The sequence below is a fragment of the Pongo abelii genome, chromosome 2 (genome assembly GCF_028885655.2).
Source record: "Pongo abelii isolate AG06213 chromosome 2, NHGRI_mPonAbe1-v2.0_pri, whole genome shotgun sequence".
NCBI lineage: Eukaryota > Metazoa > Chordata > Mammalia > Primates > Hominidae > Pongo > Pongo abelii.
In genome coordinates, this window is record NC_085928.1 from 161,429,881 (window position 1) to 161,501,969 (window position 72,089).

The window sequence follows — 72,089 nt, forward strand, 5'->3', positions numbered from 1 at the left end:
ATGGACCACCCTACTGGCTCCCACGGGGTCCTCAGTGAGCTAGAGGCTGGGCAGCAGCCTTTGCAGCTGTGTGCAGCTGCCCACTTTTTCAGCCTGCTTATAATTATAATAAAGAAATACATATATAAAAATAAGTATAATGTAAATTTCACATACCTTCGAGCCTGTTAATGAATATGGAGCATTCAAGTTCACTGCCATGTGATGTACTTTCAGCTTTGATGTGAACTCAAAGAGAAGACTGCTTTCAACTGTAGGCCTATGATCTTTGCTTGATTATTTTACTTCATCTCCAACCAAATTCTTTTCACTAATTTTTGTGCAGCTTGCACCAAATAAGGCAATCTTCAGTCTCAGTACTGAGCTACTTCAGTGGTTCAAAAAGATCTGCGTCCTCGATGTGTACTGTTTTCCCTATCAGTTGTCACAGGCAGTGATGTGCATGACAGGGTGAATTGTATAGGATTTTATATTCTATCAGTTTGGTATATATATATATTTGGATATATATGTATATAAATGTCTGTTAGAATCGATGTGATAATGGACAAAAATAAATGTCTATTAGAGTATTTCCCTAAAATTAAAATATGGCTTATACTTTTCCACTTAAAGAAAACAAAATGAAAGGTAAGTAAATAAAAAACTGATAATTTTTGAAGACAAATAAGACAAATAATACCACACACCCATCCCCAGACTCAGAGAGAGAATTAAAAAAAATACAATATTGGGAATGAAAAAGAAGACAGAAGGTATTGAAATAATTATGTGACTGCCATGTGCTATTGAGGGCACATATATAAAACCTACAGGGCATGGGTGAGATATAAATAGGGGAAAAAATGACACTCCCTATAGTATAGTTTGAAGTCAGGTAACTTGATACCTCCAGCTTTGTTCTTTTTGCCTAGGATTGCCTTGGCTATTCAGACTCTTTTTTGGTTTCAAATGAATTTTAAAACTGTTTTTTCTAGTTCTGCAAAGAATGTTATTGGTAGTTTGATAGGAATAGCATTCAATCTGTACATTGCTTTAAGCAGTAGGGCCATTTTAATATTAATTCTTCCTATCCATGAGCATGGGCTGTTTTTCCATTTGTTTGTGTCATCTCTGATTTCTTTGAGCAGTGTTTTGTAATTTCCATTGCAGAGATCTTTCACCTCCCCTGTTAGCTGTGTTCCAAGGTATTTTATTCTTTTTGTGGCAATTGTGAATGGGATTGTATTCCTGATTTGGCTCTTAGCTTTGCTGTTGTTGGTGTATAGGAATGCTAGTGATTTTTGTACATTTATTTTGTATCCTATAACTTTGCTGAAGTTGTTTATCAACTGAAGGAGCTTTGGGCCAAGATTATGGGGTTTTCTAGATATAGAATTATGTCATCTGCAAACAGGAATAATTTGACTTCCTCTCTTCCTATTTGGATGTCCTTTATTTATTTCTCTTGCCTGATTGCTCTGGCCAGGACTTCCCATACTCTGCTGAATAGGTGGTGAGAGAGGGCATCCTTTTCTTCTGCCAGTTTTCAAGGGGAATGCTTCCAGCTTTTGCCCTTTCAGTATGGTGTTGGGTGTGGGTTTGTCACAGATGGCTCAAACAGCATGGTACTGGTACAAAAACAGACACACAGACCAATGAAACAATTCTGCTTCACACTTGTGACCAACTGATCTTCAACAAAGCTGACAAAAACAAGCAATGGGGAAATGACTCCCTATTTAATAAAATGGTGCTGAAATAACTGGCTAACCATATCCAGAAGATTGAAACTGAACCCCTTTCTTACACCATATATAAACATCAACTCAAGATTGATTAAAGACTTAAATGTTAAACCCAAAACTATAAAAACCCTTGAAGACAACCTAGGCAATACCATTCGGGACATAGGAACAGGCAAAAATTTCACGATGAAGATGCCAACAGCAAACGTGACAAATGCAAAAACTGACAAATGGCATCTAATTAAACTTAAGAGTTTCTGCACAGCAAAAGAAACTATCAACAGAGTAAACAGACAATCTACAGAATGAGAGAAAATATTTGCAAACTATGCATCTGACAAAGGTCTAATATCCAGCACCTATAAGAAACTTAAATTTACAGGAGGAAAATAAATAACCGCATTAAAAAGTGGGCAAAGGATATGAACAGATACCACTTCTCAAAAGAAGACATACATGTGGCCAAAAAGCATATAAAAAAAGCTTAATATCACTGATCATTAGAGAAATGCAAATCAAAACCACAATGAAATATCATCTCATGCCAGTCAGAATGGCTATTATTAAGAAGTCAAAAAAAAAAAATAACAGATGCTGGTGAGGTTGCAGAGAAAAGGGAATGCTTCTATATTGTTGTTGGGAGTGTACATTAGTTCAACCATTGTGGAAATCAGTGTGGAGATTCCTTAACAAGCTAAAAACAGAACTATTATTTGACCCAGCAATCCCATAACTGAGTATATACCCAGAGGAATATAAACCATTCTACCATAAAGACATATGCATGTGAATGTTTATTGCAGCACTATTCACAATAGCAAAGTCATGGAATCAACCTAAATGTCCACCAATGACAGAATGGATACAGAAAATGTGGTACATATATACCATGGAATACTATGCAGCCATAAAAAAGAATGAGATCATGTCTTTTGTGGGAACATGGATAGAGCTGGAGGCCATTATCCTTAGCTAACTAATGCAGAAACAGAAAACCAAATGCTGTGTGTACTCACTTATAAGTGAGAGCTAAATGATGAGAACTCATGGACACAAAGAAGGAAATAACAGACACTGGAGCCTACTTAAGGGTGGAGGGTGGAAGGAGAGAGAGAAGCAGAAAAATAACAATTGAGTACTAGGCTTAGTACCTGACTGATGAAATAATCTGTACAACAGACCCTTGTGACATGAGTTTAGCTATGTAATAAACCTGCACATGTACCCTTGAACCTAAAAGTTAAAAAAAAAAAAACAACAACAAGTAATTACTGGAAAAAAATCACCATAGCTGCAAAAAAACCGACCTTCCCTTAATTTATAAAGCTGAGAAAAATTGGAAAATTAATTAGTAATACATCACTGGAGAAGGCATCAGCAACAGATGGATTCATAGTAATATGAGTTTTATCAGAATAGCATGAGTTATTTAAAACTAATTAATTCTACTGTAATTGAAATTATTCCAAGTGACAGAAAAACAATAAAAACATTCCAATTCTTTTTAGGAAGCAATCCAGCAATGTATCAAAAGAAAATACAGTTTGAGCAGGCAGGCTTACCATAGTGACTCAGTACCAGAATATATATCAATATAGTTTATTACATCATAAAATTTATAGATTTAACAGAGCACAAACTTAAAAAAAAAAGGAATTAATAGAGAAGAACCATATGAATGAACCAATTAAGGAAAAGGCATGATAAAATTAATAGCTGGTCCTAATGTATATAAATCGGAGGAAACATGAATAGATTAAAATTCCTTCACATTGATGAAGGTGAAATGACCAAGCACAATGGAAAGGGTTATCATAAATAATGAATCACAAAACAATTTTCTGTTGAAATTGTAAATAGGAAGTGATGACTATTATCACTCATATCTCTTGAATTCATACTATTTCCAATTCAAATGAGTTTATCAACCTTTTTATCTTATATCTGTATCTTCTTTTCTTCACACTAAGATTCCTGCTTCTCATATACACTGGAGACAACAGAATTATATTGTTTTTTCACCTGCTTTATCACACATTACACAGAAGTCATTTTTAGAATTACATACCAATACGTCCAGCAGTGTGATTATTGAAAATAGTTTAAAATGTTTTGCATGTGTTCTCTCCATTTGCTCCCCATTTTGTAAAAATAAACTTTTTATTTTGAAATAATATTTAGATTTTCAGAAAAATTGCACAGATGGTATAGAGAATTTCTGTATTACTTTCACCCATTTCCCCTATTGTTAACATATTGCATAACCATAATACATTTGCCAAAAATAAGAAAACAACATTGGTATATTACTGTTAACTAAACTCCAGACTTTTTCAAAAATTTCAATATTTTTTCCAGTCATGGCCTAGTTCAATTCAAGAATTTAATCTAGGATGACCCATTGTTTCTATTTGTCACATCTGTTTAGACTTCTCTGGTCTATGACAATTTCTCAGTGTTTGCTTATTTTTCATGACTTCATAGTTTTGAGGAGTACTCATCATGTATTTTGTGAAATGTCCCTCAATTTGTATTTGTCTTATGTTTTCTCATAATCAGTCTGGATCATGGGTTTGAATGGAAGACCCCATAGGAGCAATGACCTTTTCATATCACATCAGGGAAAACAATGCTATCACCATGACTCATAACTGATGATATTAACCTTATTCATTTGGCCAAGGCAGTTTTTCCCAGGAGTCTCTACTATAAAATTACTTTTTCCTCCATCTTTCCGTATTCCTTAGAAGCAACTCATTAAGTTCAGCCCACACTCAAGGAGCAGGGAAAACTAAATTTTATCTCCTATAGGGTAAGAGCTACATAAATTGTTCGGAATTCTTCCGTAAGGAAGACTTGTCTCTTCTCTTTCATTTCTTTATTTATTAAATTATTTATTTATATCAATGTGTCGAGATGTAGTTATATATAAAATTTCCTTTTGGTCTAAAAATTGCTATATAATATCTGAAGACAATCAGATTTTTCTTTCTTCTATTATATAAGTTATTCGGTTTTTTTTTTTTTTTTATGTGCAAGGGATTTTTTTTTTGTTTAAGACAGAGTCTCGCTCTGTCCTAGGGTGGAGCGCAGTGGCACGATCTCAGCTCACTGCAACCTCCGCCTCCCGGGTTCAAATGATTCTCCTGTCTCAGCCTTCTAAGTAGCTGGGATTACAGGCATGTGCCACCACGCCTGGCTAATTTTTATATTTTTAGTAGAGACAGGGCTTCACCATGTTGGCCTGGTTGGTCTCCAACCCATGACCTCATGATTCATTGGCTTCAGCCCCCGAAAGTGTTGGGATTACAGGTGTGAGCCACTGAGCCTGGCCTGTGCAAGGCATTTTTTAAGTCTAATAATCTTACTATTAATAGAATATGTCAGTATTGGCTACTATGCTTTAAATTTTTTCTCAGTTATGTTGTTTACCTCATTAATATGTAGTTTCAAATCTTAATTTTTTTAAGATTTCAGGAATATCTTGAAATATAGTTTTTAATAATTGTTCCATTCCCTTGCTTTGGTTTTTCTTTCATGTAAAATATCATTCTATCTATGTTGGATGTTCTTTCCCTGTCTTCATCATTTGCTGTTTTTTTAAAAGTCATTCTAATTTTGATCCTAATTTCTTTTTGCATTCACTTATATGTTTAAATACTATAAAGTTCACCATATTTGGTATACAATCCTGTGTGTTTTGAAGAATGTATACCATCATGTAAATTTCACCATAATTGAGGCACAGAACAGCTTCGTAGCTTGAAAACATTTTCTCCTATTTCTCCCTTGTAGTCAAACTCTTTTTTTGCCCTCAGCCCCACAGAAACTACTGATCCATTTTTTCTGTAAATTTACCTTTTTCCGGATTTCATAAAATGAATCATAGAGTATGTAGCCATTAACTTCCTTTTATTTGAAACTTCTATCTAATTTTCACGCTGTATTTCCCCTATGAGATTTTCTGTATTCCTTGTAGCTTTATATAATTTTTATTCTCCTTTGTGTCCATTTTGGTCTAGTCTTTATTTTTGAAATGGTGTTGTTTGTTTGTTCTTTCATTTGTTCAGGGGGTTATTTATTGTGTTATTGACTAATTTCTGAGTTTTCATAATTCTGGTTTATGATGTTCTTTCACATTGCAGGTTATTGTGTTAATGACTTTGGCTAATTTTAAAACATTAGGATATAGTTTTCCTCTGCTTTGTGGGCTTTAATTGTCTATAAAGAGGTTATTTTGCTTATTATGTTTGCTATTATAATAACTCTGAATGATATTTAACCTCAGTTATTTCTGAGGCTCGTTTTCACAGGAAATTCATTAACTTAGAAGTTAGTTCCTTAGAAAGGAACCATGATTTTGTATATTTTCTATTAGTAACTTTTCCATTTTATTCCCACAATTTAATCCGCTTCTTTCCCCATTTCCTGCTTAATTTAGATTCTTAGTTTCTTCTCAGTGTGGGGTTCTTCCCTGGAAGAACTTTCGATTGATTAGTGTTGAGGGACAGTAGGGCCCAGCCTGTTCCAACCCCTTCAGGTCACACTGCAGATAGCTTACACAGCATAAGACTATGCAAACCCCAGCCAGTTTCAACTGTTTTCTCAGATTTGTAACCACAATTTCAGGTGAATATTTGTTGGTTAATTCTTATTCTGTCAAATACTTCGTTGCTTTCCTCTGCTTCCACCTGCACATAGGGAAGCTTATACCACACAGGCCTTGTAGTTGTTGGCAAATTATTTCCAACATAGATACTTGGAAGTTGGTTTGTTGTTATATTTTTGCCTCATATTTTTCTTCATATTATGTTGTCCATAGGTTTTTGGTTTTGTTTTATTTGTTTCTCTGTGAGTTCTTGTAAGGAGATTTGGGGATTTTCAAAAGCTGAGAACCTATGTAGAAGATTTTAACTCATTTTTTCAGTAACTGATAGAAAAACACAAAAATTAAGTAAGAAAAAAAGTTTCAATAACAATTAATACAACTGACATAATTTACACAAATTGAATCCATACCAAATAATGTCATAATACACATTCTTTTAAAGTACACATGAAACATTTTTTTTTAAATTCTTGGCCATAAAGCAATTATCCTCAAATTTAAAAAGATAGAAATGCAGAGGTTAATAACAACTTCAGACTTAGGTTGGGAGTTACAGCATTGGTTCTCAGGCCTCAGACTCAGGCTGAATTACATTATCGGCTTTCCTGGTTCTCCAGCTTGAAGATGACAGTGGAACTACTACACCTCTCCAATCACATGAGCCAATTTCCACAATATGTTTCCTGTTTTACACATACATATATCTGCATCTACATTCACTCATGCACCCATAGCAATGTTTCGGTCAGTGAAAGACTGCACATATTGATGGTGGTCCCAAAGGATTGTAATATTGTATTTTTATTATACAGTTTCTAGGTTTAGATATTGATATGGTTTGGCTCTGTGTCCCCACCGAAATCTCATATTAAAGGAGGGTCCTGGTGGGAAGTGATTGTATCATGAGGCTGACTTACCCCATGCTGTTCTTGTGATAGAGTTCTCATGAGATCTTGTTGTTTGAAAGTGTGTAGCACCTCTCCCTTCATTTGCTCTCTCTACTGCTCCACCATGTGAAGTTGTGCCGGTTTCCCCTTCCACCATGATTGTAAGTTTTAAAATATTCTGTTTGGGCCAGGCGCAGTGGCTCACACCTGTAATCCCAGGAGTTTTAGAGGCCTAGGCATGTGGATCACCTGAGGTCAGGAGTTCGAGACCAGCCTGGCCAACATGGTGAAACCCCATCTCTATTAAAAATACAAAAATTAGCCAGGCGTGGTGGTGTGCACCTGTAATCTCAGCTACTTGAGAGGCCGAGGCAGGAGAATTGCTTGAACCCTTGAAGCGGAGGTTGCAGTGAGTGGAGATCGTGCCACTGCACTCCAGCCTGGGCGACAGAGCGAGATTCTCATCTCAAAAAAACAAAACAAAACATAACAACAACGAAAAAATTCTGTTTGTTCTTCCTTACTCTAAGGTTTGTTATTTGAGACATACACTGGGTTTCCTGCACTGTCACATGGCCTTTTTAAAAATAAAGTATTCAGCTCTTAGTAATTGTGCATTAAATGTTTGTTTACTAACTGCCTAGCAACGTAATAAGGCTGTTGGATTTGACAGAACTTGCAGAAAATAAGTGCTGATTGTTTCTCAGAGCTCACCTTTGTATTTCTGCTAAGTATATTTATTTAGGGTCTGCCCATGAAATGAAAAACTGAACAGTGGAATTTGTACTCAGGAAGTTATGTAACACTTTATGGCAGGGTTTAAAACAATGAAAATTCAGCCACTGCATGTTTCAAACATGTATTTGCTGTGTTGCCAAAGTAGAAAGAGCAGAAGGGAAACATCATGGGAAGAAAGACTATTTTGTTTCTGATTGCAGGGGTCCTTGGGGCATATTATGTTTACATTCCTCTCTCAGATAATATTGAGGAACTCTGGCAACTGGTGTGGATAGCTACACCTGTGAAAATGGTAACAAATTTGGTAAGTTCAGAATTTCATTGTCTCTGTGAATATTTAAGTTTAATCAGGAGAAAATAATTACCAGCTATATTATTTTTAAAACTTTCTGCTGTCTTGGAAATTTTGCTCTTAAAGTTTGCTTGACGATTTTCAAACCTTAAAAAAAAAAAAAAAATTTGTTCTTTAACACAAATCCCTAACAGAATAAGTATGAAGGAAGTATTCAAGTAATTTTAATTTTAAATATTAGAAAATGAAATATGCTGGCTGAGAAAAACAATTAATCTTACTGTGATTTTCATGGCGTGAATACTGACAGAATGAAGCATTTATGAAGTATAAACTTCAGAAAAGGTAGAATTGAGCAGCACTGTGATTAGTTATAGAAAATTCTACACAACAATCTTGGATTCAGGCATGAAAATGCATTCTCACTGAAATATTCTGTCAAAAGGTCAAGGGAAATTGAACACAGCATGATTCTCAGTTGAAGGAGAGTGAGCCGCTGAGGCAACAGGGCAGCTCCCTGGCTGGCTGCCCCCAGTGTCCACACTGGCCCTCGGAGACCTGTGGTTTTTTTCTAGTGAGGCTAACTACTTGGATATGAAGCCATTCATGATTTCCTGGAAACTTCTCTGTAGCAAATTGCCTTCTTGGAGCAGAAGAAAAAGATAACGCCAGGACACTTAGCCTGGATATTTAACGCTTGGCTCACACTCTGTTTCCTTGCATATATTTTTTAGGTGTTTCAACATTCTCTACTGGCATTTAATGCAGCTCTGAATAAGTAGGATACATGCCTTATTCTCAAGGTTTTTGTTTGTTTGTTTTTTCTATTTTTATTTTTATTTTTTAGAGACAGAGTCTTGCTCTATTGCCCAGGCTGGAGTGCAGTGCTCCAATCTCAGCTCATTGCAACCTCTGTCTCCTGGGTTCAAGTGATTCTCCTGCCTCAGCCTCCCAAGTAGCTGGGATTACAGGCGTGCGCCACCGCACCCAGCGCATTTTTCTATTTTTAGTAGAGACGGAGTTTCGCCATGTTGGCCATGCTGGTCTTGAACCCCCCGACCTCAGGTGACCCACCCACCTCGACCTCCCAAAGTGCTGGGATTACAGGCATGAGCCACCATGCCCGGCCCTCTTTATGGTTTTTGTTTGTTTGTTTGTTTTAAAGACAGGTTCTTGATCTCTCTGTTGCCCAGGGTGGAGTGCAGTGGTGATCATAGCTTACTGCAGCCTGGAACTCCTGGGCTCAAGTGATCCTCCCACTACTTGGCCTCCTGAGCTAACAGTTAGGGCCATAGGCACATGCCACCATGCTTAGCTATTTTTTTAAACATTTTTTGTAGAGATGGGGACTTGTTCTGTTGCCCAGGCTAGTTTTAAACTCCTGGCCTCAAGCAATCCCCCAAACCTTTGCCTCCAACATGCTGGGACTACAGGCATCAGCCACTACATTCAGCCCCACATTTTCATTTTCTATTAGTTATTTAATTTTCTAGTCATTTTATTAGCATATAGAGTTGGTCCTCTGTATGTACGGGTTTTGCATACCACATATATTATATTTTTCATCCTCAAGTTTAATTTTTAAAAATCTGTGTGTAAGTAGACTCACTCAGTTCAAACTTGTTAAGTGGTCCAGTGTATGTTGTTACTGGACTTGGGTCAGTTTCCCTGGAATATAGCTTCAAGTCTTATTTTTAAAAAGTTATTCTGGAATTATTTATACAAATATTTATTTTGGGTCATTGTTTTGCTTTATTATTTGTATTTATTTTGTGTATATATATATTTATATACTAAAATAATGACATTTCTCTTTGAAAGTGCTTAGTCTCTTTTTACATTTCACTTCCTTGTGTTTGCTTTTTCGTTTCTATCTTATATAATACCTTGAGTTTCTTTACCTTGGTTTTATTTCTGAAGTTATTTGTCTTTTTTGCCTTATTCCTTTTCTGAGTTCTACCAAGGAGTTCTGGGAACTGCTATTTCCTGACTTCCTCTTCAGGAATAGGGTGGGGACAATTTAGTGTTGAAAATAGACAATTTTGTTATTTCTTTTGTACTTATTTAATTTGCATTAATAGGAAAGAGGTTCAGCTAGCTGTTTGATCACCCAGCACTTTAATCCACGTTTCCAACTTAAGATAGGAAAGCAAGTCTTTCTCATCCTTGGAATCCCAACATTATAGGTCCATTAGGATTTGGCTCATATTCACCTCTGGAGGTCTCTTTTCTTTCATGGATCCTTGTACAGACATCTTTATTGCTTTACCAAACTACATGCATTTCTCTGATTACAACAGAAGTGTCCTTGTGGTGATTGCTTTGGCCTAGCATGAGATTTTCCCCTTTGGCCGAACTCTACTTCCCTTTCAGTACTCATATCAGAGCTCACCCACTCCTTTTCACTTCTCATCCAGGCAGCTAGTTGACCCACTGACCACTACCAAAGTTCTTTGTACGTATCTATGAGATATGCAGTTATGTTGTTTTGTAATAGCTAATACATTTGTTTTTGCTTCTTGAATCTGAGCTTCTTTAGAAAAGAGAATTTGTCTTACTTATCTTTGTAACTCAAACTGTCTAGCATGGAATCTATCAAGTTGTAATTCCTCAGTAATTCTTTACTTTTTTTTAACCTAAGGCAACTATGTGGCAACACCACTAAACCTCCAGTATTTCCAACTGTGCCGTTCAGATTCACCTGTGAGACTACGAAACAGGACCATTGGGAATACCTATGTATAGTTCTGTGTTCATAAGCAACGCTGGCATTTGATATCTGTAAACTAGTACTTTTTTTCCTATATCTCCTTTTAGGCTTTGTTAGTTGAACTCTTGGGAATCAATCATTTTATGAATACTGCAATGTTCTTTGTGAGCTTTCAAGAAGTCCCACGTACATCTGATGAAAATGTCACCATGATGGAGACAACTTTCAGTAATATTCCTGTCCGTGTATACATGCCAACACTAAAGTCAGAGATACTAAGAAGGGACTTAGTTTATATTCATGGTGGTGGTTGGTGTATGGGGGATGCTGGTATGTGTTCCATGTTAAAAGTTTTAGTTTATCATATAACATACATTTTACTGAAATGTTGACTCCATCATATCAAGACACACATGTCAGATAACAAAACACTTCAGCTGTCCAAAATTTATTTCTTTGGAGCTATGTAGATTTAAAAGAACTATTTTAAATCTCATTCTGAAAGAGGGCATAATAAATACCAAAAGCTGTAGCAAATCTCAGGTAAGAAGAGAACATGTTTCACGCACTTAGACATTTATTATTAATTGCAGATTTGATAGAAAGTTGCAGTAGAAAACAATGAGGTGAGTTGAACAGTGGATTAAATATGAGGAAATAGAAATGGTAACTCTAGTCTTTTTATAGGCTTAAATATTAAGGAAATGAGAAAGAAGGCGTTAGATTAAAAAAATAGAGTTGAATAGGGGTATTTTATTTTGATTTCATATTATATCATATATATTTTGTTTAATGCACTCGTGTATTTATATATTTATATTTTATATGTAATTTTATTTGCTATAGAATCTAAAATTATTTTATTTGTATATAAATATATTTTATATTATATGTTTTCTATTATATATATTTTATAATTATGTATGGGAGGTCTATGAACATGATTATAAGCTGAAGTTAAGATGGTGGTAAATTGAGGTACATTGGAGAAACGTGGGGAGTGGTAGCTAGAGGAAGGGATGGGGGTTTATCTGACCTAGAGAATGTGGAAGCAAATTGGATTCAATGCAGATGGGAAGAATTGGCAAAACACAGGAGGAGGGGCATATCTTCATTTGTGACAGAAGAAAAATAGGTGCTGATGGGTATCGATGTAGATTGGGAATGTAAATTGGAGTAGTAAATGGAGTGATTCTATCATTTTCTCTAAATTCAGATAGTAAAGTCATCACTTAACAATGCAGTGATGTTTCTAACACAAAACCTGAGTATGACATACCAGTTTCCATGAGTCTCTTCTGCCCAAAGCATTTCTTTGAAAACTTTTACATCAAAGTATCAGTGAAGAATGAAAATATGTTTACTAAAGTAAAGGAATTAAATAAGAATAAACTCAGAAAAAAATAACATTTGTCTGATACTTTCTATTTCAATATTAAAGAAAACATAAAAATATGTATTCCAATCAAAAATATGAGCATGACTTTTTATAGTAAAGGTTAAATAAAAACTTAAGACTTAGTGTGTATTTGACATGTCAAGAATACTCAGCACCTAATTTTGGAAACATCACAAGATAATAATATCTACTCCTCTTTCCATGGCCCCCAAGAAATAGGCTTTGTAAGAACCTCATATCCTGTTACTTCTCCTTCACCACTGTATGATTTCTCCTGACACTTGTTACTACCAAATTCTATTTATCTTTTAACAATTGTCTTATCTGGAAAAGGAAGCATTTGCCCAAGCCCCATAGCAAACAAGTGTGACCCATCCCCAATCCATCACATACCAAAACAAAACAAAACAACAAAACAGAAGAAAACACATTCTTTCTTGTCTACAAAGAAAATATGAATACCTAATTCAAGTCTTAGCTCTCTCTACTTCCTGTTTGCTCTTCTCTATCTTTCTCTGGGAGTTTCTGTGAAGTCTAATTTGATTTCCAAAGAGCATTTTCTGTACTCCATTAAAGAAACTATTATTTTGCATTATTGCTTTTGGTTTGTATGCCTGTCCTCCCTACCCCTGTCTCCAGCAGACTGTGACTTCCTTAAAGTTGGAGTTAATATATATGTGTTTGTACTTTCAAGACCTAACACCTGCTAAATGAAGGAGATTAATCTTGAGGAGACAAAATTGGCTTAAACGATCCAGTGTAAAAATGTAGGAATGGATGAAAAAGCTGACAATGCTCATGAAAAGGAACACTGGGAAGAATTCATGTTCTATAATTACGATAAAATATTAGAAATATTTTCTCTAGAGTATATCAGTGAGGAACAAGGTGTACTAGTAGGTTTTCTGTTGGAAAAAAACACTCATCAATTCATTTGGCTGCTTTTTTTTTTTTTAATTTCAGCTTTGTTTAATTATGACTTTCTGTCAAGACGAACAGCTGATAGACTTGATGCTGTTGTTGTATCAACCAAGTAAGAGCACTCTTGGTTTGTTTGGGTTTTGGCCAAATGCTTTATATAGGAAAATGCTCTCAGCTTTTTTTGGTCTTTCTTTGGTTATGCCAAGAAATTGAGAGAGTGAGCATAGAGAAAATGAGGTTGAGCATTACAGGAACAGACACAGGAAATAATAAATCAGATCAAACAGGAATCAGAAACAGGAAGTTTAGAAATAATTAGAATACAATTAAACTATTGGATCTTATGCACAAATTACTTCTGCTGGATTTCCAGCCTAGTTTTCACTAGCAGAGTTAATAAGAATGAGGGCTTTGAAATCAGAGAATCAGGTTCAAATCTGGGTTCTAAAATTAATTCTGCGACTTTGTACAAGTTGAATGTGATCTCTTTAGCTTAGTTTCCTCATCTTTAAACTGGGAATCATATAATATTTTGTAAATAATAGGGTTGTTTTGAGGATTAGATGATAAAGCAAAGGTACTACAAGGTATGTCAGAGTAAAATCCTTCACTAAAAGCAATTAGCCACCATATTGCACAAGGGAACACAAGCAAAATCTATTCTCAAAAAGCATTCTAGATCAGTAATTACTGGAAAATGGACCCAATAAAAATGAGTAGAAAAATGAAGAGCCCTTGTAGTATAGTTTGAAGTCAGGTAGCATGATGCCTCCAGCTTTGTTCTTTTGGCTTAGGATTGACTTGGCGATGCGGGCTCTTTCTTGGATCCATATGAACTTGAAAGTAGTTTTTTCCAATTCTGTGAAGAAAGTCATTGGTAGCTTGATGGGGATGGCATTGAATCTATAAATTATCTTGGGCAGTATGGCCATTTTCACGATATTGATTCTTCCTACCCATGAGCATGGAATGTTCTTCCATTTGTTTGTATCCTCTTTTATTTCATTGAGCAGTGGTTTGTAGTTCTCTTTGAAGAGGTCCTTCACGTCCCTTGTAAGTTGGATTCCTAAGTATTTTATTTTCTTTGAAGCAATTGTGAATGGGAGTTCACTCATGATTTGCCTCTCTGTTTGTCTGTTATTGGTGTATAAGAATGCTTGTGATTTTGTACACTGATTTTGTATCCTGAGACTTTGCTGAAGTTGCTTATCAGCTTAAGGAGATTTTGGGCTGAGACAATGGAGTTTTCTAGATATACAATCATGTCGTCTACAAACAGGGACAATTTGACTTCCTCTTTTCCTAATTGAATACCCTTTATTTCTTTCTCCTGCCTAATTGCCCTGGCCAGAACTTCCAACACTATGTTGAATAGGAGTGGTGAGAGAGGGCATCCCTGTCTTGTGCCAGTTTTCAAAGGGAATGCTTCCAGTTTTTGCCCATTCAGTATGATATTGGCTGTGGGTTTGTCATAGATAGGTCTTATTATTTTGAGATACGTCCCATCAATACCTAATTTTTTGAGAGTTTTTAGCATGAAGATTGGTGAATTTTGTCAAAGGCCTTTTCTGCATCTATTGAGATAATCATGTGGTTTTTGTCTTTGGTTCTGTTTATATGCTGGATTACATTTATTGATTTGCGTGTATTGAACCAGCCTTACATCCCAGGGATGAAGCCCACTTGATCATGGTGGATAAGCTTTTTGATGTGCTGCTGGATTCGGTTTGCCAGTATTTCATTGAGGATTTTTGCATCAATGTTCATCAAGGATATTGGTCTAAAATTCTCTTTTCTGGTTGTGTCTCTACCCGGCTTTGGTATCAGGATGATGCTGGCCTCATACAATGAGTTAGGGAGGATTCCCTCTTTTTCTATTGATTGGAATAGTTTCAGAAAGAATGGTACCAGTTCCTCCTTGTACCTCTCGTAGAATTCGGCTGTGAATCCGTCTGGTCCTGGACTTTTGTTGGTTGATAAGCTATTGATTATTGCCACAATTTCAGATCCTGTTATTGGTCTATTCAGAGATTCAACTTCTTCCTGGTTTAGTCTTGGGAGAGTGTATGTGTCGAGGAATTTATCCATTTTTTCTGGATTTTCTAGTTTATTTGCATAGAGGTGTTTGTAGTATTCTCTGATGGTAGTTTGTATTTCTGTGGGATCGGTGGTGATATCCCCTTTATCATTTTTTATTGCATCTATTTGATTCTTCTCTCTTTTCTTCTTTATTAGTCTTGCTAGCAGTCTATCAATTTTGTTGATCCTTTAAAAAAAACCAACTCCTGGATTCGTTAATTTTTTGAAGGATTTTTTTGGTCTCTATTTCCTTCAGTTCTGCTCTGATTTTAGTTATTTCTTGCCTTCTGCTAGCTTTTGAATGTGTTTGCTCTTGCTTTTCTAGTTCTTTTAATTGTGATGTTAGGGTGTCAATTTTGGATCTTTCCTGCTTTCTCTTGTGGGCATTTAGTGCTATAAATTTCCCTCTACACACTGCTTTGAATGTGTCCCAGAGATTCTGGTATGTTGTGTCTTTGTTCTCGTTGGTTTCAAAGAACATCTTTATGTTACTGGTACTAAAACAGAGATATAGATCAATGGAATAGAACAGAGCCCTCAGAAATAACGCCGCATATCTACAACTATCTGATCTTTGACAAACCTAAGAAAACAAGCAATGGGGAAAGGATTCCCTATTTAATAAATGGTGCTGGGAAAACTGGCTAGCCATATGTAGAAAGCTGAAACTGGATCCCTTCTTTACACCTTATACAAAAATCAATTCAAGATGGATTAAAGACTTAAATGTTAGACCTAAAACCATAAAAACCCTAGAAGAAAACCTAGGCATTACCATTCAGGACATAGGCATGGGCAAGGACTTCATGTCTAAAACACCAAAAGCAATGGCAACAAAAGCCAAAACTGACAAATGGGATCTAATGAAACTAAAGAGCTTCTGCACAGCAAAAGAAACTACTATCAGAGTGAACAGGCAACCTACAAAATGGGAGAAAACTTTCACAACCTACTCACCTAACAAAGGGCTAATATCCAGAATCTACGATGAACTCAAACAAATTTACAAGAAAAAAACAAACAACCCCATCAAAAAGTGGGCAAAGGATATGAACAGACATTTCTCAAAAGAAGACATTTATGCAGCCAAAAGACACATGAAAAAATGCTCACCATCGCTGGCCATCAGAGAAATGCAAATCAAAACCACAATGAGATACCATCTGACACCAGTTAGAATGGCAATCATTAAAAAGTCAGGAAACAACAGGTGCTGGAGAGGATGTGGATAAATAGGAACACTTTTACACTGTTGGTGGGACTGTAAACTAGTTCAACCATTGTAGAAGTCAGTGTGGCGATTCCTCAGGGATCTAGAACTAGAAATACCATTTGACTCAGCCATCCCATTACTGGGTATATACCCAAAGGACTACAAATCATGCTGCTATAAAGACACATGCATACATATGTTTATTGTGGCACTATTCACAACAGCAAAGACTTGGAACCAACCCAATGTCCAACAATGATAGACTGGATTAAGAAAATGTGGCACATATACACCATGGAATACTATGCAGCCATAAAAAATGATGAGTTCATGTCCTTTGTAGGGACATGGATGAAATTGGAAATCATCATTCTCAGTAAACTATCACAAGGACAAAAAACCAAACACCGCATGTTCTCACTCATAGATGGGAACTGAACAATGAGAACACATGGACACAGGAAGAGGAACATCACACTCTGGGAACTGTTGTGGGGTGCGGGGAGTGGGGAGGGATATCATTAGGAGATATACCTAATGCTAAATGACGAGTTAATGTGTGTGACACACCAGCATGGCACATGTATACATATGTAACTAACCTCACATTGTGCACATGTACCCTAAAACTTAAAGTATAATAATAAAAAAAAAAGAAAAATGGAGAACCCATATGAAAAAATACAGCAGTGACCATATGCCAACTGAACATTAGATTAAAGTAGAATCTAACAGTTCTGAAGATTTGCTTACCATTTATTGGTTACCACCAAAGTATAATGATCACAGAAAAAAACATTCTGGAAGAAATTTATCTAGGGAAATGTAACACCTGCTTGTGTTTGTTTTTTCCTTAAACCTAATCCAAGTTTTGTATTAATGAATTTACTTGTGTAAATGACCTTTGTAAAAGTTTTCATATAGGGCATCATCATAAGGATGAAATCTGTTTTTGGATTTGTGATGACCCAAAATATCAGGTTTGGTAAAGAAAAAATTACTTTGGATTTTAGGGTTAGAGTGAGCAGAAAATCATATACTTTTTAATTTAAAATAGTTGACTTAAAAATTGTTATTTTGCCCACAGCTACAGAATAGCACCTAAATATCATTTTCCAAATCAATTTGAAGATGTATATAATGCACTAAGATGGTTGTTATGCGAAGATATTCTTGAAAAATATGGTACAGAGCCTAAAAGAATTGGCATTTCTGGAGACACTGCTGGTGGAAATTTAGCTGCAGCAGTGACCCAACAGGTATGGTGCTCAGAATTGTTTTATTTCTTAAATATCCTAGGCTTAAATATATTTATTTCAGATACAATTTTTAGAAAAAAAAATGTTAGCAGATTCATAGATACCATATACTTGCAGAAGGAATTATACTTTTCATATATTATTCACACTATTTATATGACATTTAGCTAAAATTGCACACCAATGAGTTGTCAATTTAAAGTATTCCATAATTATAACTAGCCTACTATATTATGGATAAAATTGTTTTTGTTACTGTTTTTTTTTTGACATAATAAACCAGGCAGTGATGTCTTAGAAGCAATGTTTCTATAGAGAAAAATAATTACATAAACTTTGCAAATTAATGTCTATAGTTTAATAACTGATTCTGCACTTGAATAACTGACTTTGATAATAAATGTCACATCTAAATTTACTGTGCAAAAAATATTGTTTTTGCTGATTTTATTATTTATTTTATATACTTTGGAAATGTATACATTTTGGTTATTGGTACATTCACGATAACCTTTTTCTGATTTCTAGCCAAAGGAAAAATACAAATTTTGTGATTCATTCTAATATACTATAGAACAGATACATGCAACTTCCCCAAAATTGAACTCTATATTGCCTACACATTGTTGCTCTGAGAGGCCCCCTAGTGCAGTACAATTAATCCATCAGGAGACACAGATTATTGGAGCTGAAGCAATGTCCAGCTGTGACCTTAGACAAGCCACCTAATCTCTTCAAGCATCAATTTATTTTTATTATATTACATAATAAGCCTTTCCTCTTATGGAGTTTAGACTTCTAAAATGATGAACCAGTTAATTCTGATCCATAATTATTAAAAATCTAGCTAAAATATCTTGTAAAGGGCTAATAAGATATAGAAAAGTTCTAGGCCAAAAATTTTAAAAGACTAAAGAGAGAAAACTTCACAAAAAATAATTCTACCACTCAGCATCCTCTTTGCCCTAAAGGCATAGTCAAAAGGAAACAATTAAACCAAGATGAGCTTTGGAAGTTTCTCAGGGTTATACATTCAAATCCTTGCAGATATGAGTACACTCATAAATCACTCCCCTCTTTAAGTGATGCCCTGTAGAAATATACTCTCAGAGTCAAAGTGAACCTGATGTAAAACAAAACACACTTCCATTTAAAGCCTTGCTGCACATCATCCAGATGGCTAGAGGAACCTCAAGCTTTGAATTTAAATTAAATTAAGGTAGTATGAGTGGTAATTACTACTGTGTGATTGACTGAAATACATAAAAGACATTGCTGGAGAAATACAGTACCATCATAGTCTTTAAATTATTCTTGCAAATACCTTGTGAAATTGAATTCCCAAAACACTATAAAATATACTTGGGCAAACAAGTAAGCAAGAAACAATGAAGGAAAGCAAGTTGAATCAGCAGACAATAGAAATACTCTACAAAATTTAGATATTAGAGCTATCAGCCATACAACATGAAACAACTGTCCTACTTTCTTCAATGAATTCAAAATGAGGGTTACAAATTTCAGCAGAAAATTCGAGGTTTTTAAAAAAAACAAATTCTAAAACAAAATAATAAACTTATAAAAATTAAAACCTTAAAAATGGCATAAGTAATTTTACACAGCTGAAGAGATCATTTGTAAATTGAAAGATGGGAAAGATGGGTCATATCAACTCATGTAACTAGGCAAAATGAAGCTTGAAGAGCCAAAAAGATAAATAACACAAAAAAGAAGATTCAAGATATAGTAGATACAGTCTGAAAATCCAATAGTGCTTTAAATGTTATACCAAAAAGAGAGGTAAGAGAATGGGAGAAAGAGATATTTAAAAATATAACAGTAGGCTGGGTGCGGTGGCTCACGCCTGTAATCCCAGCACTTTGGGAGGCCAAGGTGGGTGGATCACCTTAGGTCAGGAGTTCAAGACCAGCCTGACCAACATGGTGAAACCATGTCTCTACCAAAAATACAAAAAAATAGCCAGGCGTGGTGGTGGGTGCCTGTAATCTCAGCTACTTGGGAGGTTGAGGCAGAAGACTCTCTTAAACTCAGGAGGCAGAGGTTGCAGTGAGCCAAGATCACGTCACTGCACTCCAACCTGGGTGACAAGAGCAAAACCCCATCTCAAAAAAAAAATATTTTATATATATATATATGTGTGTGTGTGTGTGTGTGTGTGTGTATAATGTACCTTTACAGAAGTACCAGTTATACTAAAAGCTTACTTCTCAACAGCAACAATGTAAGCTCTAGGCCAGTGGAATGATAATATTAATGTACAGAACAAACATGACATGACGGCCAACCTAACTTTATGCCTCACAAAGATATTATTTAAGAATAAAGGAGAAACAGAGACATATTTAGATAAATGAGAACGAAGACAGCTTGCTGTCCTTAATAGGACAAATTGAAAGATACTTTAAATAAAGCATTTTAGACAAAATGAAAACACAGATAAAAGGTTAAGATGTAGGAAGAAGCAAAGGGCAAGAATGTGATAAGATGTAGAGAAACCTTAATAAGCTTGGATAGTTTAAAATAACATATATAAAATTAAAATATAAGAAAAAAGGGAGCTATAAGAGGAGTGGGAAGGACTTTAAGTCTTATAAACTCTTTTTATTATCCTAAAGGAGATAAAAAGTTAGAATTGGCATTTGATATGTTCATTAGCCTTTGAGAAGTTAATAAATAGCACATTGTAACACTGAGGACAACAATTTAAAGTATAGAAACTGTATAATTTCTAAACTGTTAGAGGAAAAAATACAATAATTGAAAGGTTAATATGAAAGTAGGCAAAAATAGAAAAAAAAAAGGATAATAAAACGAAGTAGTAGGTTGAAACCAAACACTTTAATAATTAGATTAAATATAAGTGACCTAAATGATCTGGTTGTAAAACCAAGTTTGTCAGAGTAGCTGAATAAACAATTTCTGATCATATGTAGTTTATAAATGGCATATTAAAGACATAAGCAGAACATTTGAAAGTAAATGGGTGGAAAATACATACCATAAAAACACATTTAAAGATATTGCTAGCTTAAAAAAGAAGGTTACATCATTACAGAAAAAGTTTAAATTACCAAGAAAATACAACACCCTAAATCTGCGTGGATTTAATAATATGGCCTTAAAATAAATGAAGAAAATATTAACAGAAGTGCAGGGAAAAATACACAAGTCCACAATTACAGCAAGAAATTTAAGGGTACCTCTTTCAATAATTAAAAGAATAAGCAGACAACAATAATAGTAAGCTGAAAGACTGCTGGAATAACAACAACACATTTCATGTAATGGATGTATAAAGAACAGAAGAACAAGCAAGCACACAAGGATTTTTTTTTAAATGGATGAAGTACTGGGCTATGATGCTTTTATATCTTTTAAATGTTCTCCACATTTACAGCAATATTTATAGGAATTTGTATATCCTTAAAAGCATATATTAGATAATAAGAAAGGCTAAAAATATGTATCTGACTCAATAATTCTTTTAAAAAAAGAACAGAAGTCCCTAAAAATACAAGGGAGATAGTAATAATGATAATATCAGAAATTATGATATTCCTAACAAACTTCAGTAGTATGAATGAAAAGCAAAAACTTAATACTTTGAAAAGATGAATAAAATTGTAAAATCTCTAGAAAGACAAGCAGAGAGAAACAGAGATTAATGACAGAATTGAAAAAGGGGTAAGATTGTATGTAGAACCTTCAGAAATAAAAAAGAATTACCCTTTAATAAGTTAATAATGCACACTGTAAGTCTTAAAAGGGGTATCTTGAAAAACTTCTCACTTAAAACAAAATGGAAACATATTTAAATAATCAAATTCCAAGAAAAATATAACTCACCAGATAGACACGAGAAATAAAAATCTGAGCCATTTAATAATGACTAAAATAATTAAATCAGTACAGGTTGAATATCCCTAACTTGAAAATTCAAAATTCAAAATGCTCCAGAATGTAAAACGTTATGAGCACCAATATGACACTCAAAGAAAATACTAACTAGAGCATTTTGGATATTAATTTTTTGGATTGGGGATGCTGAACTAGTAGGTATGATACAAATATTCCAAAATAAAATTTAAAAAAAAACAGAAATCTGAAACATTTTTGTCCCAGGCATTTTGAATAAGAGATACTCAAAATACAGTACCAGTAGAAAACCTCATTGGTAATACACATTAAACATTCAAAGATGAAATAATTCCAAATAAACATGAAGTATGCCATAGGATAGGAAAACAGTGTATATTCTCTGATTTATTTTCAGAGAAGCATATTTTTTATAACCAATCAAGCAAGAGCAGATTGTTTTCAGGAAACAAGAGCAAATTAATTTCAGGAATAAAACAATGAACCAATAACACGCATAAAACTAAGATATTAGCAACATGAACAAAATATACCATTATCAAGTTGCTAATAATGGAAGGAAACTGTATTTTATAAAAATCAGTTAATTTTCCTCATATTAGTAAATTACAGAAGCAAAATCATATAGTATCTCACTAGATGCAGAAAAAGAATTTGGGAAAAGTCACAATAATTGTTATCATTATTGGTTAACTAGGAATAGATAGAATTTCCTTAACCAGATAAGCTACGTGGATTAAAAATGCGCACAGGTGGTATAATTCTAAACAAACTTGCAATGTTAAATACCATAAAATAAAGAGTGGTGATTTCTGGGAGGGAAGAAAGGTAAATGATCAATTCAGGGCATATGGTGAACTCCCTGAACCTTACAAATATTCGTTGTATTTTGCATTTCTGTTTTATGAAGCTATGTGCTTTATTTTCTTTTCTTTTCTTTTTTTTTTTTTTTTTTGACGGAGTCTCGCTCTGTCGCCCAGGCTGGAGTTCTGTGGTGCCATCTCGGCTCACTGCAACTTCCGCTTCCCGGGTTCAAGCAATTCTCCTGCCTCAGCCTCACAAGTAGCTGGGACTACAGGCATGCGCCACTATGCCCAGCTAACTTTTGTATTTTTAATGGAGACGGGGTTTCACCATGTTGGCCAGGATGGTCTCGATCTCTTGACCTCGTGATCCGCCTGCCTTGGCCTCCCAAAGTACTGGGATTACAGGCGTGAGCCACCGTGCCCAGCCTATGTGCTTTATTTTCTATGTTTATTTTATTTAACAATAAAAGACAGATTAATAAAATAACTGCACGTTCAAAGATTTAGTTACCTGTAAAATTGAATTTATTGGTAAAACACAAAATATTTTTGTGTTTTTCCTTATCTAAAATCAGCCACCTATTAGCTACCTACTTAATTATTTACCACACCTCTAGTAATGTAAACAGCATCTTTCATACTAGATATTGAGCTAAATGGAATGTGTGTGGCAATCTTACTTGAGCTATAACACTAAACTGATTATTTAAATTCAGAAATTATTTTTACATAAAAAATATTCTAATGGACTTATAAATATTTTATTTTACTAAGTGGTTCCTGTTATTAACTTTGTTTTAAATGTAATAAAATAAAATTTACTGCTATTTGGTTTTGCTGCTGTATGTGCATATTTTATTTTATTTTTTATTTTTGGCAAGTGTTATATTTATGTTAAAGAAAGAATGTCAGCGTGCTGTACTTTCTTCAACACTATATAGAAAATGCTGTTGCTTGTTTTCAGAAATAGACTTCCAATTTACCCATTAAACTTCGATCTGAGAAGCATCCAAATGCATGTAGCTTCAATAATCACTATTTATGACCTATACCAGTGGATCCCAAATTTTAGCTTGCATCAGAATCACTTGAAGTCATTCTTAAAACTCAAATTGCTGGTCTCTACTCCCCTAACTTAGTACCCCATTAACAGGAAACATTTAGCACACCCTGAAAATATGCATGTTGATTTATAGATAATATTTGTCTTAACACCACTATAATTTGAATATTTAAAACATTAAAATTAAAATGAATTAGATTTTTATAGCAGGACTGAGAATCCTAATATGTTCTTGCTCAACTTTAATAAATATTTTTGTATTTATGGCTCCCAATCTCCCACATAACACCTGAGAGAGTTATTTTCTAATTAGGATACCACTGCCCTATAGAAATTAAAAAAGATAATTATACAGATGATTGCAGCATGAAGAGAAAGAACACACTTGAAATACTCCCATTTAGAAAACGAGTGAATCTGACCCACATGTTTCACAGAGGGACTATGGGAATTACTCAGAACTAATTTGTTCAGTGTTAGAGCCAAATTAGAATTCTTAGTTATTTGATCCTTTTTTTTGGAGACTGAGTCTTGCTTTGTTGCCCAGGCTGGAGTGCAGTTGCCTAGGCTGGAATGCAGTGGCACAATCTCGGCTCACTGCAACCTCTGCCTCCTGGGTTCAAGCAATTCTCCTGCCTCAGCCTCCCCAGTAGCTGGGATTACAGGCATGTGCCACCATGCCGGCTAATTTTTCTATTTTTAGTAGAGACAGGGTTTCACCATGTTGGCCAAGGCTGGTATCGAGCTCCTGACCTCAGGTGATTCACCCACCTTGGCCTCCCAAAGGGCTGGGATTACAGGCATGAGCCACCATGTCCAGACTGAGATTTTGCTTTTTAATCACAGATTAGATGGTCTCTTTCCCCACCAATAAAAAAAATAGCACAAATTATTTTGCTTACATTAATAGTATTAAATTATAGATTCCTATAATATTGAAAATGGGAAAGTTCCTGAGATATATTTTTGTTGTTTCTGATTATCTTGTTGAGAATCTTAGTTAATCTCACATCAATATATTGTTTTTAAATAAAAATGTTTTCAAATGAAAATTATTTATTCAAGAAACTTATTTTTAATTGTTTTTCAGCTCATAGAAGACCCAGATGTCAAGATCAAACTCAAGCTTCAGTCTTTAATATATCCTGCCCTTCAGACTCTTGACATGGATTTACTATCATATCAGAAAAACCTAGACTCTCTAGTTCTGTCCAAACCATTCATGGTCAAGTTCTGGAGTGAATACTTTACCACAGACAGATCACTTGAAAAAGTCATGTTCTTCAACATGTACCAATGAAATCAAACCATCTGTTCGGATTTGTTAATTGGAGTTCCTTGCTCACTGAGAAGTTTAAGAGAGGCCACTTTGTTATATTCCAACCCACGGTAGTTCTGAGCTGGCTAAAAAAATATCCAGGGTTCTTAGATGTGAGGGCAGCCCCTTTGTTGGCTGATGACAAGTTGCATGGTTTACCCCTGTCCTATATCATCACCTGTCAATATGACATCTTAAGAGATGATGGACTCATGTACATCACACGACTGTAGAACTCTGAGTTCAAGTGACACATAACCACAGTGAAGATGGATTCCATGGAGCACTTTCCTATAATGGGCTTAAAATTGGGTATGGAATAGAAGATCGGTATATGAGTTGGCTAAGTGAAAATCTATAGTAAAAATGTAAGCAATGGTTTATTTAAAATGTATAAGGCTCAGAACAGGAAACAAATTAGTGAAACTCAAAGGGTTGATGTTTGAATTGGTCTTTATCATCTGTGACCTTTGTAAGGTCCTCATAGCCATAGTGGGTTTTGGTTTTGTTTTTATTTCTGGACCGCTAGCAAATTCTTCTCCATTTTATTTATTATCCTGTTATTCACTCACTTCTGTGAAGATACTTTCTTCACAGAATTTTCTTCTGCTACCATTACTCACTTGTTAAATCTCTAGTTTACAGCTATAGTTTTTTGATTGCCTAATAGTATTACAGATGAGAAGAAAGTTTTAAACAAACACATCTGGTTTGTAAAATGCCAGTTTTAGTCAGCATGAATTTAGAGACTTAAAATGCTTCCCTGTGAGAACTGATATGAAATATGTGCCATCTCTTTTAAAAAGGATTTGCCTCAATGTAACGCTGTTTGCCTATCACTGTAAAATTTGCTTCTTAATACAGACCTCTTCCTGTACTAGGATACCAACATTAATGCAAATGATCTTTCAGTTATTTTAGGGAAAGGCGGCTCTAATTGTGTGAGAAATTACGGAGGTTGAGGTAGGCACGGAGCCAGCATAAGGCAGTAGCTCCACATGTGGCAGTGGCTTATAGTGGTGAGCGAAGCTTAAGACATGGAAGAAATGATACAACCAAATTGAAAAACTTAAATCTCTGAAAGTTCTTATGTCCATATAGGCACCGTATGGGGGAAAGACCACAAAGAATAAGCCGTAGTGATTATATGGTATGTAAGGTTTGATCGTTTTGGAAGTGCACTGAGGATGGCAGCTGACAGCCAGCATAGAATTTCCTCACAGCCACTGGAAACCAAGCTTTCTTTATTTTCCTGCTCAGCTGTTGACAGGCAGGAAGCACTGGTGGGGACAGTGGGGCAAATCACACACTTCCATTTTTGTCTGTTATATCAGGAAAAACAATAGCATTTCTGGAAGCCCCACTCAATACATATACATATACATATACATATACATATACATATACATATACATTTTTATATGTCATTCTACGGAATTATATCTCATGTGATCAGCCTCAGCTGTTAAGGTTGCCTGAGGAGTCATTTTTTTTTAATCTGAGCACATCATTCCGAATAAAACTAATATTCAGTAAAATCATGTAAGTAGTAGATAGGCAGTAAGAAGTAGGCCACAAATTCCTTAGGGTAAGTGATTAAAATTATGTGTGAATAATATATAGAAATATTTGGGGTCATATAATGCACGGAATGGATGTATAAATGAATTATACCTACAGCTCCCAATGGAGCATCACAGTAATATTTGTGTACTCAATTAGTTGAAGAAAGCATTTGTCTGTTTTTTTTTTTTTTAATTTGGATCTCTATGCCCTATTCCTTTACCTCCCTCAAACCAGGTGCCCATAAATCAAAATAATCTATGTTCCCTGGTTAGGAACATAGTCTTAATTTGGGGTAGGAAGATACATTTAAATATAGACATGAGTTATGATACAAAAAACCTTATTAAAGCAACATAAACAATAATGATGAAATGAATTGGTATTAGTTATACCATGTTTTCCCAAGACTCCTGCCAAAACGAAGATGCAATAGAGTGAGGGAATGATAGCAACAGCAATGTAACATTCTCTAATTATTTACCTACAGATTCAATTTCTGGTATAAATATCCATCGTGGTGCCTATCTTTGGTTTTCTCAAAGTAAAATAGGATAAATAATTATGAGTGTCCCCTACCTTACCAACCGGCTTTTTGTATTCTAAGTCACCAGGCCTGGCTCTTACTAATTGTTTTTTATCCCTCTCTACATCTATCATCACTCCCAAGTCACCCTCATCTCCCACACCCTAATCCCTGTAAAGTCATTCCCTGTACCTTATTCTGTTTTTTCCATAGTCCCTCCCCAATTCCTAGAAATTCCACTGTGCTGTCTGAGACTCATGATTCATTATGAGTGACACCCTCAAGCTTTTGTCAGTGTTTTCCATCAATTTTCAACTCAGATTCAGTACTTAATTTAGGATCATGCTTCTTCTATTTTTTTCTTCCACATTATTCATACTACAGGATTTTAATGTGCAGTAGATGTCTTCCTTGCTCATTGCTGCTCCCAGGCTGTTCCCTCTCCTACAGCCTTCTGAATTATTGTAGCAGACTAGATCACCAATCTCTCTTCCATTTTGTAGTCATCTGCTTACCTCTGAGTCACTGGCTCTCCTGTCTCAAGCATTTTAGATTTAAGCTCATTGTCACTCTAATACCCAAATCCATTATTGTTGTCATTCCAATATCCACAATGTAATATCTTCAATATTACAATTGAGGATTTCAAAATCTATACAGATAATACAGCCAGCAACATGGACTCTGATTTTTATGACTTGTTCTTTTCTGATGATCCGTCCTCTATTCCTCTATTCACACAAATCATTTGTCCTTATAATCATGCCTTAGACCTTGTTACTAACAAAAACTATACCTCTCTAAAATCTCAGCATTAAATAGACTACTGTCAGATTATAACCTGCTGTATTTGTAGGCCACTGCCAGTAATACTTCAATAGCCACAATGCTTGAGAATTTTGCTGGGATTTCATATTTCCTCTCTATGCTCATATATTTTTTTTTATGTTCTTCATTACTCAGATTAAGTTGTATAGTCAGTCATTATCACTTCTTTGCATATATACCCCCAGGTATTCTCTCTCTCTCCCCCATCTCTTTCTCCTTCCCCTATCACCCTTTATCCTTCACAGATGAGCATGATAGAATAAAATAATCCTGCTTCAATGTTCTCATTGTAAATTCAATACGGCAAGCTTCCAGTGTGCCCTTAGTGCTGTCCATCAATCATTTTCCCCAAGTCAATCTCTCCTATTATTATAACTAAACTGTGCTCTTATATAAGGCCAAATTCTCTTAAGTGTATACTAGATTCATCCCCTTTTGCTTTCTCAAGGACAATATTCTAGAAATTATCTCTTTTTTTCTTCTGCTTTATTGCTATCTGCTGGATCATTTCCACCAGAATACAAATATGATAAAATTTCACTCTCTTTAAAAAAAACTCTCATGACTCTATTTCCCCTTCCAGTTCCACCATATTTCTCTATTTTCCTTTATAGCAAAACAAAAAGAAAAACTGAGCAGAGCTGTCTATATTTGCTGCCTCCATACACTTTCTTCCAAATCTTTCTTATATATCTTCTCCAATCAACCTTTCATCCAAAATTGCTCTAACCACCAAAATCCTTCTTGTCAGTGTTAACGATGTAGCAGGCTAGATCACCAACCTCACTTCTGTTTTGCAGTCTTCTGCTTACCTCTGAGTCACTGGCTCTCATGTCACTATATCTATTGTTGTTTTCTGATCTATTTTGAGTAGAGTGCTTCTGATCTTGGAACTCAGGCCTCTTCTCTATCTGCAGTTTATTCTCTGAGATGCCATTCAGCCTCATGGCCTTAAATGACAGGGAAGGCAACCCCCCCCCAGGTCACATCTTCAGTCTGGAGCTTCTCAAATCCAGATTAATATATATCCAATGGCCTACTTGGCAAGCTCACTTGGATTTAAATAAAAATCCCAAACAAATTTCTGATCTCCCGCAAATAACCTCTGATCTTTGTCTTTCTTATTTCAGTAAATAGCAATTGCATATTTCAGTTGTTCAGAACAAAAGCAAAACAAAGGAGCAAACAAAATTAGCTATTTTTATTTTCTTTTTATTCATTCTGTCACACATATCGTTATCAAATTCTCTTGGCCAAAATATGTCCTATATTCAACCCCCTTTTTCTTCTAAACTCCATTGCTAATACCCTCCTCTAATCTACTGCCAATTTTTGCTTAGAATAGTCCAATAGCATTCTAACCAATATCTCCCCTTCCACCCTGTACCCTTAGAGTCAATTTGCAACATGTCAGAAAATGATCTTTTTTAAATGGAAGTCAAATGATGTCACACTCCTCCTCTGTTCAAGATCCTCCAGTGGCTGCTCAGCTATGTCAGACTGAAAGCTCTCTAACTAGTCTTACTTGCCTCCTAAGTGTTCTTTGAACATCCCTGGAATGCTCCAGCCTTATCATTGAGACTTTCCAATTGACATCTCCCTATCTTCCACGCTCCTTCCTCAGATACCCACGTGGCTCACTCCCTCATCTACTCAAATATGACCTTCTGAACTCCAGAGCAGCCAATAAAAATAATAAAACAGACATATTGGTAACAAACTTCAGGTGAAGGTAAAAGAGAATTATAAGAAATACTCAATTCAAAATAAGGCTTAAAAAGAGGAAAATGGTAGAAAGAAAACACGGGATACATAGAAACCAAATAGTAACGTTTAAGACAAACCATATCAATGATTACATGAAACGCAAGTGGTCAGAGCATCAAATTAAAAATCAAAGATTAACAAATTGGATTAAAATGGAAGGTCCAACTGTTTTAAGAAAAGCAAAAAAAAAAAACCTCGTAAATTTAAAAATGTAGATATATAGGCCAGTACAGTGGCTCACGCCTGTAATCTCAGCACTTTGGGAGGCCGAGGAGGGCAGATCACGAGGTCAGCAGATTGAGACCATCCTGGCTAACACGGTGAAACCCCGTCTCTATTAAAAATACAAAAATTAGCCGGGCATGGTGGTAGGTGCCTGTAGTCCCAGCTATTCGGGAGGCTGAGGCAGGAGAGTGGCGTGAACCTAGGAGGCGGAGCTCGCAGTGAGCTGAGATCACGCCACTGCACTCCAGCCTGGGCAAGAAAGCGAGACTCTGTCTCAAAAAAAAAAAAAAAAAAAAAAAAGTAGATATATAAGTAAAATGATTGGATAAGACATACTATGCATATTCTATTCATGAGAAATCTGGATTGGCTATATTAATATCAAAGTAACTTTCAGAACAAAACAAAATTATGGATAAAGAGAGGCATTTCAAAGATACAGCAGTCAAAGACAAAACGATCTTAAATGTGTGTACACCCAGTAGCAGAGATTCAAAGTGTAGGAAGTAAAAAAATGACTAAACCAAAGACAGAATTGATAAACCCATAGTTATGATTGAAGATTTCAAAACTGTTCTCTCATTTTATAGAACAAATAGGGGACAAATTTATAGGAACATAAAATTCCTGAATAATATCATCATATAACTTAACCTAAATATAGAATAGATATTGCCTATCTCTTAATAAGTTGTTCTAGGTATTATTATTTTTGATAGATTTGTATTCTGGGCTTCATACTAGAGTTGTGAGTGGACTGCCCACCACAACTACAGTATTACCATGTTCTGAGTTTGTTCATGTACTTAATTTTACCAGTGGGTTTTATACCTTCAAATATTTTCTTTTTACATGTTAGTGTTTATATTTCATATAAAAACAGTTAGAAGAAAAGCTAGAAATTATTTACCAAGTTCTCTTTTTCCTTTTTCACTTTCCCACCTTGTCTCTAAAGGTCTCCACTCCCTCCCCTTTACCATTTTTTCCCTGGTTCCCATCTTCTCCCCTAGTTACCACTCACAATGAGCTGTGCACACCTGTTATTAATTATCTTCACTAAGTTTTATGATCTAGCACTCAGACTTTTGTACAAGCTTTTCATGCTTTGGGTTCACTTTCTCTTTCTGGGGGGATGATTTTAGCTCAGTCTTAGACCTTTCATTTCCCTTTCTTTTCTGTGTAACTTTCCCAGACAATTCTCTCCCAAGTCTCATTCTCTGTACAGTTTCAAGGCAAGAACTTGAGAAACAACTCTGTTGAAAGTTGCTGTTTACTTTTCTACTTAGAGATAATTTGAAGTTTGAGGCTTTGTAGCCTTATTTGTTCTTGTTGAACTGTTTTGTTTAAGGGTGTTTCTTGAGATTTGAATTTATGTGGTCATGATTATTCTTGAACACTTGGAAGATTAACAATTGAAAATTAAAACATAAAAGATGATTTAAAAAACATATTCAACTTAGCAGAAGTGAATATTAGTAAACTAGAAGATAGCTATCAAGAAGTAGATTACCTCAGAAAGAGAAAGCGATAAAGATAAAAAAGATTTGAAAGAGTGACTAAATATATGGAGAATAAAGGTAATGAGTACAGGGGAATAATTTGCAGTCTTTGACATAATAGGTGACATACGGTTAGGATATAGTTAAATTTATTTTTCCATAGCTGTTAGTACATAAGTCCTCAATTTTTCTATTAAGCCGTTTCTGTTTTATTGTTAATATGTAGAAATGTTATGTGTAGTAAAGAAATTAATCCTTTGTTGCTGAATTGTCATTTTCTTTTGAGATAGCCATTTATCTTTTAACAAAATTTCTTTCTACATTTGTATTAGTCCATTTTCATACTTCTATAAAAATGCCTGAGACTGAGTGATTTATAAAAAAAAGAGGTTTAATTGACTCACAGTTCTGCATGACTGGGGAGGCCTCAGGAAACTTACAATCATGGCAGAAGGCAAAGGGGAAGCAAGGCACATCTTACATGGCAGCAGGTGAGAGAGAGAGACAGAGAGGAGAGGGAGAAGCACCAGATATTTATTAAACAACCAGATATCATGAGAACTCACACACTATCATGAGATCAACATGGGGGAAACTGCCTCAATAATCCAATTACCTCCCACCAGGTCCTTCCCTCAACATGTGGGATTACGATTTGGATTACAAATCCAGGTGAGTTTTGGATGGGGACACAGCCAACCATATCAGCATTCTACAAAGTGTGTTGTGCTATTATCTTAAAATTGATTTCTAATTTTATTGCACTGTGCTAATATATAATTTGACATATTATGTCAAAATGCCTTAAAATAGTAAAATCTGGGTATGTAAATTATATTTTAACAAACCTGTTATTTTTTAAATGGCATAAAACATGATATATTTAGAGAGAAATTTAACAAAATACATACAAGACAGGCTCAGAGACAAATGAAAGCTATTCTGGGAAAAATTAAAGATGTCCTAAATAAACAGAAAGAAATAAGACATTAATTGCCCAAAAGACTCAAGATTACTTGGGTGTCAGTTCTCCTATTGATTTACTGTTATCCCAATCTAGATCCCAGAAGGATTCAGTTTGATTTTTAAAGAAAATATCATATTTATCCTAAAACATGTATGAAAATAAAAACGAATGTAGAATATTTAAAAAACTATTTTGGAAAACAAATTTATAGCATTTACAGTACATGATTTTAAGATTATATACAAAACTACTGTAATCAAGATATTTCAATAGAATAATATTCAAAAAGGATTTATTTCAATGAGGTATTTCAATAAGGATAGACAGATAGATAATAAAAGACAATCTAGAAATAAATCCGTAACTTTGGGGTCAATTTTTAAAGACAAAATTGCCAAAGTAATTCAATTCCAAAAGTGTAGTATATTTTTAAATGGTGCTTGAACATTTGAGTATCCATATAAAAAATCCTTAACCCTGACCTTTATTTCATTCCATATACAAAAATTATTAATAATATCAAAATGAATCATGGATGTAAATATAAAAAAAAACTTTAAAACTTCTGGGAGAAAACATAAGAGAAAAATCTTGGTAACTTTTTATTAGGCCAACATTTCTTAGATTAGACATGGGACAGAAAAAGCACTAGGCATAAAAGAAAAGTAGATAAATTGGACTTTATCAAAATTCAAACTTTGTTCCTATTATAAGAAGAGATAAAAAAAAGAAAGCAACATTTAAAAAGGGGTTTTAGTTCTTTATTAGAGAGGTATCTTAATACCCTCACAGTTAAAAGAAAATTCATTTATTCAACAAACATTGTATTTAAAGGCTCTGGATTTGGGACCGCGCATGTAGCCATGATGCAAGTTCTTGATGTTGTCTCTTTTGAGAGAGAGAAAGAAAGGGAGTTATTAAAACATGACAAGTTCTTTGATAGAAATGTATGTGTGAGTGTATGGGTACATGGATTAGAGTTCAGTCTGTTTTGATGCTCTCTTGAGTGGGCTATATACACTAGTTCACATCCTAAACCCCATGGCATTTATGTTTTCTACGCCGCAAAGCTTGGCATATTGAGAGAATTAGAAAGAAAGGTGAAGACATCCGCTATTTCCTTAGCCTTGTGCAAACATTCAAAGTCATGACAACCAGAGGTAGCAGCACAACATAGCTAATTTTTTTGTGCTCCTTACTTATAGCTTTGGAGGCCAATCCATTAGGTAAGCAGCCAATTTGAACACTTCTTAGTCCACAATTTTCTCCTGCTTCCCATAGCACAACTGTGTTGTATATTGCTGTGTTGCAATATTAAGAATTGTCTTATTTTGCCTGATTTTGAATGGCTATATGTGCACATAACATGATTTATGTCAGTGTAAGCCTTGGGTCTTTCTATAGCAATAAAGATTGCTTTAGTTAAATCTTCTTTGGTCCATCAACAACTAATGAGAATTCATTTGACAAACAGATTGCTTGAAGTCCTGCCACTTTTTCTAGATGAGGTGAGAAGATTAAAGGGAGTAAATGAAACCATTTTCAAAATGGTTTTCTCTCTTTTATGAGATACTTTTCAATATCCACAGTGATAGTTCCAGTTCATAAACAAATTTCTGAGTTATTTGGAAAGAAAGATAGGTATTACTTAAAAAGTTTAGATGAATTTGGTAAGAATTATATACTCTCAAATTACAACCACTTTCTAAGTTTTCTAACTTGAGAAAAGCCTTAATTTGCTATTGAAAACATATTTAAATCTTAACATTTAATTAGGTCAAAAAAGAAGATCCTAGGGTTTACTTATTATTTAAATTCTGAAAGTATTTCTACAAACACTTCGGAAACTTATTTATGTAGGGAAAAGAAAGAGAGAACAGACTGTCACTGTGTCTATGTAGAAAGGAAAGACATAAGAGACTCCATTTTGAAAAAGACCTGTACTGTAAACAATTGCTTTGCTGAGATGTTGTTAATTTGTAGCTTTGCCCCAGCCACTTTGACCCAGCCACTTTGACCCAACTTGGAGCTCACAAAAACATGTGTTGTATAAAATCAAGGTTTAAGGGACCTAGGGCTGTGCAGGACGTGCCTTGTTAACAAAATATTTACAAGCAGTATACTTGGTAAAGGTCATTGCCATTCTCTAGTCTCAATAAACCAGGGGCACGATGCACTGTGGAAAGCTGCAGGGACCTCTGCCCTTGAAAGCAGGGTATTGTCCAAGGTTTCTCCCCATGTGATGGTCTGAAATATGGCCTTGTGGGATAAGAAAGACCTGACCGTCCCCCAGCCCGACACCCGTAAAGGGTCTGTGCTGAGGTGGATTAGTAAAAGAGGAAAGCCTCTTGCAGTTGAGATAGAGGAAGACCACTGTCTCCTGCTTGCCCCTGGGAACTGAATGTCTCAGTATAAAACCTGACTGTACATTTGTTCAACTCTGAGATAGGAGAAAAACCGCCCTATGGTGGGAGGCGAGACATGTTTGCAGTAATACTGCCTTGTTATTCTTCACTCCACTGAGATGTTTGGGTGGAGAGAAACATAAATCTGGCCTACGTGCACGTCCAGGCATAGTACATTCCCTTGAACTTAATTATGACATAGATTCTTTTGCTCACATGTTTTTTGTTGACCTTCTCCTTATTATCACCCTGCTCTCCTACTACATTCCTTTTTGCTGAAATAATAAAAATAATAATCAATAAAAACTAAGGGAACTCAGAGGCCGGTGCCGGTACAGGTCCTTGGTGTGCTAAGCGCCGGTCCCCTGGGCCCACTATTGTTTCTCTATACTTTGTCTCTGCGTCTTATTTCTTTTCTCAGTCTCTCGTCTCACCCGACTAGAAATACCCACAGGTGTGGAGGGGCAAATGTAAAATTGAAAGCTATACCATTTTCTGCCTTAGTAAAGTTTGTCTGAATATGAGTGAAACTAAGTATCTGAAAAAAGTCAGGAATTTGGTACAGCAAGAAGCTCTGATGTCAGTATTTTTACATTGTTGTTGCATATGGTGTTCTGATATGCCATTATTTTACATAGTACATATTATCCACAAGGGAAAGTGTGATTCATGTGAACAAAGGGGAAAGAAAAACCACTGAAAACTTTCTCTTATCTGTGTAAAAGTTGCACTCCTTTAATCTGTAAAATTACACTTAGAACTGATGATTTATACATTATTTATTTTCTCTATTTTTAATAGATTAATAATCTATAAGAAGTCAGGGAAAGGATTTTGACTTTGATTAGTCATTAGGCGTTAATATACCACACTTTTGCACTGTACAATCTTGGCCTTTTCTATGCTATCAAAAATTGCTACATTTCTACATATTTCAGGTCAGCAGTTTCAGCAGCATTTTTTTAAATAGGGGACAGATTAAGCCAGATCTATATCAGCATGAATCATGTTTGTGTCCCTTTCTCACCGTAATGATGATATTATGCAGTGATAAAATTAGTAACTGTATTAGCATTTATTGTGGATCTCCTAGATGCCAAGTGCTATGCTTAATTCTTCACATTCATTACTACCTTAACCCAAACAACAGTCCTATTAGATATGAATTAACGTATCTTTATTATAAATCAAATTATGAATCAAGAACATTCTAACAAACTTCCCTTTGATCACACAGCTGGTAATAATGTAAGTTGAAATCCTCATCTTGAAATGGTAAACGCAATATATACTTATTACGGAGTATTGTTTAAACAGTAAATACCTTTACTATATGGGCTTTATGGAAAGGGGTTTATTTAGCTTTTTGTACCTTGTTCTTACTCAGAGCTCCATTTTCTTGATTTTAATCACAAAGTAAACTTTTGATTACATTGAACTTGGACTGGCCACAAAGTGACGAATGCAAAAGTGTTTCCTGCTAGAACTTCAGCTGAAGTCTATTGATTTTAGCATTCTTTCTTCATATTGTTTTTTATTTTACTCTTCCTCCTTGGGATTCAGTAAATAAATATGGAGAGTAGTAAGATAGAATTCAATAGAGCATCTACTCAGACAGTGAAAATCATTAAGAAGCAACCTGCTCAAAATTGTAATGCTTTGAAGAGAAATCTATCTATCTGTGATATATATCTGCTATACAGATAGATTACATAGATTGATTACATAATAGTAGGAAGACAGATGATAGATAGATAGATAGATAGATAGATAGATAGATAGACAGATATATGTAGATTTACACACACAAACACAAGACTGGGGAGGCTCCTGAGAAACCTTCCCTTATGGTGTGGGCCAGGGAGGGAAATGGCAGCTGCTGCAGAATGGTGGCAGAAGTCCATTGGGATCCTTGTCCTCTATCTCTCTTAAGAAATAAAACCCTAACATGCAGGAGTGAAGGACACCAATAAAGCTGCCCTAGGGCACTGGTGAAAATACATCACAGTTGGCAGAAGGGAATAAAAAACAGCAACAAAAATGACAATAACAAAACCTTCTATGCCATGAGGAGGAGCAGCATTTGAAATGAGAATATTATAGTTAAGAAAATAATCTTAAGCTGGGAACAGTGGCTCATGCCTGTAATCCCAGCACTTTGGGAGGCTGAGGCCAGTGGATCATCTGAGGTCAGGAGTTTGACACCAACCCGGCCAACATGGTGAAATCCCACCTCTATTAAAAATACAAAAATTAGCCAGGCATGGTGGCACACGCCTGTAATCCCAGCTACTGGGGAGGCTGAGGCAGGAGAATTGCTTGAACCTAGGAAGTGGAGGCTGCAGTGAGCTGAAATGGTGCCATTGCACTCCAGCCTGGATGACAAGAGCAAAACTCCATCTCAAAAAGCAAACAAAAAAAACCCAAAAAAACAAAAAACAAAACCTTAAAAGTTCGGCTTAATATTCACATATCTGTTTTATGATTGATACATAGTATTTATGGGGTACATGTGATATATTGTGGCATGTGAGAAAGGTTTTCTTTTGGATGAGATTGAAATCATAGCTCACTATTTGTTATCGCTTACTGAAAACTAGATGCCCTTGTAGTACAGATGAGTCCAAATGACTACACACAATTGGTTTAAACAAGCCCCAACGATCCTGATTCATCAGGAAAGAATCTTTGGTTGGATTCATGTCAGGATTAGCAGGATTACTTAAAGGTCCTGGTTCTTTAAGAGGATAGTGTCAGAAGAATTGTAGTGAAACACAGCATTAAATTTTGATTCTCTCCTGGGCAAGTGCTGCTGTAAATTGAAATGTTTCCGTTTATATCATCCACTCTCCATGCAAAAATTTTCCTGACAACACAGAAAAAGGTGGTTATCCAAATTGTTTTCTTGCCTTTCTAGAACACAGAACCGTGTTAAAGAAAGAGTAAGACTTGGCTGTGCGCGGTAGCTCACGTAATCCCAGCACTTTGGGAGGCCAAGGCGGGAGGACTGCTTGAACCCAGGAATTCAAGACCAACCTGAGCAACAAAGCAAGACCTCATCACTACAAATAATTTCTTTAAAAAAATTAGCTGGGAGTGATGGCACACACCTGTGGTCCCAGATACTCAGAAGGATGAGGTGGGAGGACCCCTGGAGCCTAGGCGGTAGAGGCTACAAAGAGGTATGATTCCACCACTGCACTCCAGTACTCCAGCCTGGGCAACAGAGAAACACCCTCTCTCAGAGAAGAAAAGAAAAGACAAGGGAAGAGAAGAGAAGAGAAGAGAAGAGAAGAAGAGAAGAGAAGAGAAGAGAAGAGAAGAGAAGAGAAGAAGAGAAGAGAAGAGAAGAGAACAGAGAAAAGAAAAAGGCGAGTGAATCTTACATTAAAGACAGCAGAATAGCAGAAGCAGCTTAAGGACACATCAACGACTCCTTCATTTCTTATCAAGTACCTTGATATTCAACAACATATCAGGTGAGGTCATATATTAACTAAGATAGAATATGAAAGAGCAAGAAGTTATATAGACTAAAAGGTATATTTTTAAAGCCTACTTTAGTGCCTTTTATATTACAAAGTCCTTTATTTTTCTTATCTACCAGTCAGCCTTTCTAAGACATGACTCAAAGTTTCTTTTGCAACAAGGCTTTCCATTATTCACTACAAACCACTCCAATCAGTACTTAAGATACTCAATTTGCCCATAATTACTTGGCTTTTATTAAAGATGAAATAAAGTTAATTATTTAAAATATATCAGAACTTTTTAATGAATCAGTTTGTTTTTCTCTCCACTGGGGGGATGTGCTTCTACTATATTTTCCAGAATATCTGATAATTAACATGCTTTTCTTCAAGTCGGTGGGCAACAGGCCTCTGTCCGGTGACAATCTGAAGATACAATAATGCTGGCAGTTTGGACAGAAGTTGCTAGAAGTGAGTATTTCCTTTTTCACAGTGCTCACTGGAATTTGTACTGTTATTAGTAAAACTTGATACAACATGACAATCTGTTTTGCTAATAAGAACTCTCTGGGATAGAAAGTTAGATAATAGTTTTGGGTGGGGGTTTTCCAATGTCTGTTTAATTTCAGGCATTGATATGAACTATAATGCTGTCTTGTTGAAGAAACAGTTACAAAAGGGGAAGAAATTCTCTTACTTTCTGATATTGGGAGTCCTCATAGCGTATTGTATCTATACACTCCTCTCAGATAATGTTAAGGAACCACAGAAAATAACGCTGCTAAATGCTGTTATGGAAAGTCGTCATATTCGGTAAGTGAAAAATTTTATTGATCAAGAAAGACAAGTTTTCTAGGATTCTAGTTGTTTTTCTTTTTACAAAATAAGTTTTATATGTACTTGGTTTCTTATTGCCAAATGTTACTGGCTTCTTTATTGTATCCCTGAATGATCCTAAAGTATACCACTAACAAGATGAACAAGGTGATATTCGGATTACATTTACAATAAAAATGACCTATTCTAATAGCAGTAAAGTCATAAAATATACAATAATTTTAAAACATTCTTCTACTTAGGTATGATTTTTAAATTTCATACAACACTCAGAAGTCATATGTTTGAGCTACTCTGTGACATTTAATCATTAATAGAAGATTTGGGGTATACACTACAGATGGGTAAGTTCTTGTGAAAATATACTATAGCTTCACTGAATGGAAAATGCGTAGAAACTATGAGAGATGTGGTTAGTAGTTTTAGAAGAATGTTTCTCTCTCTACTATGACTATTTCATTGAGAACCTGACCCAGTCTATCTCCTCAAATCTTCTTGCTACAAAATTAACTCTCTATCTCAGTCTCTCTCTTTCTGTATGTGTATGTGTATGTGTATGTGTATGTGTATGTGTATGTAAACACAGTTATATATATGTGTGTGTGTGTATATATGCATGTGTGTATAAATATGTGTATGTGTGTGTACATATATGTATATATAGCAATGTACAGAGAGAGTAAAAAGTTTAACTGTAACAAGTAGGAATTTTTTGGTGGTAGACATTAGAAACTGCTGGATCGTCACAGGAAGAGGTCTTTGATCTTAACATCCACAATTCCAAGAATGGAGAGCGCATTACTTTCTTATGCTCTCTTAAACACTCCTTGTTTCCAAGATAATTTAAAGCAAATTTTGTGTTTTAAATAGTAACACATTTAAATAGTTGAAAATCAAAGCAATATGAAAAAAAGTATACAATGAGACATCCTGCTCCCATTTCTAACTTTATTCATCCTATTCTCAACCCAGTCATCTACAGATCATCAGTCTTATTAGCTTCTTGTGACCCATCCTGGGTATTCTGCATACAAGCAATACTAGTAATAATGAATACAGATAATAGAAAAATATATTCTTATCCTTCTTTCTTTCTTACATAAGAAACAGCATCACATGTATGCTATTATGGTCTTTACATTTTAATTTAATTATACATCCTAGAGATGTTTCTACACCTTTACATACAAATTGTCCTCATTCTTTTACATAGTGGCATAGGAATCAATATCTGTATAAACCATAGTTTATTTAATCAGATCTGTTCAGATGAAAACTTTTGTTCTTTCCAATGTTTTGTCATTACAAACAATAAAATGGTATTTGATATGGTTTGGCTATGTTCCCACCCAAATCTCATTTTGAATTGTAGTTCCCACAATTCCCACGTGTTGTGGAAGGAACCCAGTGGGAGTTAATTGAATCATGGGGGTCTTTCCTGCGCTGTTCTCATGATAGTGACTAACTCTCACAAAATCTGATGGTTTTTTTAAAGGGGAGTTCCCCTGCACAAGCTCTGTCTTGCCTGCTGCCATGTAAGACATCCCTTGCTCTTCTGCCATGATTGTGAGGCCTCCCCAGCCATGTGGAACTATGAGTCAGTTAAAACTCTTTCCTTTATAAATTACCCGGTCTCAGATATGTCTTTATTAGCAGCATGAGAACAAATGAATACAGTATTATATAATAACATTTAATTTGGAGGCTAGATTTTATCAATAAATAATCTATGAAGTGGGATTGTTGGGTCAATTGTAATTTTGCTACTCTTTGCAAAATTGTCCTTTAATAATTTCAACTCCTACAAACAAGGCATGAATATGTCTTTGTCCTGTTAGCTTCTCAATGAAGTGTCTTATGATTTTTCTGGATTTCATTTCTCTAATATAAATGAGAAGTGGTATCTTAGCATAATTTAATTTTATACATCACTTATTAAGAGTAAGTTTTTAAATCTTTTATGTTTGAGACATTTGCATTTATTTTCCTTTGAACTCCAAGAAGCTTCTTTGTCCAATTTTAATTGGGTTTTTGTTTTTTTTAAATTTCTTTCTATGTTAGGAAAATACAATTTTTTCCCAGTTTGTCTTCTGTCTTTATTACAATAAATTGGCCATGATGAAGTAATTTTTTTACTACTCTTCATTTTTAAATCAAAATTTATTGGTCTTTTAAATTATGTCTTCTAAAATTTGATTCATAGCTGAGAAGTTTATCTCCACTCTAAGACTACAGAAGAATTCCCCTTTAGTCTCTTCTGGGGCTTTCCTGGCTTCTTTTTTATGTTCAAATCTTTGCTTCAGTTGGAATTTATGTTGATAAGTAGTGAGAAGTTTAGATTGAACTTTTACTTTTCTCCAATTCTCTATCCCAGTCCCATTTCTTGGAAAGTCCCTTGTGATTTAAGATCATTATAAAAGATTCGTGCGAGTCAGGCATCTAAGAGAAAGCTGAAAGGAAATTCTTCCTCCATAATCTAGGAGACTTAATTAGATAAAGACAGGCATGGAGACAATAGCATAGCATTTTCTTTCCAAGAAAAATGGTGGTGGTGCATTCAATATAAAGGAGCAGATTTCCCTTAAATGCACAAGTGGCCAAAAATGAGGGTGAAAATGGCATTTCTGAGCACTGTCCTCAAAACACTAGAAAACCATCACAGCAGCCTACCATGAACCTGGAGCTTGGATATTTTTTTCTTTTATTTAAAGTTTCACTTGCATTAAAAAAAAAAAAAAAAAAAGAATTCACCTAGTCAGGTAATGTCAATGACTTTCAAACTTTTAGCTGTGATAAAGTTTTCAAAATTGTTCAGGGAAATACTTTTGGAATTTAAATAGTAATCAAAATCTAGATTTTGGGTGGCCCTAATAAGTACTGATGATTAATTATGTTTTCAGTAGCAAATCAAGACTCTTCTCAAGCATTTGGAAACTTATTTTGGTTTGGATTTATATTTTTATTGCCAAATTTGTCTGAGCTTCTCAGCAAATATCTTTCCTTCTAGGAATACTGGAATCTGCTCACAAACTTGGAGTATCAGGTTTTGGTATATCTGACATTATGGTCGCTGAATAGTTCTCACTGAATAGAGAGGCAAGAAATACGTTGTACTTCACCTAAGTAAAATAGCCTGACTCATAAAAGTATTATGTATGAAATGCACTGTTATGGGATATTGAGAATCAGAGGCCACCAAATAAACCTACCTTTATTGCTGCAGAAAAACACTAACGCTGCTAAGCCAGCACTAAAACTGCTGTAAATCAATACAGCATATTATCATAGCCATTTGAATTTAAAACAGTATTGACAGCACACACCACAGCACTTCTCACTAGCAAGGCTATCTATTATTGAAGAAGAGCAGAAAAGAGTTGTGGACTGGGAAAGGACCAATTTGTCTGCTAACTTCATAACAGGACACCAAAGCTATTAGTAAGGGTGCCCCTAGACTCTGCCTAAAGAGCTCAGAGAATAGAAACTTTCTCTTCCACATTTAATCCTTTAAGCTGAGTTACAATGCTGCTACTGTGTGCTAAGTCTGGGAATGCTTACACAACACTAAGGAAACATCCGATGTCTTCGCCTTTGTAACTACTAGCTCAGGCAGTTTTTTGAGTACACTGATATTCATGACATGGGCTCACATATTTGTTCTTTTAGGGAAGCATCATAATAGTCTAGCCCCCTCCTCTGCACAACCTTACTATCCAATGTGCATATAAAAGTGCATATCAGAGTTGGCTACATAATTTGTGGAAGGCAGAGCAAAATAAAAATAAAGGAAACCTTATTCAAAAGGCAGGTTTAAAGATGCAGTTAAAAATATTAAAACATAAAGACTTTTTTAAAAAAAACATTTATTACTTATAAACTGTAATAGGAGTAAGAGTGATATGAATATGACATAAAGTTACAAATTGCAAAAACATGTTTGTATCATTTTATATAATACAATGAATAACAACAATTTATCAATGTGATATACTGATTGATCATAAGATTTTTCTGGCCCACTTTTTTGTAAATTTATCATTCAAATTAAATTTTTTTAGCTTCATTTTCTTTTCTTTTTTTTTTTTCTTTGAGAGAGAGTCTTGCTTTGTCGACTAGGCTGGAGTGCAGTGGTGTGATATCAGCTCACTGCAACCTCCGCCTCCCGGGTTCAAGCAGTTCTCCTGCCTCAGCCTCCCGAGTAGCTGGGACTACAGGTGCATGCCACCACACCTGGCTAATTTTTTGTATTTTAGTAGAAACGAGGTTTCACCATGTTGCCCAGGCTGGTCTCGAATTGCTGAGCTCAGGCAATCGGCCTCAGCCTCCCAAACTGCTAGGATTACAGGCGTGAGAGCTACCGCACCCAGCTCATTTTCAGTTGACATAATTGAAAGTGAAGTCAGCTGTTCTCCACAAATGCAAGACTGCAATTAAGTTTTGATGATTTTTAATTTTGAGAAGGCTCATTCTTCTGATACAACTGTTAGTAGAACTGGGAAGAGTACTTTATGGACTGTGACAACATTGGGATACATTTCTGATAACATTTAAAATATGAATTTCAGTACATCCGGAGTAGATGATTCCTTTGAAACAATTCTTTAAAAAAGATTTAACTCTTGATATAAGAAGAAGGCTTCAGATGATCAAATTACTCCGAGCTACGGGAGGATATTCAAACCAAAGGCAAAGAAGTTGAAAACTTTGAAAAAAATTTAGAAGAATGTATAACTAGAATAACCAATACAGAGAAGTGCTTAAAGGAGCTGATGGAGCTGAAAACCAAGGCTCGAGAACTATGTGAAGAATGAAGAAGCCTCAGGAGCCGATGCGATCAACTGGAAGAAAGGGTATCAGCGATGGAAGATAAAATGAATGAAATGAAGCAAGAAGGGAAGTTTAGAGAAAAAAGAATAAAAAGAAATGAGCAAAGCCTCCAAGAAATATGGGACTATGTGAAAAGACCAAATCTACGTCTGATTGGTGTACCTGAAAGTGACGGGGAGAATGGAACCAAGTTGGAAATCACTCTGCAGGATATTATCCAGGAGAACGTCCCCGATCTAGCAAGGCAGGCCAACATTCAGATTCAGGAAATACAGAGAACGCCACAAAGATGCTCCTCGAGAAGAGCAACTCCAAGACACATAATTGTCAGATTCACCAAAGTTGAAATGAAGGAAAAAATGTTAAGGGCAACCAGAGAGAAAGGTCGGATTACCCTCAAAGGGAGGCCCATCAGACTAACAGCGGATCCGTCGGCAGAAACTCTACAAGCCAGAAGAGAGTGGGGGCCAATATTCAACATTCTTAAAGAAAAGAATTTTCAACCCAGAATTTCATATCCAGCCAAACTAAGCTTCATAAGTGAAGAAGAAATAAAATACTTTACAGACAAGCAAATGCTGAGAGATTTTGTCACCACCAGGCCTGCCCTAAAAGAGCTCCTGAAGGAAGCGCTAAACATGGAAAGGCACAACTGGTACCAGCCACTGCAAAATCATGCCAAAATGTAAAGACCATCGAGACTAGGAAGAGACTGCATCAACTAACAAGCAAAATAACCAGCGAACATCATAATGACAGGATCAAATTCACACATAACAATATTAACTTTAAATGTAAATGGACTAAATGCTCCAATTAAAAGACACAGACTGGCAAATTGGATAAAGAGTCAAGACCCATCAGTGTGCTGTATTCAGGAAACCCATCTCATGTGCACAGACACATATAGGCTCAAAATAAAAGGATGGAGGAAGATCTACCAAGCAAATGGAAAACAAAAAAAGGCAGGGGTTGCAATCCTAGTCTCTGATAAAACAGACTTTAAACCAACAAAGATCAAAAGAGACAAAGAAGGCCATTACATAATGGTAAAGGGATTAATTCAACAAGAGCTAACTATCCTAAATATATATGCACCCAATATAGGAGCACCCAGATTCATAAAGCAAGTCCTGAGTGACCTACAAAGAGACTTAGACTCCCACACATTAATAATGGGAGACTTTAACACCCCACTGTCAACATTAGACAGATCAACGAGACAGAAAGTCAACAAGGATACCCAGGAATTGAACTCAGCCCTGCACCAAGTGGACCTAATAGACATCTACAGAACTCTCCACCCCAAATCAACAGAATATACATTCTTTTCAGCACCACACCATACCTATTCCAAAATTGACCACATACTTGGAAGTAAAGCTCTCCACAATAAATGTAAAAGAAAAGAAATTATAACAAACTATCTCACAGATCACAGTGCAATCAAGCTAGAACTCAGGATTAAGAATCTCACTCAAAACCGCTCAACTACACGGAAACTGAACAACCTGTTCCTGAACGACTACTGGGTACATAACGAAATGAAGGCAGAAATAAAGATGTTCTTTGAAACCAATGAGAACCAAGACACAACATACCAGAATCTCTGGGATGCATTCGAAGCAGTGTGGGCATTTATAGCACTAAATGCCCACAAGAGAAAGCAGGAAAGATCCAAAATTGACACCCTAACATCACAATTAAAAGAACTAGAAAAGCAAGAGAAAACATATTCAAAAGCTAGCAGAAGGCAAGAAATAACTAAAATCAGAGCAGAACTGAAGGAAATAGAGACACAAAAAACCCTTCAAAACATTAATGAATCCAGGAGCTGGTTTTTTGAAAGGATCAACAAAATTGATAGACTGCTAACAAGATTAATAAAGAAAAAAAGAGAGAAGAATCAAATAGATGCAATAAAAAAAGATAAAGGGGATATCACCACCGATCCCACAGAAATACAAACTACCATCAGAGAATACTACAAACACCTCTACGCAAATAAACTAGAAAATCTAGAAGAAATGGATAAATTCCTCAACACATACACTCTCCCAAGACTAAACCAGGAAGAAGTTGAATCTCTGAATAGACCAATAACAGGATCTGAAATTGTGGCAATAATCAATAGCTTACCAACCAAAAAGAGTCCAGGACCAGATGGATTCACAGCCAAATTCTACCAGAGGTACAAGGAGGAACTGGTACCATTCCTTCTGAAACTATTCCAATCAATAGAAAAAGAGGGAATCCTCCCTAACTCATTGTATGAGGCCAGCATCATCCTGATACCAAAGCCGGGTAGAGACACAACCAGAAAAGAGAATTTTAGACCAATATCCTTGATGAACATTGATGCAAAAATCCTCAATAAAATACTGGCAAATCGAATCCAGCAGCACATCAAAAAGCTTATCCACCATGATCAAGTGGGCTTCATCCCTGGGATGCAAGGCTGGTTCAGTATATGCAAATCAATAAATGTAATCCAGCATATAAACAGAACCAAAGACAAAAACCACATGATTATCTCAATAGATGCAGAAAAGGCCTTTGACAAAATTCAACAACCCTTCATGCTAAAAACTCTCAATAAATTAGGTATTGATGGGACGTATCTCAAAATAAGAGCTATCTATGACAAACCCACAGCCAATATCATACTGAATGGGCAAAAACTGGAAGCATTCCCTTTGAAAACTGGCACAAGACAGGGATGCCCTCTCTCACCACTTCTATTCAACATAGTGTTGGAAGTTCTGGCCAGAGCAATTAGGCAGGAGAAGGAAATAAAGGGTATTCAATTAGGAAAAGAGGAAGTCAAATTGTCCCTGTTTGCAGATGACATGATTGTATATCTAGAAAACCCCATTGTCTCAGCCCAAAATCTCCTTAAGCTGATAAGCAACTTCAGCAAAGTCTCAGGATACAAAATCAATGGACAAAAATCACAAGCATTCTTATACACCAACAACAGACAAACAGAGAGCCAAATCATGAGTGAACTCCCATTCACAATTGCTTCAAAGAGAATAAAATACCTAGGAATCCAACTTACAAGGGATGTGAAGGACCTCTTCAAGGAGAACTACAAACCACTGCTCAAGGAAATAAAAGAGGATACAAACAAATGGAAGAACATCCCATGCTCATGGGTAGGAAGAATCAATATCGTGAAAATGGCCATCCTTCCCAAGGTAATTTACAGATTCAATGCCATCCCCATCAAGCTACCAATGACTTTCTTCACAGAATTGGAAAAAACTACTTTCAAGTTCATATGGAACCAAAAAAGAGCCCGCATTGCCAAGTCAATCCTAAGCCAAAAGAACAAAGCTGGAGGCATCACACACCTGACTTCAAACTATACTACAAGGCTACTTTAACCAAAACAGCATGATACTGGTACCAAAACAGAGATATAGATCAATGGAACAGAACAGAGCCCTCAGAAATAACACTGCATATCTACAACTATCTGATCTTTGACAAACCTGACAAAAACAAGAAATGGGGAAAAGATTCCCTATTTAATAAATGGTGCTGGGAAAACTGGCTAGCCATATGTAGAAAGCTGAAACTGGATCCCTTCCTTATACCTTATACAAAAATTAATTCAAGATCGATTAAAGACTTAAATGTTAGACCTAAAACCATAAAAACCCTAGAAGAAAACCTAGGCATTACCATTCAGGACATAGGCATGGGCAAGGACTTCATGTCTAAAACACCAAAAGCAATGGCAACAAAAGCCAAAATTGACAAATGGGATCTAATTCAACTAAAGAGCTTCTGCACAGCAAAAGAAACTACCATCAGAGTGAACAGGCAACCTACAAAATGGGAGAAAATTTTCGCAACCTACTCATCTGACAAAGGGCTAATATTCAGAATCTACAATGAACTCAAACAAATTTACAAGAAAAAAACAAACAACCCCATGAACAGACACTTCTCAAAAGAAGACATTTATGCAGCCAAAAAACACGTGAAAAAATGCTCATCATCACTGGCCATCAGAGAAATGCAAATCAAAACCACAATGAGATACCATCTCACACCAGTTAGAATGGCAATCATTAAAAAGTCAGGAAACAACAGGTGCTGGAGAGGATGTGGAGAAATAGGAACACTTTTACACTGTTGGTGGGACTGTAAACTAGTTCAACCCTTGTGGAAGTCAGTGTGGTGATTCCTTAGGGATCTAGAACTAGAAATTCCATTTGACCCAGCCATCCCATTACTGGGTATATACCCAAAGGACTATAAATCATGCTGCTATAAAGACGCATGCACACGTATGTTTATAGCGGCATTATTCACAATAGCAAAGACTTGGAACCAACCCAAATGTCCAACAATGATAGACTGGATTAAGAAAATGTGGCACATATACACCATGGAATACTATGCAGCCATAAAAAATGATGAGTTCATGTCCTTTGTAGGGACATGGATGAAATTGGAAATCATCATTCTCAGTAAACTATCGCAAGAACAAAAAACCAAACACCGCACATTCTCACTCATAGGTGGGAATTGAACAATGAGAACATACGGACACAGGAAGGGGAACATCGCACTCTGGGGACTGTTGTGGGGTGGGGAGAGGGGGGAGGGATAGCATAGGGAGATATACCTAATGCTAGATGACAAGTTAGTGGGTGCAGCGCACCAGCATGGCACATGTATACATATGTAACTAACCTGCACATTGCGCACATGTACCCTAAAACCTAAAGTATAATAATAATAAATAAATAAATAAATAATAAAATAAAATTAAATTAAATTTTAAAAAAATTTGAATTAATTTTAAATGTACATTTGTACCATGAAATGTTAATGTTTGCTCTGACATTACCTATAACTTGTGGAGGCTGTACAAGAAACTGAATTTTCTATATGCCTACTGTTTTTCTGCATACTTGTTCTAATTATAGAATAATAATAATTAAAAGGAAAATATTATTCTAATAATAATAACCTATTATTAGACCATGTAAGAATTAATGAGATAGGAGTGTTAGTCACCAACTAATAATTTTTTTTTTTGAGACGGAGTCTTCCACTGTCACCCAGGCTGGAGTGCAGTGGTGTGATCTTGGCTCACTGCAAGCTCCACCTCATGGGTTCATGCAGTTCTCCTGCCTCAGCCTCCCGAGTAGCTGGGACTACAGATGCCCGCCACCACACCTGCCTAATTTTTTGTAATTTTGGTAGAGATGGCGTTTCACCATGTTAGCCATGATGGTCTCGATCTCCTGACCTCGTGATCCGCCCGCCTCTGCCTCCCAAAGTGCTGGGATTACAGGCATGAGCCACCACACCTGTCCTCATCATTTTAATAATATTTGGAGAATGGAGAGGATGCTAAAACAGTGCTTGTTTTACCATCTTGTTTTATAGGTATTTCCTTTTGAAATATATACTTGAAAAATGAATAGGTTTTTTTCTTTGAAATCTCAATAACTAGGCCTTCCATGAAAAAACTGCAGAAGTTTCTCATCTACTTTATTGAGTTGTTGGTCTATTCTTTGTCTGTATGAGTTTGTTATACATTCTATATACTAATATTTTCATATTTTCTTATTTGTATGTATTACAAATATCATTGTCCACATGGTAGCTTGTCTTTTCTTTGTTTTTTTCTGTTTTTTTTTTTTTGTTGTTGTTTTTGAGATGGAGCCTTGCTCTGTCGCCCAGGCTGGAGTGCAGCGACGCTATCTCAGCTCACTGGAACTTCTGTCTCCTGGGTTCAAGCGATTCTCCTGCCTTAGCCTCCCAAGTAGCTAGGATTACAGGTGCCCACCACTGCACTTGGCTAATTTTTGTATTTTTAGTAGAGACAGGGTTTCACCATGTTGGCCAGACTGGTCTAGAACTCCTGACCTCAAGTGATCTGCCTAGACCTCCCAAAGTGCTGGAGTTACAGGCACGAGCCAACATACCTGGTCATAGCTTGTCTTTTCAATCACTTTATAGGACAGTTTGATTAACATAAATTCTTAATCTTAACTAACTCAATTTTTCAATATTTCTATCACGGCTTTTGATGGTTTCCTTTGTTTTTTCCTTAACGTGTGTGTGTTTTATTAAATTTTTCTTAAGGATTCTCTCCTCTCACCCACTGTCATACACCCGGAAGTATAGCCTAACAGAAGACCTGCACTTCTCACTTCCTGTATTTTTGTTTTTCTCTAGGGTAAGCTCATTTAATCTGCCTGAGAGGCCTTCTGCTAAGTTTGTTGTCCAAACTCTACTTTCCTTTCAAGTTCCAGTTTAACTCCAAGTTGAAATTCTTTTCCTTCTCTTACATCTTTATGATTATCCCAAATAACTTTGTCTGTATCTATGGTAAGACCTTGTTTTATCATTCATGTCTCCCATTTGGCTCTGAGGTTTTTGTTGGTGGTGGTTTTGTTTTGTTTTAGGATGATGAATTTACCTGATTCTGCTTGGTCTTCACAGTATTTCGCACAGGATTATAGACCCATATGGTATTCCTATTGAGTGACGCATAAATGAGGATTAATTTCACTTAGAATAATTCTTATTTTACAATATTTGAACTTCTGTATCTTCAGGTGATATCATTTTTCTGAGAGTATGTAATTTAAGACCATTGGAATCATATCAGATATTAATGTGCACTTCTTTATTCAAAAATATTTTTGACACTCAGAATGTGTGTGTATGTGTATGTGTTTTATTTTAGGCCCTGTTTGCTGAAATGTTGGGGCCAAACAACTTGATAGAGCCTATGATGTTCCTTTCAAGCTTTCTAAAGGTTCCACCAACCTCAGATGAAAATGTAACTGTGAGAAGTAAATTTAACAACATTGTTGTCTGCATATGTGTGCCAAAATGGAAGACAGAATCCTGAAAAAGAAGCTTATTTTATAACCATGGTGGTGGCTCATGTTTGAGTAGTAACGGTATCAACTGGTGGAAAATTTATTTAATACAATTTCGATATTACTTTGACTACTCTTTTATCATAATCTACAAATTAAATATCATGTTCCTGCTTCCTAAATTTATTTCATTGAAGCAACATGAATTAATTGAATTTTTGAAATCTCAATCTAAATAAAAGTTTAGTAACAGTTGAACTTTGAAATATTTTAATATTTTTTTACCCTACCTAAGAGTTTCTGACCCTTCCATTCACTGACAGAACTTACAAATTTCACAGATTTACCAAGCTCCTTTGTGAGCTTGCCAACATAATGTTGCATTGTGAGCTTGCCAACATACTGCTGGAAATGACTTATTTTTCCTTCACAGCTCAAATAAATAATTCTTTTCCAAATATGCTTTTCTCATGTCCCCAAATAGAGGTAGGAAAACTGCAGAGTTTCCATATACTAAAGTTAAACATTGGCTGGGTGTGATGGCTCATGTCTATAACCCCAGCACTTTGGGAGGCCAACGTGGGAGCATCACTTGAGGCCAGGAATTTGAGACCAATCTAGGTACAATAGTGAGACCCGGTCTATATAATAAATAAAAATAAACAATTGAATATTAAAGCATAGTTTGCTTTCTTTGAATTGTTTCCTGCCTAACATTATAGGATTAAATAATGGGTTGTATCTTCCTTTCAATTTTTTCTCCAACAATATTATTATCCTTTCCAAGATTAAAATGTACTCCAGGAAAAATGCTTCAGTTTTCATGTTTAATAAAATAGGTAGTATTTTTTTTTCTTGTGGAATATTTCAATGAACAAGACAATAGATTAAATGTAGAAATACTGTTCAAGGCTCAAGGTCCAGGGTGCTGGGAGTATGGCCTAGAAGGGAATGGACATGCCCCCTTGCTCTGCTAGTCTATGCCCTATAGTGAAGCCAACAATCAAAGGAAGGCCAGACAGTTCTTTTAAGTGTAGGGCTTGGGATGGAGGCCTCAATTGCCTAGATTTAAGGAGGGTTCTGATTGCCAGTGTTACAGGTTTGGGCTTAGAGAGTGCTGACGTGAAGCAACTTGCAAATGGTGAAGAGGGAGGGTACACTCTTAGGTGACTGAGAAGGGCTACAGATCTATGTGAAGCCAAGAGAGGAGAATATCAGGAAAGAGGATGGACTTATTAATTTTCCTTTTTGCATATAAATATTTTATAATTTTATACAACAGAACATAAGATTTCAGTAATGTAAAATGAAAATGAAATGTTAACTTGAAAAACTATATAAAATTGCAAAAGTAATGAAATCAAGACAATCTTGTAGTATTAAATTTAAACATCATTTTAAACTCATATTTTCAAAATCTATCTTTTCTAGCTCTGCAAACTAAAATGGCTTAGTACCAATGGGTACATATAATGCCAAGATTTTTTTCTCTAACATTTGCCACTAAAGGAAACCAGGACTCCTTGAAGAAATTATTTACTCTAGGATTCAGCCAGGAAAGATTTACATATGTATAAAAAAAGTTATGACAGTAAATATAGGAAGGTGTCAACATCAGTGAGCTTAGCAATGTAGGAATATGATTTATTATTATTGTTAGGGTTCACCCAACTGTACTGTTTCCCCCTCCCAAAGACCTAAGCCCCAAAGGCCAAAAGTAAAACCTCCTACCCCAAACCTGCCTGTAACTGTCTGACCAGTTCCCAGATGCAGTCAAGACGTCTACCTTACACAACAGAACTGGCAAGAAAAACATCCCCAGGAAGCGGTCAGACACCTGGCACAAAGGACCCCACAACTCTTTTCTTTTTCCTTCACCCTGACCCAGTTCTACACCCTATAAAACCTTGCTATAGCCTGTAAGCAGGGCTGCCTCCTCTGCTTTTGTCAGGAGGTAGCCCGGCAGGACTGACAATATATCAGCTTGCCTGAACTTAGGTCTATTGGCCTCATTCCTTTCTCGGCTGTCCTTCCAATTATCCCTTACATCTTGGTGCCGAAACCCGGGAAGATGGTAGAGCTCGGCCTCCCTTTCTCCCTCTCTCCTTCCCTCCCCCTTCCCCTGGCCAAACTCCCCCTTCCAGAACCTGCTGGAGACCCAGAGGATTTCCTACTCCTTTCCATTGCTGGCAGACACATCCAACACCAGGGCCACCTCAGGGGTGAGTAAAGGAGACTTCTGCCTTCTGTCCGGAACCCTTGTCCACTCTTTCCTTCCCAAAATATGCAGTGCTGGGCCAAGGGTTTTCTCCTCCCAGCCTCCAGGCCCTTGGTATCTGCCTTTCAGGGATGCTTGAATGGGGAATTATCGCACCTCTCCGACTTGAACCGTAGGACAGGAGACGCCTTCTCCTATCATTCTAGTCTCTGGCCACGTCTCCCATCTCCACCCGTTCCTCATTCATTCTACCATGGGAGCCTCTCAGTCCAGTCCCTCAAAGACATCTACCGTCTGATGTCTCCTCCGCAATCTTAATGCCCTTGGCCTCCATTCCAAAATTCGACCAAAAAGGCTCATCTTTTATTGTAACACAGCCTGGCCTCAGTATAAATTGGACAATGGCTCCCAGTGGTCTGAAAATGGCACATTCGATTTTAACATCCTCAGGGACCTAGACAACTTTTGCCATCGCAATGGAAAGTGGTCTGAAATCCCTTATATTCAGACCTTTTTTGCCCTCCATAGCTGCCCCTCCCTTTATCAGTCCTGTTCCACTTTCCAAGTCCTCCTCGCCCATTCCAAGACAGACTCACCCTCAGCTCCCCTGCCTTCTGGCAATTCCTCCTCCTTTGACCCTGCTGACATCTCCCCCCACTCCTCCCAGTCAACATCATAATGCTCCGCCCAATCACCACGACCCTCTGCCCTATGCTCCAGCTCCTGCCCTCCCTCTTTCCCCCTTCTCTCCAACCACCCAGCTTCTGACTCTGATTAATCCCCATCTCCACCTCATATCCGCTCTCAAACTCAGCATGCCCAACAACCAGCCCCCATACTTCCCCTCCGAGAGGTGGCTGGAGCTGAAGGCATCATTCGAGTACACGTTCCCTTCTCCCTCTCTGACCTCTCCCAAATTGCAAAACGTCTCGGGTCATTTTCCTCTGATCCCGACACTTATATCAAAGAATTTAAGTACCTTACCCAATCTTATGAACTCACTTGACATGATCTCTACATTATCCTCTCTTCTACCCTCCTTCCAGAAAAGAAGGAAAGAGTGTGGCTTGCAGCACAGGCACATGCCAACGATCTTCATCGGCAAGACCCTACTAAGCCCATAGGGGCTGCTGCGTTCCCCTGGAGGAACCCCCCTGGAAGTACCAACCCACAGACCCTGGCCAGGCATCTCATAACCATATGATTACTTGCCTCATCGCAGGCCTTAACAAAGAAGCCCATAAGGCCGTAAATTTTGAAAAGCTCAAAGAAATCTCCCAAATAGCTGATGAAAATCCTGCTGAACTTCTTTCTCATCTTACAGAGGCCCTCCAAAAATATACTCGCGTAGACCCCACCTCCCGGGAAGAAACTATCATTCTTAATACCCATTTCATCTCTCAGTCTGCTCCTAACATACAGCACAAACTTAAAAAGGCTGAAGATGGCCCTCAAACTCCACAACAAGATCTCCTTAACCTGACTTTCAAAGTCTTCAATAACAGGGAGGAACAGATTAAATTAGACAAGTCCCAAAGAGATTGTGCTAAATACCAGCTTCTGGCAGCAGCTATCCATCAACCTAGCCATAGTACCCAAGGGCACAAAAAACCCAATGGCACTAACCCTCCTGGGCCTTGTTTTAAGTGCAGCAAAGAAGGTCACTGGGCGTGGGAATGTCCTAACCCAAGGACACCAAAAACTCCTTGCCCAGCCTGCCAACAGACCAGCCACTGGAAGTCTGATTGTCCTTTTAAAAACCAGGCTAACAGACCAACTCCTCAAAGCCCTGGCAAGGCAGAGAGTGAAAGATCACTCACCCTACCGCAGCTCCTTGGTCTGGCTGAGGAATGACAGAGCCCAGGGCCCCTGGTCCCATCTGTCATCACTGCTTTGGAGCCCAGGGTAACTCTGCCAGTAACAGGTAAGCTGATCTCCTTTTTAATCGATACTGGGGCCACCTACTTGGCTTTGCCTGAATTTTCAGGACCCACTCATCCCTCTCAGGTCTCTGTCATGGGGGTTGATGGATTCATCTCTCATCCACACGCCACTGAGTCCCTTACTTGTTCCTTGTTTAATACTATTTTTTCACACTCCTTCCTTATCATGCCTCATTGTCCCACCCCCATTCTAGGCTGAGACCTTTTAGCTAAATTCAAAGATTCCATCACTTTCTCCTGTCTCTCTCAACCAGAGTCCTTTCTGCTCCTCTCTGCTAGTCCAGCCCCTGACCCTTCTCCCCAGTACCCACTTCTCTCCTCTCTCATTAACCCAGTGGTGTGGGATACCACCACCTCTTCTATTGCGGGATCTGGCCAGCAGCCCACAATGCAACGGGGCTCTTTCTTTGTTCCCAGGCAGATCAGCATGTCGAGAAATAATAGACACACACAAGATAGTGAAAGCCGGGTCTAGGGGGGTCACTGCCTTCCGGTCCTGCAGTGCCAACAATGCACTGGATATACCAGCATTTATTATTAAGTTTAGTGAGGGTGGGGGTAGGTTACTGAGGGATTTAGGGTCATTTGATTATGAGATGAGATGGTCACATGGGGATGAAGTAATTCTTTTAACATAACATCTGTATGCAGAAGTACAGTATGCAGAGATAAGAATTTACAATATAGTGTGTGCATCAGTAATTTCTAACAGAGCCTTGAAACAGAAACATAGTCTTTCCATAATCTATGATTAGCCAGATATTAATCAGCAGTAACAGTTGCAGCAAAAACTGGTTGCAAACAATCCATAGAAACAGGACATGAAGGTAGACAACCAGTTAGACCAGATATTCTCAGAAGGGAGTATGCCTTAACCCTAAAGAAGCCTAGAAGAGCTGTGGCAAGATAAGGGCAGTTATAGCCCTATCTTACCATATGGACAGGTGCCCCTCCTGCATCCGTTTATAGGCTCTCCACAAGGGTCACATTCCATTCGAGAGCTATGAACATCTGCTTTTCTGGGATAGGAATCTTGGTGATGTGAAACCTCCCTGACTGCAAGTCCATTCATAAGCTTTCTGCATGGGGAAGCACATCACGTGCTATTGGCTCATTCTGGCAGTCCAACCTGGCATTGTCTGTACACAATCCTACATGTAATTTTGTATTTACAATAATCAGGAGCATTTCATCTTTTATTCCATAGCAATAGTTTCAGGGGGTCTCCCTACACTCTTCCATAGCTGCACACCATAACCCCATCAAAATCCAGTTAAAGGACCCCTCCAAATTTCCTAACGTTCCCAAATACCCTATCTCCCTAACCCACCAAAAGGTCCTCCAACCCATTATAAACAAGCTGTACTCATGTGATCTTCTTAGACCAACACATTCTCCATATAACACCCTCTTCCTCCCTGTTAGAAAATCTGACAGCTCATACTGACTCGTTCAGGACCTCCGAGCCATCAATCAGGCTGTACTCCCTATTTACCCCTTGGTCCCTAACCCCTGTACACTTCTCTCCCTCATCCCTTCCAACACCACCCACTATACAGCAATCGACCTACAGGATGCTTTCTTCACCATTCCCTTACACCCTAATTCCCAAGACCTCTTCACCTTCACCTGGACAGATCCTGACACTCTTCAGTCACAACTCACATGGACTGTCCTCCCTCAAGGCTTCGGATACAGCCCTCACATCTTTGGACAAGCTCTAGCCCAAGACCTCACCACCTTAAACCCCTCCCCCAGCTGCCTCCTCCAATACATTGATGACCTCCTTCTTTGCAGCCCCTCCCTAGAGAACCCCAAACTCACACCATCACCCTTCTAAACTTTCTTTCTAGCAAAAGATATAGGGTCTCCCCCTCCAAAGCCCAGCTATCTGCCCCGACAGTAACATACTTAGGAGTCCAACTCTCCCCTGGGGCCCAACCCATGACCCCGGCACAAGCAACCTTAATAAACAGCTTGCCTCTGCCTTCCTCAAAAAATGAAATTCTCTCTTTCTTAAGACTAGAAGGTTTCTTTAGAATATGGATTCCCAACTTTGCCCTCCTGGCTCAACCCCTCTACGAAGCAGCCAAAGGCCCCCTCAATGAACCCCTAAGCCCCATACACAACATACTTCCCAGTTTCTGTAAACTCCAAACTGCTCTCATCACTGCACCTGCCCTATCCTTACCCGACCTCTCCCAACCCTTCGTTCTCTATACCGCCAAAAACCAAGGAATCGCTCCTGGGGTCTTAGGGCAACAAAAGGGAAATCCTCCTTCCTTTGACCCTGTAGCATATCTCTCTAAACAACTAGACAACACTGTCAAAGGGCAGCCAACCTGTCTTAAAGCATCATCAGCAGTGGCCGTTTTGCCTCTGGAAAGCAAAAAACTAACATTTGGCCAAAGCACCACCATTCACAGCCCTCACAACTTACAGGATCTCCTCTCCTCCTGGGCATTAAGCTCCCTCTCTCCTTCCCAAATTCAGTCACTCTATGCCCTCTTTATCAAAAATCCTGAATTCAGCCTTGCCAAAAGTGCCCCCCTCAACCTGGCATCCCTACTCCCCATATCCTCTTCCCCTCCTACTCATTCTTGCACTGACATTCTGGATCACTTGCAGCCACACTTACCTAACATCTCCTCCAAGCCTCTCACTAATCCAGATGACCAACTATTCATAGATGACTCCTCTTCAAGAGCCCCCGGCTCTCCCAAAATTGTTGGGTATGCAGTAGTTACCTTAAACCATGTAATTGAGGCTAAACCCCTACCCCCAGAAACCTCCTCCCAGAAGGCAGAACTCAGCTCTCACAAGAGCCCTAACCCTCTCCAAGGACAAACAGGTCAACATATACACAGACTCCAAGTAGGCCTATCACATTCTTCATTCCCATGCCACCATCTGGTAAGAGAAAAAATTCCTTACTGCTAAAGGAACCCTCATTACTAATGGCCCCCTTATTTACCAACTCCTTCAGGCTGCACACCTCCCAACTGAAGCAGGAGTCATATACTGTTGAGGACAGTAAGCAGGATCAGATGAAATCTCAAGAGGAAATAGGCTGATGAGGCACCAAAACAGGCCTCCCTTTCTCCTATCCCTGCCCCCATCCTCCTTGTCACCCCAGCAGTTCAACCCGGATACTCTCCCACTGAAAACTCTTCGCTACTACAGCAAGGAGGCTCCCTTCAAGGGGACTGGATAATCAAAAACCAAAAGCTCATTCTTCCCCAAGAGCAAACCAAGGAAATTCTAACATCTCTTCACCAATCCTTCCATATCGGTGGGCGCCCCCTGTACCTACTCCTTCACCCTTATTTCTCCTCCCCCCATCTATTCACCTCACTAAAGCACATAACCTCAAACTGTCATATATGCTCTGTTACTTCCTCCCAAGGGGCCCTCCACCCTCTCCTCATCCCTACACATCAGCTCAGAGGAACACTCCCAGGGGAGGACTGGCAACTAGACTTCACCCACATACCTCCTGTCAAAAAAACTAAGTATCTTCTTACTCTCATAGACACTTTTTCAGGTAGGGTAGAAGCATTTCCTACCCCTTCAGAAAAAGCTGCAGAAATCTCTCAAATTCTCATAACCAAAATCATCCCTAGATTTGGTGTCCCTTGCTCCATACAATCAGATAATGGGCCTAGCTTCATCTCCCAAATTACCCAACAAGTCTCTCAATCCCTTGGTGTTCAGTGGTGCCTCCATATCCCATACCAGCCCCAGTCATCTGGAAAAGTCCAAAGGATAAATGGAATTCTCAAAACTCAGTTAACCAAACTCACACTTGAGGTCAAAAAACCTTAGACCTCCATTTTACCCACAGCACTGGCTCATATCAGAGCCAGTCCAAAGGCCCCCTCCTTCCTCAGTCCATTTGACTTAATGTATGGATGCCCTTTCCTCTTACAAAACAGACCCCCCCCGAGTCTCAATTAGAATACCTCCCAACACTCTCCCTCATCCATCATCTCCTCTGCGAACAAGCTGACCAGGCCCCCCCAAAACCCCACCAAGGCACCACTGACCAAACACTCCTTCCAGGAGAATATGTCTTCCTAAAAACCCTTACTCCAACAAGTCTCACACCAAAGTGCGAAATCCCTTTCCAAGTCCTTCTCGCTACCCCCACCGCAGCCAAACTTTCAGGACGCAACTCTTGGTACCATCTTTCCAGGTTAAAAACAGCACCTGCAGCTGACCCACCACCAACTAACCAACCAGCTGTTCCGTGTAAATACTCCAGCACTCTTCTTGGACCAGTTCAACTCTGCCTAATGCCCATCCCTGAAGACCCCACTCTTCCCTCATGAACCATAGCAGATAAGTTATCACCCCTTACCATTAAGTATCCAAACCCGTATTAATGGAAATCATCCATTACGCTGCCCTTGCAGGAATCACCCTGCTTACTCTACTCTTTGCCATAGGAATATATACTGTCTCGCCTCCTGGGTGGAATTTCAGACAAAAAAATCTCAATATTCATAACCTCTTGCCTCATAATCCTCCTCATAGCAGGTATAATAGCCACCACTAACAGACAGTGGCCTCTCCTAAATGTCCTGTCTTTGCTCATCCTGCCATTTCACACTCTTCCTTCACTGCATCACAGAAAACCTTTCATGGTCCTGCCTAGAACATCCCACCCTCACAGCATTCCTTGATTGGATCACCAATCTTATATTTCAAGGGGATTTACAGGAATTCACTCCAGATGAAGCCGAATTCTTTACCTTTACACTCGCTCTCTATTTACTCCTTCTTCCCTCCTCCTTCTCGTTACCGCTCCACCTACAGCGCACCATTCAACAGGCACATATGATACTCAGTCAAACTAACCCCTCCCTGGCCAAGGCCTGCTGGTACACCCCTCAGAAACCATACCAAAAGATGTCTTCCCAGTTCCCCTCAAAGACTGGGTTCTCAGCAATATGACCCTCCACCCCCCGATACCAAAGTTTTGGAGAAGTAAATGCACTCAAAAGTTACAAACTCAATCTTACCACACGTACTTCAGAACACAAGGTTATCTTAGGAACACTTACCTCAGACTCAGAACTCAGCCAACCAGCATCCCTACGCATAAAACATGAACTTTCCTCAGGAGTGCCCCTAGGCACCCTCTCCTCTAGCTTATGCAACTATACCCTAACACTCACTCCCCTGACAGACATCCAAACAATAACAGAAAAAAAAACCCACACAAACTCTCAAAATCTCCAACCCCCGTCAGACCCAAGTCACGGGAGAAACATCAGGATTCTGCAATAACTGACACAGGCGCTGCATAGAAGTCGCAGGGTGCAGCACTTGCCTAAACCGTCCCCACTTCCCAATGCATGGAAATACCACTGCCTAACACACTCTCAAACAAACTACTTATTGACACAAAACGCTTCTTATTGACTCAGCCTGGGTGACAGAGGGAGATTCTGTATCAAAAAAATATATATATATATATACACACACACATATATGTATATATATAATTTGTTTTTTCCATGATAAGCTATTTTAAAACAAAGATTCTGAATTCTGTGTGTTTTCTATGGATAATTTTGTTAGAGTTAAAGAATTTGTTCCCGAGTTATTACTCAATACATGCTGTTTATTGGAATACAGATAACAGTATGATCATTGACAAACTTTGCCCTAGTTTCCTATTACTCATTAAACCTTGAAGTTGCACTTAACACGACTGTATCTGGATAACAGATAAAATTTTGACCTTATTATGCCAACCCTTAAACTAACTGAGCAACTCTATTTTCAAAGCTTTTGGGTGGAGCTGAAGCACACTGCTTATTAAAGTACACTATTCAGGCATATTGTGTAAGTTTACTTTCTGTGTGTCTAGAGACCAAGAAGCAGGAAGTACACCATGGGAAGAAAATCGCTGTACCTTCTGATTGTGGGGATCCTCACAGCATATTATATTTATACGCCTCTCCCAGATAACGTTGAGGAGCCGTGGAGAATGATGTGGATAAACGCACATCTGAAAACTATACAAAATTTGGTAAGTTTGGAATTTTATGAATTCAGATGTGCATACACCACCATTTGACCCAGAGAATTAAGTCTTTCAAGATTCTATTCTTTTGATTTATTGACTTATTCATCTTTTAAAATAACTGCTGTGGCCTCTGACAATGTATTACTTAGAAATGTTGTTCGTTTTCTGTCTTATGTATTGAAATCATGTTAAAAAAAATATCAAGAAGAGCAAGCAAGGAGTCATTTGAATAGGTTTTGCTAAAAAGTACTTGGTTTAGGTAGCTTTAATGTCATGATAGTGGCTCTCCTTTGAAATTCTTATCTTAGGTATGGTTTGTTACTTAAATTTTATACTCAAATTAGAGATCATCTGATTATGCAGCACTGTGTTAGTTATAGATCTTTATGCACTTATCTTTGGGATTCAGAATATAGACTAAGGACACGTAAATAAGTTCTCAAGAAAAGATTCAATGGGCAGGCTGGTTGGCACATGCCTAGGGTTAACCACGAGAGGCACAATATGCACAACTGAGAGGGGGAGGGAGACCTGGGTGTTCTGGCAACTGGGCAGCTTGGATGCTGGCAAATTAAAAAGGTGTAGGTCTCTCTGGATCCTTGAGGATATTTTACTATTACTTCTTTGGTTATTTTATTATCTTCATTAAAACAAATCTCTTTTCAGAACTTAAACCAGATGAATGTTGTAACTCCTGGATTAATCTTTTATTTTGCATTTATTCAACAATTCAACTGTCTCAAATCCTATTAGGCAAACAAGTAGTCTGTCCCCACACAGTTGACATTCTAGTGGTGGAGAAAAAAATAAATTAGAATTAAAGAATAGATGATTTTAGTTCATGAGAAGTACCTTTAAGGAGGTAAGATGGAAGAAAAGAGAGTAATTTGGGTAGAAGGCAAGAGTGGGCTACTGTATGCATGGTGAGAAAAAGCCATTCTGAAGAGGAAACAGCTACTTAGGGACCAGAAGAATGAAAAGAAACCAACCATTCTAAGTGCTAAGAAAAATGTTTTCCAGCAGAGATAGCAACAAGTACAAACACCCCAGCTACAGAATATTGACAAGTCCAAGAAATCATATGAAACACTTGGGTTTAATGGGGAAATTGTTGCAATTAGTTTGGAGAGGTTAGAAGCCATATCATACAGTGCTTTGTAGGCACTGGTAGTAAGTTTTGATTTAATTCTGTGATGCAGAGCTATTAAAGAGCTTTAAGAAAGGGACACATATTTTTCCCTCATATTTGCTGTCTGTGCTACAATATGTGAGAGGTCTTTGATTTTTTTCTTGGAGTCTTTATATTAATTTTTATTTATTTAAGCAATTATATATATATTCTTCTCTGGTAGCCTTTTAATTCATTCATTCATTCATTTACTTACATTCTGTCCACAATTTATGAAAGTAACGTATTTTCAGAGCTCTCAGTAGATATACCTTTTAAAAGTTGTTTTAATGCCCTTTCTTATTCCTGAATTATCTGCTTGTTTGTTTGCTTGCTTTTTTGTGATCGTTTATGCTCCTGGTTTGTCCCTTTTTTCCTGATTAGTTTTGCTGGCTTCTCTGAAATGTCTGGCAATCTTTGAGTGTTCATACCCTTTATTAAAGGATTATGTTATGAACATTACATCAAGAATCAAACTACTGGATTGAGAATCCTAGTAAATATCATTTACTAGCTGTGTAGGCATGAATGACATATTTAACCTTCCTGGGCTCACTTTCCTCATATCTGACATGGATAAGAAAATGTTATCTTCCTTCCATATAAGCAAGTTGTAAATATTACTGAGATGACTACAATAGAGTGCTCAGAACACTGACTCATTCTACAGTGAAAGGATGGGCTGCAGGCAGGCAAGCTGCCCTCCCTTTTTCTCCCACTCATGCCTTCCCTCCCAACCCTGACTCCCAGCTCCCATGTGCAACCAGCTCCATAGCCACGCCTCACTGCACCTCCCTATTTCTAAACTAGACCAGTTTCTCGACCTGCCAGGGTTTTTCCTTTTCTTATTTGGTTAGCAAAAGACTTAGGAAAAGGTATTTATTTCAAGCCTCAGACAAAATTGCTTTTCCAGTTTCTACTCCCAAGTAGCTTTTTGTAATCACCTGCTGTTTGCTCCCAAAGTACCTTGTACAGAGCTCTGTAATAGTATTTACATTGTTTTGTAACCATTTATTTGTCTTTCACACTTAACTCTGAGATTCTTGAGAAGAGCATTTGTCTGGTTCATCTCTGAAACCCTAAAGCTTGGTAGACAGCCTGACACATTTTAGTGAAATAGGAACTAAATTAGTAGCAGGGGTCAAAATAAAACTTCATCTTTGCCCTCTGAAGGTTGCTGAAAGTCAACTGACAGGTCTGGTTAATAGGAGAAAAAGGCATATACATTTTTAGCATACATAATAGACTTACAAAATATAAAATCTCAAAGAAATGGCCAGATGGTTGACACTTTTTTTTATTATTATCTTGAGGTTACAGAAAGAATGGTGGCTTGGCCAAAAAATGATATGGTGGCAAGACAGGTTATGGGAAGGAGAGAAGAGAAGACATAGGTAGCAAAAGTGGTCTTGTTATATAGATGGATCCTCACAGGTAGCAGCCCTCAGAGAGAACAGATGGTAAAAATTTCTCTCAGACTTTTAAAGGTGTCAGATTCTCAGTTGATTTTTCCTAGATCTGGACAAATGAAGGCTCTCAGAGAAAGCCTGCATCAATGCAGATTTTCTCTACAGATGCAAATCACCTCCACAAAAGAAAAGCTTTCCAGCTATTCTTGTATTTCCAGCTCTTCTGAAAAGCCACCTTGCAATATGTCAAGGAGATATATTTTGGGATGAAATATTTTTATTTCTTTCACAGTATATTCCCTCTTTTTTAAGAACCACCCTAGGCATAACCTTTGCATTTCTGGTTTCTTTTAAAAGGACCAAACAGGATTCATGCATGAAAATTTAGTTCATTCCATTTGAGTTTATTAAGGGTTAATGTCTATCTGTAAGTCCATAGATCTCTTTGCCATTTGATACTTGAATTTCAAGATGTTTGTGAATTTCATTTTTAGGCTACATTTGTGGAGCTGCTGGGACTTCACCATATTATGGATTCCTTTAAGGTTGTCGGGAGCTTTTATGAAGTCCCACCAACCTCAGATGAAAATGTCACTGTCACTGAGACAAAATTCAACAACATTCTTGTTCGGGTATATGTGCCAAAGAGAAAGTCTGAAGCACTAAGAAGGGGGTTGTTTTACATCCATGGTGGAGGCTGGTGCGTGGGAAGTGCTGGTAAGTGAATGCTTTGAAAAATCTCTGTCACTGAGGTAATTCGCAAACATTTTACTAAGTCTTCAGTGGGTACACATGCCCTTCGGCATGGACATTACTGCCTCTTTTATCTTCTCGTGCTTTGTTCTGCTGGCAAAGTTTTACTTTTCCTTGAAGCTTTATATCACTCTTTTCCACATATGCATTTCCTCATCAACCCAGGTAGAGGTGAGAAGAAACTTTTTTTTTCTATTTATCACAATTACTCTAAGAAAGCCTTGTTATTTCTATCATTCTCCACTTGATATTACAGAACCATTTAATATTTTCATCCATTTACTCATATTTACTATATGCCTGGTAATATTTTTATATCTTTGAATATATTTTTGAATAGACAAAATTTCCTCACGTCTGTAATCCCAGCACTTTGGGATGCCAAGGCGGGTGGATCACTTGAGGTCAGGAGTTTGAGACCAGCCTGGCCAACATGGTGAAACCCCATGTCTACTAAAAAAACACAAAAATTAGCCGGGTGTGGTGGCGGGCACACATTATCCCAGCTACTTGGGAGGCTGAGGCAGGATAATCGCTTGAACCCAGGAGGTGGAGGTCGCAGTGAGCCAAGATTGCACCGTTGCACTCCAGCCTGGGCAACAGAGCAAGACTCTGCCTCAAAAAAAAAAAAAAAAGAAAAAATTCCTGTCTTCCTGTGTTCTTGGAGCTTACATTCTAATGGAGACAATCTTTAATCAACTGATAAATAAGCAAATAATACAGTGTGTTTTAAAGTGATAAATGTAGGAAATAATAGGCCAGAATGTTAGAAGAAAAACCTTAGACAAGTTAAATTTAACAGAGTATAATTGAGCAAGGAACTACTTGCGGATCAGGCACCCTCCCGAACCAGAATAGGTTCAGAGAGTCACCAGCACTGCCTCATGGTCGAAGAAGAGTTATGGGTAGAAAAAGGAAAGTGACATTCAGAAAACAGAAGTGAGGCACAGAAATAGGCGGACTGGTTACAGCTCAGCGTTTGTGTTATTTGAAACTGGTTCCACAAGTTGGTTACCTTTGGCTGAAACTCAGTGATTGGGACAAGAGTTACACATCCAACTAAGTTACAACTCACTGTGTATCAAGAAACCTTTAAAATATGGAAAGAGGCAGCTTTAGGCTAAACTTAGTTTATTTGGCAAGAGTAATCAAGATTGGGTGTGAAGGTTGTATATTTCTTGATGTACAGAATTACAGCAGAAAGAGAAAAACATTTAGAAGTGGAAACACTGGGATAAAAGTCCCAATTGTGTGAGAAAATCACCTAACCCACCTGAGTCCTAGGGCTCTTGATATTCATCTGTTTACCTCCAATGAATATAGTATAGATTCAATGAAGGAGTCAAGATTGGACTGGGCCTACTAAGTTAAGAACTCTGAACTCTAGAGAGGAAGAATAAATTAGTCCTGAAAAGAAAATGTTACAGGCTTGAAATTAAGCAAATTTGTCCATTGATGTGGGAAGTTAGAGGAGAAAATGACAGAAAATTAAAAAAAGAGAGAGATCTGAATGAGTGCCTCATTTCTGACAGGATGACTGGGAGGGTGAGGACAGATTTCTGGGGAATGCAAACAAAATTGTTGAGTGAAGGAATAAGCAGACAGCAAAGCACTGAGGTGGTCAAAAATGTCAGAAAATGAAAAGAAAGCCAAAGAAGGTGAGAACCTCAAGAAAGAGGAAATAATAAAAGTCCTGGATGGTGTAGAGATGTCAAGTAAGCAGGATGGAAGTATGTCTCTTGGATGTTGAACTTTTTATGTTAATATTGTTGAGGAGAGACTTGCTGACATGATGGGATATTCACAGAGAAACACATTACAGCAAGCAAAAAGTGAGAGGAAAGAAAATAAAATGGTTAGAATAATTGCTGGCCTTAAAAGGACTTAGTTGTGAAATAAATAAGCAAGAAAATTATAGATTGAAATGAGAGTTAAGTAAGAGCATTTGTCTTTTATTTTTGTGCAGGAGAAATATAAACAAGTTGGTAGACTGAAATAAATGAAGGCAATAAGTAGAAATATGTTAGCCAAGTAATGGGCTGGGAGTGTTGACTGACAGATAAACATCCCAGAGGAAATGAAAGGGAAGAAGATTTAGAGCACTAGTAAAATAATTGGATATAGATAGGAAGGTTGGAAATGGAAAAAAAAGAGCATTACGTCTTCCTCTTAGACAAGAGAAAAGAGGCAAAGACAGGCCTCAGCTAGATACATTCTTAAAGTAGTAGTACAGATGCGAGCAGTAAGTTCCAGTGTTTGTTTAAGGGGACCTAGATCTATTCCACTTATATTCAGGTGCCTTTTCTAGTGTCCCATGCAGACTTAGGTGATCCTTCTATGTTGCTACAATTCTGTCTATAACTCCTTGGCTCACATATCTGACAACGTATTGCTCAAGTTAGCAACTTGTCTTTTTATCTTTGTATACCCATCAACTAAAACAGAGCCAAATCAATACCTCCTTCCAGTATACACAGCTGGGTTAATCTAGAGAATGAGTCTGACACAGAACGATCAATGGCAAAATGTGCAGGACAAAAGATAAAAGGGAGGAAGAGCATTAGGAGGTTCACTGGGAAACTTGAATTCCACTGAGTCGTGGATGGATGGCTTCTTATAAATACAGTGTTAAATTTGTCTCTCGTATTTTAAGGTAAAATAGAACTGCCAGAATGTGAAAGAAGTGCAGCAGGATTTTTGTGAAGGAAACAGCCTTGTCTTCATTTGTCTATTTTACTAATATGTTGCTTTTATCCTTTTATTTCAGCTCTAAGTGATTATGACTTGCTGTCAAGATGGACAGCAGACAGACTTGATGCTGTTGTCATATCAACCAAGTAAGAGCTGTGCTGTTTGGTTTTCTGGCCAGATGTCTGACATGCCAAGATTTTCTCAGCTTTCTTTTTTTTTTTTTGTGACGGAGTCTCACCCTGTCACCTAGGCTGGAGTGCAGTGGCAGGATCTCGGCTCCCTGCAACCTCCTCCTCCCAGGTTCAAGTGATTCTCATACTTCAGCATCCCGAGTAGCTGGGATTACAGGTGCGAATCACCACACCCGGCTAATTTTTTTATTTTCGGTAGAGATGGGGTTTCACCATGTTGGTCAGGCGTGTCTTAAACTCCTGACCTCAGGTGATCTGCCCTCCTTGGCCTCCCAAAGTGCTGGGATTACAGGCGTGAGCCACCGCGCTCAACCAATTCTCTCAGCTTTCTCAGCCGATGCATGATTATGCCAAAAATAAATGTTTCTCAGATGACACTAAGTAGGCAATTGCAAGTTAGTGCTAGGCCTAACCTGATTAGAGTTGAGAAAAAAAAATCTGTATATGTGTGTACATGTGTTATTTAGGCAAAAAGAAACAGCAAAAAGTAAAAATCTTTTTCACATAAATTCAAACTGTATCATTTATGGATATAATTACCTGGACGGTATTTCCTTTCAACCCTTAATTCACAGTCTTTAAAAATGAGTGCCCTGGAGTCACAGGATCATCCATAAAAGTGCATCATAAATAATTTCCATCTCAGATGGTTATTGTGAAGAGTAAATGATAACATCCTTGAAACGGAGTCCAGTGTATAGCACTTGGTGAGCCTAAAATACAGGCTATATAATTTTAAATATTTAAAATATAGCCTATAGTTTAGGCTCAACAAGTGTTATACACTGCACTAAGTATATCAAAAAATGTATTATCAAATTAAACAAAATAGATGAGTTCATATAAAATTATGCTAGATAAATAATCCACTTATGGAAAGAGCACTTAGCGACAGTAAAATTAGGGGTGGATTGTTGGGTAGACCCATGCCAGAGCAGTATATATTTAAATTGAAGTTTCAGAAAGTAAATGAACAGTTAAAAAATAACATACTCATCACCATTTGTCAAGTTAAATCATTATTATAAAGTTGGGACATGATCAATATTTGGTTGTATGTGGTCACTCATAAATGTAGTGGCTAGAATAATATTTTGTAAAATGCAGTTAGAAAATCCAGGCTTATGCTATTTTGCATTCCAACTTTATACTCAAAGAGAATTTTCTTAAACATGGCAAGTCAAATTACAGTATACGACCTACACCTGTGTTTGATTCATTGACATGACTAATAAATCACAAGTACATGAAAGATAAAATATACTTTAAAATATTTATGCAAATACATGCCTTGCCTGCAAATATTCTCATTTTATTTATATTAAAGATGAAGAACTCCAGTATTCAAAGATAGATAATTTTGGTTATATTTAAATTAAAATGGCCAATGAGCACCTTTCATGTACTTAAAAGATAAAATATACTTTAAAATATTTATACAAATACATGCCTTGCCTTCAAATATTCTCATTTTATTTATATTAAAGATGAAGAACTCCAATATTAAAAGATAGATAATTTTGGTTATATTTAAATTAAAATGACCAATAAGCACATGAAAAGATGCTCAATATCATTAGTCATTAGAGAAATGCAAATCAAAACCACAATGAAATACCACTTCACACCCACTAGGATGGGTATAATACATATATTTAAAAAGATAATAACAAGTGTTAGTGGGGACATGGAAAAATCAGAATCCTCTATACTGCTGGTGGGAATAAACACTTTGGCAGCTCCTTAAAAGGTCAGAGTTACCATATTGACCCAGCATTTCCATTTCTAGGTGTATACACAAGAGAAATGAAAACATGCCCATATAAAAACTTGTATGTTTGTAGAAGCATTATTCATAAACCTTAAAAGTGGAAGCAACCCAGTGTTCATTAACTGATAAATGAATGAATAAAATCTGGTATATCTATACAATTGAATATTTAAAATTCAATTGAATATTTAAATAAAATGTGGCATATCTATACAGATATTCAGTTGTGTAAATATACCACATTTTATTCATCCATTTACCAGTTAATTATTCATTTATTAATAAAAGGACTGCTACAGTATGGACAAATCTTGAAAATATTATGCTAGATGAAACAAGCCAGTCATAAATGGCAAGTTTTGTGATTCCATTTATATAAAATGTCCAAAATAGGGCAATTGAATAGAGACAGAATGTAGATTAATGGTTGCCTATGATTGGGTTTGGAGGATGGGGAGAAATTAGAAGTGACTACTAATGGGTACAGGATTTGCTTTTGGCATGAGGAAAATTTTCCAAAACTGATTGTGGCAATGGTTGCACAACTCTGAATATATTGAAAATCATTGAATTGCATACTTATAATGTGTTAATTTCATGGGTTATGAATATCTCAGCAAAATGGTTATATTAAAAATTAAGGGCATACTTTTAATATGTTAGTTTTATAGGTTATGAATATCTCAGTAAAATGGTTATATTAAAAATTCAGGCCGGGTGCAGTGGCTCAAGCCTGTAATTCCAGCACTTTGGGAGACCGAGGCAGGTGGATCACAAGATCAGGAGTTCAAGACCAGCCTGGCCAACATAGTGAAACTCCATCTCTACTAAAAATACAAAAATTAGCCGGGTGTGGTGGTGGGCACCTGTAATCCAAGCTACTTGGGAGGCTGAGGTAGGAGAATTGCTTGAACCCAGGAGTTGGAGGTTGCAGTGAGAGAAGATCGTGCCACTGGACTCCAGCCTGGGCGACAGAGCTAGACTCTGACTAAAAAAAAAAAAAAAAAAAAAAATTAAGAAATTATGTTCATTGAAAGACATTAATAGAAGTCTTAAAGTTTGTGTGTGTGTATATATATGTGGGTATAGACATATGTATACTATAAAAATTTTTAAATACATATATACTTTTTCAAATCCAAAATATAAAAACACCTACCAATTAATAGAAGTATAGGGGAAAGACTTAGAAAGACAATTTACAGAAAAGGATATCCAAATCATCAAACAATATATGAAAATGTACTGTATACATCAGGAAAATACAAATTGAGACTATTACAAGATACCTTTATATACTCGAGATTATAGGTAAAATGAGAAAGACATAAAATACCACGTGTTGATAAGGTTTTGAATCAACAGCACTTCCATTAGTTCTGGTTTGAGAATAACTTGGTAGACTACTTAGCAAAACTCTTTGACATTATTAAGTAAAGCTAAGCATATATGCGTACCTCTGTTACTATCAGTAGCACAGGTATATATCAACAGGAATACAGCCATATGGTCACCAAAAAAACATGTACTAGAATATTCATAGCAGCACTGTTTGTGCCCAAGACTGCAAGCAACCTAAATCCCCATGACATTTTTTTACTTGGAAAAATATTTATTTAGTATTTATTGTTTGTTTGATTATTTATAAGAACATTTAATATGTGATCTACCCTCTTAATGAATTTTTAAATTTGTGTTATTTTTGACTATAGGTACAATGTTGTACAGCAGATCTGTAGCGCTTATTCAACTTGTTTGACTGAAACTTTATGCCAGCTGATCAGTAACTCCCCATTTCCTCCTCCCCACAGCCCTTGCGACCATCTTTTCACTCTGATTCCATGAATTTGACTATTTTAGATACCTTATATAAGTGGAAACATACAGTATTTGTTCTTCCATGACTGGCTTATTTCACTTAGCCCATCAACATGTTAATGGGTAAATGATTTGTGGTATATTCAAACAATACAGTACTATACAGGAAGATAGAAGCAATGTGAATGAGGCTCAAAAACATAATGTTGAACAACTGAAACCAGATACACAGGAGTATATGCTATATGATTTTATTTATTTAAAGGCCAAAACTAGGCAAAATTAATTTATGCTGTTACATCAAATTAGTGGATACTTCAGGAATTAAGAGAGTAAACAAAAGGTTTCTGGGATGCTGGCAATGTTATATTTCATGATCTGAGTGCCGGTTATATGGCTGCGTTTAGTTTGAAAATTAAAGAAATTATATACTTATGTGCACTTCCAGCATGTATTAGGTTGGTGCAAAAGTTATTGCGGTTTTGCCATTACTTTTGCACCAATAATATATTACGGTCTAATAAAAACAAACAAAAAATGTGTAAATTATGTTTTCTCTCTACAGCTACAGATTAGCACCTAAGTATCATTTCCCAATTCAATTTGAAGATGTGTACAGTGCCTTAAGGTGGTTCTTACGTAAAAAAGTTCTTGCAAAATATGGTGTGAACCCTGAGAGAATCGGTATTTCTGGAGATAGTGCAGGAGGGAATTTAGCTGCAGCAGTGACTCAACAGGTATGTCAATAATTTCTATGGTTTTTAAAAATAGTCTACTTATAAACATATTTAATGCATGTATTAAAATATAAATGCAAATAGGAGATATTAATTTTTTGAAACTATTAAAGAGAATATTGACAAGAAATGACTAAAACATTATAATGTCAACCTCTGCTTCTGTCATAGATTTTTTTCTTTCTTAAGGGAATGTTAATTCTTTGGATAAATCATTCATTTAAAATTATAGCCTGCATGTGGTAGCTCAGAACTGCAATCCCAGTGCTCTGGGAGGCCAAGGCAAAAGGATCACTTCAGACTAGGAGTTTGATAGCAGCCTGGGAAACACAGTGAGACCCTGTCTCCACAAAAAAAAAAAAAAAAAAGAAAGAAAAAAAAAAAAAAGAAAAATTCGCCTGGCATAATAGTGTGACTTTGTAGTCCTAGCTACCTGGGAGGCTGAGGAGGCTGAGGCAGAAAGATCTCTTAAGCCCAGGAGTTCAAGGTTATAGTAAGCTGTAATCGTGCCACTGTACTCCAGCCTGGGTGACAGAGTAAGGCCCTGTCTCTTAAAAGCATAAAAAATAAAATAATATGTGTCAGTAAAATATTATACTAAGTAGGTGAATGAGATCAGATAATTGTGAGACTAATGACCCTATTACCCTATTAGAGGTTC

At 37.0% G+C, this 72,089-nt stretch overlaps 2 protein-coding genes across 2 annotated transcripts in view; both read left to right on the forward strand.

Annotated features, from left to right (window-relative positions):
- The first annotated feature begins 8,127 nt into the window (after positions 1 to 8,127).
- On the forward strand, positions 8,128 to 25,279 carry LOC100451808 (arylacetamide deacetylase). Its single transcript, XM_024244971.3, is given in 7 exon segments — positions 8,128 to 8,265; positions 11,071 to 11,293; positions 13,326 to 13,395; positions 17,663 to 17,834; positions 24,691 to 24,880; positions 24,883 to 25,155; positions 25,158 to 25,279. Coding segments are annotated over 7 exon segments (1,188 nt in total).
- A 35,329-nt stretch (positions 25,280 to 60,608) lies between these two features.
- Positions 60,609 to 72,089, forward strand: part of LOC103890280 (arylacetamide deacetylase) — a 14,434-nt gene continuing 2,953 nt past the window's right edge. The window contains exons 1-4 of the mRNA XM_024244884.3: positions 60,609 to 60,893; positions 63,962 to 64,184; positions 66,988 to 67,057; positions 71,257 to 71,428. Of these exons, the coding sequence (XP_024100652.1) occupies positions 60,756 to 60,893; positions 63,962 to 64,184; positions 66,988 to 67,057; positions 71,257 to 71,428 (603 nt within the window). The 5' untranslated portion in view covers positions 60,609 to 60,755. The remainder of the gene's footprint in view (positions 60,894 to 63,961; positions 64,185 to 66,987; positions 67,058 to 71,256; positions 71,429 to 72,089) is intronic.